Source organism: Syzygium oleosum, unplaced genomic scaffold (assembly GCF_021117445.2).
Source record: "Syzygium oleosum isolate NSW1041296 unplaced genomic scaffold, Sole_v2.1 Sole_v2.12, whole genome shotgun sequence".
In the NCBI taxonomy this organism is placed as follows: Eukaryota; Viridiplantae; Streptophyta; class Magnoliopsida; order Myrtales; family Myrtaceae; genus Syzygium; species Syzygium oleosum.
Window position 1 is genome coordinate 7366245 of NW_026607496.1, and position 59973 is coordinate 7426217.

Here is a 59973-nt window from a genome sequence, read left to right on the forward strand (position 1 = left end):
AAATAATGAAATTATGAAATAATGAATTATTCAATATAAATTGTAATCAAAATGTAAATTGTAATCAAATTTGGGGACAAAAAGAGAGAATGAGGGGGCTTGAACTTAATAAATTATCATTAAACGCCTTACAATTCGTTACAATGATCTATAAAAAAAAGGAGTACAATATATATGCCTTAAAATGACCCAAAAACCTAAGCCTATCCAAACCCCCGCATTCCGTACGTAGAGGTCACATGTCGTCGGATTATACTTCGGTTTTCCTAAGCTCACGTGGGCGTACCCGGTATGAGAAACAAGGATCCCCGAAATATTTGCCAACTCCAACAGTTCTTTTATCCTCAATCGTCGCTACCCGTTCCGGTAGCGGTATCGATACCGGTGGTATCTCCGTCGTTAAAGAATTCGGATTCATTATTCCGATCTATCTCTTGTTGTCGGTATTGAGCCTTCGTTCAATCATCGACACAAGCTTACATCTCTACTGATTTCGGAGCTAATCTTGAACGATGTTCGTCTAAAATATTACCTCCCGCACTGAATGCTTGTTCGACTGCAACTGTGGAACAAGGGGTTGCAAAAATTTGTTTTGCAATAAGAGAAAGGATTGGGTATTGGCTTGCTTGCTTCTTCCACCAATCCAAAATTAAAAAACCTGTACTACCTTCGGATTTGGAATCAGTAAACTCAAAGAAAACGGTTAGATAAGTCTCTAATTCAGAAATATTTCCTATTGCTCCCTTTTGTTTTTTATGTCTATTTAATAAAAGTTGGTACCCTCTACTAATTTTACCTATACTCTCATTTTGTGTCTCGGTAGATTGAGAAGATCCAATATCACCTAAATTATATTTAGTATAAAATTCATTATATAATTCTATCACTACGTTTTTAACCTCACGTACTATGGTTGTAACATTTATCGCATCATAATGTAAACATTAATAATACGTATGCAAACAATCACTTAAACCATCTAATTTGCAACGCGGATCAAAAACACAAGCAACTAAATAAATAATGGGAATTTCGCCATAATAATGTAGCCACTTCATTTTCATTGTTACTATAGTATGTTGTAATTCAATATCATTTTCATATTCGTCAAAAATTCCGACAATATTAATACACTCTAATAAAAATAAATGCGTAGTAGGATAATAAATACCGGACAAAGTATAAGTTGCATCATTAAATTAAAATATCTAAATTTTTTTTGCAAATATCCCACTCTTGTGGGTATAAATTAATCTGAGGTATATTATTAGAAATGAATGCACATAATAAATTTTTATATTCATAAGATTCATCAAGCAAGTGAAAAGTAGAATTCCAACGAGTTGGAACATCTCTTGAAAATCTTTTTGGCTTTCTGCCATTTTCTCTACAAAATTTACCCCATTCTCTCATTTTTTGGGGATGTTTCCATAAAAATTGAATCGCCGTTTTTATTGGTTTAAGAAAAATATCAAGAGTTTTCAAACTATCTTGTACACATAAATTTAAAACATGACAAGCACATCTAACGTGAAAAAATTTCCCGCCAAAAGCGGGTTTACAAATATTTTCTAAATCGGCAATTGAAGCGGTATTTGCCGCGGCATTATCAAAACCAATTGAAAAAATTTTGTTAAGCAAATAATATTCTTCTAAAATTTGCCTAATTATTCTATAAATATTATTTGCCATATGCTTATCATTGAAAACTCTAAATGCAATAACTCTTTTTTGAATACTCCAATCGTCATCTATCCAATGACATGTTATGTCCATGTAAGAATGCGTTTGCCAATGATCACTCCAAATATCACTACGTATATGCACGTGTCCATTAAATTGCATAAAAAAGTTTTGTAAATCCTTTTTTCCATTTCTGTAAAGATCTTTAATTATTCGTTTAAGTGAATTTCTAGGAACACGTTTTGCTTGTGGAGCACATGTTTTTTGTACAAATTGATTAAAACCAAATCTTTCTCCAAAACTAAATGATAAATGCTCAACGGAAACAAATTTACCTAATTCTTCCTTATAAGTTTTTTCATTAAAATGAAATAAAGGGGAAGTGTTAGGATTGATGTACCCGGAAATTTGTTGTTGCCTGATATCGATTCCCGCTTGGGTTGGATGTTTGCTCCTAAGATGTCGTTTGAATGTTACATATCCTTGTCCACCTGTATATTTATATATTTTCCCACAATATTTACAAATTATATCATACCTTTTTTCACCAATATCAAAACTTTCCATTTTCGTGAAGTGATCCCAAATGTCAGATGTAAGTTCCCGCTCCGCCTCCTTTGTTGTAGATATTTCGGCGGGAGGATGAAAACTTTCTTGCGTCGGGACGTGCTCCACATCGGGAAAAATGTTGATTTCATCATCTTGAAAATCTGCATAATCACGAGGATCAAAAGAATGATGGGATTCCGTCATGATATTCTTACCTTTGCCAGTTGGCACTCGACTTCCACTTGCCATTTTTCGAGTGGATTGAGAAAATTGAGCGGATTGATTGGGAGAATTAAGAAAGAATTGCGCGGATTGAGAAAATTGAGAGAATTTAAGAGAATTTGAGAGAATTTAGAGTATTGAGAAAATTTGAGAGAAGAGAATTGGAGAGAATTTGAGAGAATTGAGACTTGAGAGTATTGAGAGAATATGAGAGAATTTTAGAGAATTTATAAGAAAAAAAATGAGAAGAAAATTTAGGATAAAAAAAAAAGCTAGATAACCGTTGCAATGCAACGGTTATCTTTTTAATTTTTTTACTTTTGGTGCTTTTGCCCGTTGCCAGGGCCTGCAGACGTGCAGGCCCTGCTGCAGGTTCTTTTAATTTTTTAATTTTTTTTGGAATCAGGCCCCGGTTCCAAAATTTCTGGAACCGGAACCGGGCCCGTAGGCCACGGGCCGGTTCCGGTTCCGAACCGCGGGCCCGGGTTTGACCGGGCCGGTACCGGGCCGAAACCGGCCCGTGGCCATGACTATTCTAACCCTTAGGGAAACCTTAAAGGGGTTTATATAAACTCAACTTGGAGCAACCCTCCAAGTATAAACAAATCCCAAATTACTAACCTTTTATTTCCCAAGATAAGACCAACAATTCCTAGATAAAACATAAATTTGACATTTGATCCTTCATCACTACATCCCCGAGAGAGCAGCCGTAAAAGGCTCAATATGAATATGGAGAATTACACACACTCAATTGCACACCCACTTAAGTGCTTCCTAACAATAGATAAAACCCGAATAGCTTTTAACCAAGTACCATGTATACTCTTTGTGAGATTATTATTAGAGATTGTGAGTATATAAAATTGGGATATCTTCAGTGTGATTCTACAGATTTATATGGAACTTTTGCGGTTGCTCTATCGTGGATGAATATACTGAATTGGGTCGAACCATGTAAAATCTTGGTGCATTCTTCACTCTTCTTTATTACTTTTCCCGCCATATGTTGATTGTGATCGGCTGGTGGATTGCATGGTCTGTGTTTAGGTGTAACACTCTAAAATGTTGGTTATATATCACTGCTTTCATTATGTACGTGACCTGCATGGACTTAGTATCTTTTCCAAAGTTTATTACGGACTGAAATGGCGAATATGTTAGTGTATTTTAGTATGTGATCGTTTAGAAAGGTTGCTTAATGTGAGCAATGTATATTCGTAGATTAAGTAATGTCCAGAGCTAATAAGTATAACAAAATTATGTAAGTAGTGTCCATAATTGGTGGATAAAAATTTGGTCCAAATGAAATGTTCACTGTCAACAGTACAGAAGCATGAAAATTTGGACCGAGGTTTATAACAATATAGGTAGAGATTTATCCTAATACTGGCTTATACGTTAAAATAACATTTTTTTATTAGGTAACAAAAAGGAGCCAAAAGTGAGTTTGGTTGGTTTGAAGGCCATTAAAATGTTCAGTTCAGGCTAAAATAATTCTAAAATGCATGCTTTTTCCACAAATTCGTCCTCGTGTGACTTCCAATATACTTGTCAAGAATTTATCCGTCCCTAAAACGCCTTGTGTAAACCTTTTAAATTAAGAAAAATCATTCTGACCAAAAAAAAAAATTAAGAAAAGTCACGTATAGAAGCACCACATGCTAAAATTAACACATCTTGTGATGGTCAATGCCATCGATATTGTCGGTAAAGATTAAAGCAGTCATCTAAACTCTTTTAAGGAATTCTTTCTTGTGTAGTAAAGATCAATAGATAAATCTCTCTCATGAAATATGCTAGTAACCTCATAGACCACATAAAAGTGGAGTCAAAGGCCTGAGTGACTTGCCCAAACATAGATTTAGGGTCCATTTGTTTGAAAGAAAACTATTTTCGGGAAATTATTTTTTCAACTTTGCGGCATTTGAATGATGAAAAACTAATTGATCTACGGAAAATGTCTTCCATGGACTGAAAACAACAAGCTTAGTTTGGGAGAAAACGGTTTCCCCTTTTAGCAATAAGGAAATCACTTATTCTAAACCACCAAACAAATGAAAATTAACTATTTTTCTTGAAAATTATTTTTAGGGTTAATACCACGAAAAACCCTAAACTGGTACACTTGTGATAAATTTACCCCAAACTATTTTTTTTACCACAAAAAACCCCAAATTGGTACATTTGTGATAATTTTACCCCGAACTATTTTTTTGACTACCAAAAACCCTAAACTGGTATACCTGTGACAATTTTACTCCGAACTATTTTTTTGACCACCAAAAACCCCAAACTGGTACACCTGTGACAATTTTAATCCGAACTAATTTTTTAATATTATTTTTTTACTTTTTTGAATTTTTTTATTTTTTCTTTTCTTTTCTTTTCTTTTTCCTTCATCTTCTTTATCTTCAACCTATGGCCGATCGCCGGACCGACGACCGGCCAGAGGTGGGGGCTAGCGAGGTTGGCCTCGCCGTCAGCTGGCGAGGCTAACCTCGCCGGCAACTGGCGAGGTCGACCTTGCCCACCCTTGGCGAGGGGTCGTCCTCGCCGTCGCTGGCGAGGCTCGACCCCGCCGGCAACTAGCAAGGTCGGCCTCGCCCAGAAGCGGCAGGGCCGAGCCTCTCCAGCGACGGCGAGGACAACCCCTCGTCGGCAACTAGCGAGGTCGAACCTCGCCAGGGGTAGGCAAGGCCGACCTCGCCGGTTGTTAGCGAGGGGTCGTCCTCGCCGTCGTTGGTGAGGCTCAACCTCGTCGCTTCTAGGCGAGGCTGACCTCGCCAGCTGCCGGCGGGGTCGAACCTCGCCAACGACGGCGAGGATGACCCCTCGCCGGCAACTGGCGAGGTCGAACCTCGCTAGGGGTGGGCAAGGCCAACCTCGCCAGCTGCCAGCGGGGCCGATCTCGCCGGCCCCTGCCTCTGGCCGATTGCCGGACCGGCGACCGACCATAGGTTGAAGATAAAGAAGGTGAAGAAAAAAAAAAGAAAAGGAAAGGAAAAAGAAAAGAAAAGAAAAAATAAAAAAATTCGAAAAAGTAAAAAATAATATTAAAAGATTAGTTCAGGGTAAAATTATCAAAGTATACCAATTTGGGGTTTTTGGTGATCAAAAAAATAGTTCAGGGTAAAATTATCACAGATGTACCAGTTTGGAATTTTTGGTGGTCAAAAAAATAGTTCGGGTAAAATTATCACAGGTAAAATAGTTTGGGATTTTTTGTGGTCAAAAAAATAGTTTGGGGTAAATTTGTCACAGGTGTACCAGTTTAGGATTTTTCGTGGTATTAACCCTTATTTTTATGAAATTATTTAACTTATCATAAAATTTTCAATGAAACAAACGCAACCTTATTTACATTTTATGGTGCAGAGAATCGAATTTGTAAAGTATGTTTCATCTTTGGATACAAATAGTTCCTTTTCTGCTAAACCAATTTACCAGGGTTAATTTTGAGACTCGGTCTCAACTTTTTTACCAACAAATTGAATACATTAGGCTAATTGAAGATAGTTGTATCCCAATTCTAGCTAACCCAAAAATCGTGCGGCGCATTTAGGCCATAAACCCTAGACGAAAATGGCACAAGGATTTAATCCAAGATTATAAATGAAGGGGGAAATGACGGAGACCGTGACATCTTCATGAATTGACCAACAAGGTTGAAACTTTAGCTTCAACAAGGTCACTTTGTCTACCAAAAGCTACTTTGACCGAAAAAGCACATGCAACCGATTTAACTGGTTTCATGTTTTCTTTATTTGAAAATACCATCCTCTTCACATTTAACCCTATTGGAGAAACATCCCTAAGTATTTTGATGATTCCAAAACTATTCCTAGTATAATGCTTACTATGATAATTGTAAATGTTTGTGATAATTTGTTGAGGACAGTAGTGGTCTCCGTAACTGAAAAAGATCACAATCTTTTCTGTTCGTATATAGTACCAACGATTTAAAGATAAGTTGATGATGATGTTTATATCAAGGCTGAGAATATCATGTCATTGATTATGTTGAAATAACGTTCATCTGAGGATGTTCATTGGAAAAGTCAAATATAGCTGTTGGAAGCTAGAGATGCACAACAGAGGAACCGAAAATTGTCAAACAACGGGATTCAACTTTTGTCAGAGCTATCGGCGACGAGACAAGAATGACAGAACCTATTTTGGGATAGCTAGCTAATATTCACCAGAAGGAATTGTCTAGGTGATTCTACTTCTGAACAACGGTACACAAAGAAACCTTATGGCTACCTGCTTCTCGGGACCATCTCTAACGGTAAGATTGAAGATGTCTATATAAAATAAGATCCTTGAAGCCAAAATGATTAGACAAACAATACAAAGAAAACCAAAATAGTCCAACACTATACTCTGAGCTAATATTGTTCATCGGAATTTCACTCAAAGATTTATGATTGAATTGAAAATTTTAGAATTGAATTGGTATCCATACAATAGGTTTGAGACTGATTAGGCAATTTTCCTACACATTTTTGTAGGCATTGATGGGATTAAAAAGACGAAGATAATTAATAGATTCTAGTGGAAAGTTTAAGCGGTTATTGGCCATCAGGTTTGGCAAGATAACAATTTCAGCATATGCTGGTTCTCATCTTCACAATCGATGTGAATGTTAATTTGGCCACTAAACCTTTTTTTACCATGAGTCTATGGCTGAGATGGTCACCCTCCTTGCCTTTGATCCATTTTTATCTTCACTTTGTCTTTGGACATGGAAAAAGTTAATTTGACCAATGATTTCAACAAGATGTCACATTAAAGTGAAATCATAAGTAAAAGCTAAACGAAATTCTCTAACTATGATAAATTTAACCGGATTGGTTCGTTGTGGAAACAATCAATGGAACAACAAATAAACATAACAAACAGTCGATGTGACTTACGTCTATGAGAAGAGCTGTACAGAATTTCGCTATATATCAATGGATAAAACAGATATTACAACCACACTCAAACATTCTCAGTGTTTCCTAGCCCTCAATTATACCTAATAACACACACAGTATTTAGCCATCACAATTCCTCATGAAACAACCTGTCAATCTCGCAGGAAAATACACAGTATCTTAACACAAGATTTTCATCACTTCAAACACTCGGGAGGTAATTCACGAACAGAAACTCCTCTTGGACACTCTTCACAAATGAAGACACTTCTTATAAATAAACAAGAGTTAGATCTAAAATAGGAAACCTTCTTTTAGGAAATAGGACAAGTGCACTAGAAGTCCCAAAGCTTGTCACGAAAGTGCAATTGAGCTAGAACAGATTCACCAAGAATAATCAAGGTTCGATTTTTAAGCCGCCTCATCCTCCTTCTTCTTCTTCTTCTTTTTTTCTCCCTCCTAAATCACGTGTAATGTCTTTTTTTTTTATAGACCTCCTCTTGCTTTCCAAGAAACCTTAATCACAATAGGATTGCAATTAAAGGTTGTTCCAAATTAGGACTCCTCCAAAAAATAAAATTCCTTTTTTAGCTTGGACTTTGATTTTCTTCCCAAAATAGGCTTGATTCTTCTTGATTGCAGATTTGCATGGCTTTGATCTCCAATTTGGGAAGCTTCTACACGATTTAGGAACAATTGGATTGTTTCGGATACTTTTGCGCGTGGAAAGCCGGCAAATTACAGGATTAGTCCCTAAGCTCCCTTTAACTTCAATTACCTACAAAAATTAATTAAAATAAATAAAGTAGACATCAAATTCAATTAAAACTAAGCAAATATTAAGTCTAAAATAATAAATAAACTCTATATAAAATAAAGTTATCAAATACCCCCAAACTTAACATTTTGCTAGTTCTTGAGCAAAAGTAAGATATAAAACATACTCAAGCTAACAACCCCCTACATGACTTCCTTCCATAATTGCTCGAAATCACAATTCAAAGACAAACAAAAATTTCATCCAAACATTGAAATAGATTCATAAGTTAAAACCAATTCTAACTATGTGATCCAAGTGTGTGTGTGTGAGTCCTCATCTTTTCGAATTATATGCAATCCAGATAAGTTCACATTGGTATGCAACCTCTCAAAAACTCTTTATAATTATAACCAAATCTCATAGGTTTGCTTTTCATTCCTCTCTCCACTAATGTAAGCTAATCATTCAACCAAAAATCAATAGGACTTTCCTCATGTTGTAATATAAGGCTGGGCTAACGGTGAGATAATGGTAAATTTAAGCTCAAATCACCCATGAACACATTGATTTCTAGGATCTAAATGGAGCATATGCCACTATCCCCAATTTCACATCTTCAAAATAATCTTTCTGCCACCACGTATCATCATGCTTTCTCCTTTTTTTTCGTTTTTTTTTCTCTCTTTTATTTTTTTCATTGCTTTATGGTGGAGTTCCTCCCTAAGTCCCTCCTAATATAACGTGAACATTCCCAACCCATTGAGTATCCGAAAGGCTCACTCAATTGAAAGTTGGATAGGGAACCATAAAAGCAATTTTTTTTCTTTTTTTTTTTGAAACGATACACCCCAAACAACCATAGCAATCAAATTATTTCCATGCTCCACCCTTCCTCCCAAATAAACTTTTATCCTAAAAAATTAACATATTCATGGGGTGTGGGACAATGATATAATTTGGCAACAGGTAAGCTAAAAAAATGCGGGTTCCAATAAAAGATTGGATAATAATTAAGGCTCAACGGGGGTGACTATGGATAAATAAACAGGGTTGGCTTGAAAGGCTCAATCAATTCAAAAATTGCCTAAATCATTTTCTCAGTTAGATGTAGCCTAGGATTTCGCCTTAAGAGAAAATTAAACAAATTCTAAGATTTGGGTGAGATCTAAGAAAAGCACATATTTCACGTGAACGTTCTCTAGATGTACACACTACTAAAAAATTAAGGGCTTTTAGTGCTCAGTAAGTGGATCAACATAATCAGACTCAAAATTAACTTACATATCATTTGCAAGTTTGAACAAAATTTAAATTTTCCTAAGAATCGCAACAATTCACAACAAGGAATGCAATCATAAAAATTTAGCAAAAATTTTGTCTCCCCCCCAAACTTGAATAAAGCATTGTCCTCAATGTGAAAAACAAAAGAAACAAAAGAAAAATAGGAACAAGAAAACTCCCCTTGATGTAGGATGTGTCCATGGATGGTCTTGATGACTAAACTCCAAAAGGTGATCCTTCAAGAAAGAAAATTAACCTGGATAAAAGAAAAAAAAAATTAATCATCTTTTTTTTTTTTGAAAAAAAACTGAACATAAAAATTAATGAAGAAACATAATAAAAATGCTTGGGTTGCCTCCCAAGAAGCGCTTGCTTTATAGTTTACAGCCAAACTCTTCCAACTCTTTTAGGCAGGCGAAAGCAAAGCAATGGTGGCTGTCTGTGAGTCGAAACCACCTCCAAAGTAGGGCTTGACACGTTGACCGTTCACTTTAAAGGTTTCCTCCTTATCATTAACAACTTCAACTGTTCCATAAGGGAAGATCTTGGTGACAGTGAAAGGTCCAGACCATCTTGACTTCAACTTACCTGGAAAAAGAGGAAGACGTGAGTTATATAATAAAACTTGTTGACCTATATGAAACTCCTTTCTTAAGATGTGTCTATCATGCCATCTCTTCGTCCTCTCCTTATAGATCTTGGCATTCTCATATGCTTCATTGCGGAACTCATCCAACTCATTCAATTGCAGCAATCTCTTCTCACCAGCTACCTGCATATCGAAGTTAAGAAAACGTACTGCCCAATATGCTTTATGTTCTAACTCAACAGGCAAATGACATGCTTTTCCATAAACAAGTCGAAAAGGTGATATACCAATAGGAGTTTTATAAGCAGTTCGATAAGCCCACAATGCATCATCAAGTTTAATTGCCCATTCCTTCCTATTAGAATTCACTGTCTTTTCCAATATTCTCTTTATCTCCCTATTAGAAATTTCAGCTTGACCACTAGTTTGAAGGTGATAAGCAGCAGCTACTTTATGTGTCACACCATATTTATGCAAAAGTGATTCAAATTGCTTATTCAAAAAGTGTGTACCTTGATCACTTATAATAGCCCTAGGCGTGCCAAACCTGGTAAAGATATTCTTTTTCAAAAATTTAACCACAACTCTAGCATCATTAGAAGGCAAAGCTACGGCCTCAATCCATTTAGAAACATATTCCACAGTAACCAAGATATAAGTATTACCATATGAAGGTGGAAAGGGTCCCATGAAATCCATACCCCAAACATCAAACAATTCACAGATTAAGATATTGTTTAAAGGCATTTCATGTCTTCTAGATATATTACCAGTTCTTTGACACTTATCACATGCACCAACATAAGAATATGCATCTCTAAATAGTGTAGGCCAATAAAAACCAGACTGCAAAACCTTAGCTGCAGTCTTGGAGGTACCAAAGTGACCACCTGCCTGTCCATCATGGCAATGAAAAAGAATGTTAGGTATTTCTTCATTGGGAACACATCGCCTAATAACTTGATCAGCACATACCTTAAACAAGAAACGATCCTCCCAAAAATAGTGTTTAACATCAGAAAAAAATTTCTTCCTTTGTTGATAAGTCAATTCAGAAGGGAGAACCTTACTTACCAAGAAATTAACATAATCAGCATACCAAGGGGTTTCGATTTTGACAAAGAAAAGTGCCTCATTAGGAAATTCATCTAGGATTGGTCTTTCTTCCACAGGGGCATTCGGCAATCTAGAGAGATGGTCGGCCACTAAGTTTTCTTTCCCTTTCTTGGCTTTGATTTCCAAGTCAAACTCTTGCAGCACTAAGATCCACCTAATCAACCTAGGTTTTGAATCTTTCTTTTCAAGCAAATACTTAAGAGCAGAGTGGTCAGTGTAAACAATGACTTTGGAACCAATCAAATAAGAGCGAAATTTATCAAAAGCAAACACTACCGCCAAAAGCTCCTTTTCAGTTGTGGCATAATTTAATTGAGCTCCAGATAGGGTGCGACTTGCATAGTATATGGTTCGAAAAATTCTATCCTTTCTTTGTCCAAGTACGGCTCCAACAGCCGAGTCACTAGCGTCACATATCAACTTGAAAGGCAAATCCCAAGTAGGCGCAGTTATGATAGGGGCCGAAATTAACTTCTCCTTCAATGTGTTGAATGCCTGCAAACAATCATCAGAGAAGTCAAATTTAGAATCTTTTCCAACAATTTAGAAAGGGGTCTAGCAATCTTAGAAAAATCTTTAATGAAACACCTATAAAATCCTGCATGTCCCAAAAATCCTCGAACAAGCTTCACAGAGGTAGGAGGCGGCAGTTTTGAAATAACTTCAATCTTAGCTCGGTCCACCTCAATTCCTCTTATAGAGATCTTATGGCCTGGCACAATCCCTTCCTACACCATAAAGTGACACTTCTCCCAATTCAAGACAAGATTAGTCTCCTCACATCTTTGTAACACCAAAGCTAAATTATTCAAGCATGAATCAAAAGATGAGCCAAAAACAGAAAAATCATCCATAAATATCTCAATATATTTTTCCATCATGTCAGAAAAAATAGCCATCATGCATCTTTGAAAAGTAGCAGGCGCATTACAAAGACCAAAAGGCATCCTCCTATAGGCAAAAGTGCCATAGGGACAAGTAAAAGTAGTTTTTTCTTGATCCTCAGGTGCAATAGGGATTTGATTATAACCAGAATATCCATCTAAAAAGCAGTAAAACTCATGCCCTGCAAGTCTCTCCAATAATTGATCAATAAAAGGCAAAGGAAAGTGATCTTTACGGGTGGCATCATTCAATTTTCTATAATCCATGCAAACACGCCATCCAGTAACTGTTCTAGTAGGAATCAATTCATTATCATCATTAGGTTGAACAGTCATACCTCCTTTTTTTGGAACAACTTGCACAGGACTTACCCAAGCACTGTCAGAGATAGGATAGATGATCCCTACATCAAGTAGCTTAATTACCTCAGCCTTCACCACCTCCTGCATTTTTGGATTGAGCCTCCTTTGGGGTTGGATGATCGGTTTGAATTGCTCTTCCATCAATATTTTATGCATGCATATCAAGGGGCTTATTCCTTTAATATCTGCAATGGTCCATCCTATTGCTCCTTTATGATCTCTCAGGACTCGGAGTAACTTTCCCTCCATCACACCTGTCAAAGAAGAAGAAATAATTACTAGAAGAGAGGACACTCCATCAATAAAAGCATATTTAAGATGAGATGGTAAAAATTTGAGTTCTAGAATTGGTGGTTCTTCAATAGAGGGTTTCTGTTTCCTCAAATTCGATCCCAATTCTTCGAATTTCGGTGGTCTAAATCTCGGAAGCGGTGGATTTGCTTCCAAAAATTTCGTGTACTGCTCGACCTCTACAACTTTGGCTTCTTCTTTGCTTGGCCAAACCAAGCATGCCTCCAACGAGTCTTCAATTGTAGCTTTACTAAAAATTGATTCCACAAGCCTATCAACTGCATCGACTCTCAAACATTCATTCGACTCAGCAGGATATTTCATGGCTTTGAACACATCAAAGGTGACTCGGTCATCTTGAACTCTAAGAATTAATTTTCCTTGTTGCACATCAATTAGAGCTCTCCCTGTTGCTAGAAAAGGTTAGCCTAGGATGATCGGGACCTCGAAATCCTCCTCCATCTCTAAGACAATGAAATCTGCAGGAAAAATAAACTTGTCAACCTTAACTAGAACATCCTCCACTATGCCTCTCGGGTATTTGATCGATCGATCGGCTAACTGAAGAGATATGGTGGTAGCTTTTGCTTCTCCCAAACCTAATTTCCTAAAAACAGAATAAGGCATTAGATTAATACTTGCACCTAAATCACACAATGCCTTATCAAAATAAGAATTACCAATAGTACAAGGAATAGTAAAACTCCATGGATCTTTCAACTTTGGTGGTAACTTATTCTGCAAAATAGCTGAACATTCCTCATTAAGCTTCACAGTCTCATAATCTTCCAATTTCCGTTTGTTTGCCAAAATTTCCTTTAAAAATTTCGCATAACTAGGCATCTGGGCTAAGGCATATGCAAAAGGAATATTAATGTGCAATTTCTTAAAAACATCAAGGAATTTAGAGAACTGCTTATCTATTTTGTGTTGCTGAAGTCTTTCCGGGTATGGAACTGACGGCACATATGGCTTTGGATTGTCCGGAAATAACTTGCTTCGAGGTGGATCAGCTTTGGAGGGTTCAATTTCGGGTGCGTCGACTCCGGGTGGTTCGGTTTCTTTCTTCTTTCTAGCTGCTTCATTAGACAAATTTCTGCTAACTTCTTTTCCACTCCTCAAGGTGATTGCTTTTGCATTCTCAATTGGATTCTTCTCAGTGTTGCTCGGAAGGGTACCATATGGTCTTTCAGACAAATGATTAGCTAACTGGCCAACCTGCTTCTCCAGATTTCGAATGAATGCCTCCTGATTTTGAAACCTCACATCAGCACTTTTAATGAAGTCTTGAGTTGTTTGAGCTAGCTTAGTAACCATCTCCTCAAGGTGATTGTGTTGTTTCTCCTCAAGCGGCCTAAATGATGGTGGTGGTGGTCTCGGCCCTTGCTGATTTTGGTTGCTCCAGGAGTAATTCGGGTGGTTTCGCCATCCAGGATTATAGGTGTTTGAATATGGATTGTTTTGGGGAGGCCTGCTAAAATTTCCAACAAAGTTAGTATTTTCAGGAGGATGTGTGAAAGGATTACCTACCTGACATTCGGTGCTAGCATGGCTTCCATTGCAAAATTCACAAGTCGGGCCTTGAATCTTCAACACTGAGTCGATCTTTTTGTTTAAAGCAGCAAACTCTGCGGCAATGGTAGTATTGACACCGACTTCATGAATTCCACTCGACTTTCTAGCAGATAGCCTCTCAATCGGCCATTGGTAGCTATTAGCCGCCATCTCCTCCAAAAGATCAAAGGCTTCCTCAGGCGATTTATTGTTCAACGTCCCTCCAGCTGCGGCATCAATGGTAGACCTCAAATTCGGCATCACTCCATTGTAGAATGTATGCACTTACATCCAAACTGGTAGGCCATGATGCGGACAACGCATTAGTAGTTCTTTAAACCTCTCCCAAGCTTCGTACAGAGATTCACCATCCATCTGTACAAAAGAAGTAATATCGTTACGCATCTTGGCAGACTTAGCAGGAGGAAAGTACTTACTAAGGAATTTTTGAGCCATGTCATTCCAAGTCGTGATAGATCCTGCAAGAAGAGAAGTTAGCCACGTCTTAGCTTTATCACGCAAGGAAAAAGGGAATAATCTCAATCTAATGGCATCATCAGTAACGCCATTATATTTTATAGTGTCACAAATTTCAAGAAAAGCATCTAAATGGATATTAGGATCATCATTCGGCAATCCACTGAATTGGACTGCGTTTTGAAGCATCTGAATTAAGGAAGGCTTAATTTCGAAATTGTTAGCTTGTATGGTTGGCCTTCTAATGCTCGATGTTGATCCTTGGACCGTAGGTGCGGCATAATCCTTGAAAGTCCTCCTTGGATTTTCTTCTCCCTGTTGGTTTTCAGCCATGGTGTTTTTGTTTTGCTCTCGTCGTCGCCTTAGAAAAGTGCGCTCAATTTCAGGATCAAACTTCTCAAGTTCTCCCTGTTGGCTTCGAGTCATGCAATATTCCACCCAATTCTTGTACAGAGTCGAATTCCTCTTTCTTCTTTTTTTTTTCTGTAAAATCAAACAAATAAAAATAAAATAAAAATAAAAATAAATAATGTTAGACTAAACCAAGAATTGCTTGGTATTAATAGTAATTGATAGTTATCAAATCAATCCCCGGCAACGGCACCAAAAACTTGTTCTCTAAATTAGCAACGCAAGTGTACGTATCGAATAAGTAATAAAGTGATGAATTAAAGTATCGTTCCCACAGAGATTGTAGACAAATCAATCAAATTACTTACTAAAGGTGAACAATTCTCGACTTTATCTAACCAATTAAAGATTTAATAAAACAATCGAAATTCTAAAGAAAACTAAATTAACCTATTACGATTGAAATTTCCGAAAGCTAAATTAACCAAGGCAGTAAACCAAAATGGAAAATAGAAATTCACAAACTAAACCTAGAAATTTCGAACATAAAGAAGCAAGAAGCAAAAGACTTTGATCAAGAATTAAAAACGTTAGAGCATCCGATTTCACTTAACCAATCAAGATTAATTAACCAAGCTTGTCATGCAATCAAATTGAAATCATAGTGTGATGGTAGAACTTCCTAATTTAAATTACTATCATTGGTCCGGTATAGCAACCCTACTTAGATTTAGCAACCCACACTTGGTCCATGTGAATTTAAGTAAACCTAAGTGCATTAAAATCTATGAATGTTCCCGGATTCAATAAACCACCCTCGATTTACTTACTACCGAAACCACACAAACAACCTAGTATATCTATATCTAAGTTAAATTCATGGCTATATATCATAAAGCACTTGCATAGAATCTCCTTTCGGTTTCATCATGCAACAAAAATCATTCAAGTGGTGATCAAGCACTTCAAAGCATTAACAACATGATATATAACTCACACATACGAGATCTAGAATTGCATAAACAAGTCTTGAAAATTAATCAATCATAGTTAAGCTACATCGTAGCTCTAACAACAAGTAGTCTAGAACATAATGAACATTAAACTAAAAACAATAACTAAATTAAGCATGATGAAGAACCAGAACAGATTCACCAAGAATAATCAAGGTTCGATTTTTAAGCCGCCTCCTCCTCCTTCTTTTTTTCTCCCTCCTAAATCGCGTGTAATGTCTTTTTTTTTTTTATAGACCTCCTCTTGCTTTCCAAGAAACCTTAATCACAATAGGATTGCAATTAAAGGTTGTTCCAAATTAGGACTCCTCCAAAAAATAAAATTCCTTTTTTAGCTTGGACTTTGATTTTCTTCCCAAAATAGGCTTGATTCTTCTTGATTGCAGATTTGCATGGCTTTGATCTCCAATTGGGAAGCTTCTACACGATTTAGGAACAATTGGATTGTTTCGGATACTTTTGCGCGTGGAAAGCCGGCAAATTACAGGATTAGTCCCTAAGCTCCCTTTAACTTCAATTACCTACAAAAATTAATTAAAATAAATAAAGTAGACATCAAATTCAATTAAAACTAAGCAAATATTAAGTCTAAAATAATAAATAAACTCTATATAAAATAAAGTTATCACAGATCGAGCAGCTTCGACGACGGAGACGGCGACGGCGATTCCTCCACAGGTATCGCTCTCCACATTATAGCATTTGGGTATTGAGCGACTTGTGTTTCCATTCCAGTTCGGTCAGGGCCTGTGTGTTCGGAGCGATTCGAGTTCTTGATTCAGTTCGGGTTGGGTAGCTGCTTGGGTTCCTAATTTTAGTTCGTGACTGTGTAAGAAATGGTTCTTGTCTCGAGTTCTTGATTGGTTTATGTGGACCTGAGCCATGATTTGTGATATTAGCTCCAAATGTTCTTCTTTTGGTCCTTACTAGCGAGTTACTTTACCAGATATGCTAGAGATTGTGTGCCGAAAGATTGAGGAATTTTGATTCACTTTTTGTGGTGTATATTGCGTGTCAAATTCTTCCTAGTTATATATGAAATTTTTGACTTTGTTATCATTTTCTAGAGTTTCTTCTCAATTTCTATATGATGCCAAGCATCAACCATTTCGAGAAATATTGTGCTAATGTAGTTTGTTGTCCGAAGAATGTTGCAACCAAGCAAGCAAATTTTCAATTAACAGTTGAAGTATGACCTTCATAAGTGAGCCATCATCATGTACATGGTAATGTTAGCTGTTCATTCTAATAAAGTTTGTTTTCTTATTTGTTTTTCCTGCTATTTTCACCCTTAGAGCATTTATTTATGCGGTTAAATCATCAATATTTTTTTTTTTCTGCTCAGTCAAGTTTACTCTTTGTTGTTGTTCCTTTGTAGGTACAATGGCCAAAAACAAAGTTTATGTCACTGTTTTCTCTAGAGGTAAATTTCAAGTTGGACCGCCCTTGGAATACATAGGTGGAATGGTTAATGCTATTGAAATAGGATTAAATAATGGTTCACTATTTAACATAATTGAAGCTATTGTAGCTTTAGGTGTGCGTGAAATAGAGAAACTCTTTTACAGAGTTCTTAGAAGTATGACTCTTGAAGACGGGCTAACTCTTAGGTATTTATGGGATAACTCTGATATGATAGATTTATTTTATCATCATCTGCATTATGGAAATATTGACCTATATGTTGAGCTTGCTGATGATGAAGAGACGGGAGCTGAGATAGGGGGCGTTGAGATGGAAATTGGAAGTCTGTATAATGTGATTGGGAATATTGATGATAACGGGCATCGGTTGAAGTTGCTAATAGGGATTTGGATGATGATGCATGTAATTTGGTGGATGTGGAACAATTGAGTGACGGTGATGATTTTGAATTGGTATGCAAGGAGAAAATTAAAGAAATTTTCAATGAGATAAAGGCCAAAAATTGGCATTTACAATGAGGTAGCTGGTACTTCCCAAGCACTGGTTGTGGATGAGGCTCAGTTGGTAGATGCTTATGGGTATGAAATAGACTATCATTATTCAGATGAGGAAGAAAGTCTTCAAATGGGTTTAAATGATGAGTGTGATGAGGAGGTTGATGTTATTTCAAAGAGGAGAAATAGGTTACCATCATATGAGCAAAATGGTACGAATTTAGTATTTATTGTCGGCATGACATTCGAGGACGCAACTGAGTGCAAAGATGTAATTTTGAAGTATTCTGTGGCTGAGCAAAGAGCAATCAAATACACCAAGAACACAATTAGATTTGCAAGAGCTAGGTGTGCTCGAACAAATTGTAATTTGATGATTTATGGTGCTCTTGATAGCAAGACTGGGTCATTTCATTTGAAAACGTATATATATGAGCATATATGCAATATCACTTTCGAGAATAAGAGAGTGTCTAGTGTTTACTTAGATAAACACTGGCAAAAGGACACTATAAGTGCCATAAGTTGTGTACGGAGATCACTTTGGTGCCATAACTTTTTTTCGGATCACTTTAGTGCCAACTTTTTTGAAAAACGATCATTTAGTGCCAATGCTGACATGGTCGCCAGAAATCTGACGTGGCTCTTTTTTTATTAATTTCCGATGCTGACATGGCTCATCGAAAATCTGACATGGCTTGCCGGAAATCTGACGTGGCACTTTTTTTGGCAGGAATTTTGGCCGGAGTCACTAAAGTGATCTCCTTTCTTCCGATTTGGCACCAAAGTGATCTCCGTACACAACTTATGGCACTTATAGTGTCCTTTTGCCGATAAACACTTCATGATTCTCATTTCTACAATGGACATGAGTTCAAAAAATTAGTTAGAGAACAATTGGGAGTAAATGTTACTTTGAGTCAGTATAGGAGAACAAAGCTAAACGTATTGAAGGAATTGGAAAGCAATTATAAGGAGTATGCACAGATGTACGATTGCTTGGGGGAGCTTTACACTACAAGCTCTGCAAGCAATTTTATGATGAAAGTTGAAAGGTCACTGTCAAATTCTCTACCATTAGTTGATAGGGTTTACATTTGCTTTTATGCCTGCAGGAAAGATTTTTTGCTTGGATGTAGGAAGATCATTGGATTAGATGAATGTTTCTTGAGGGGTTTGATCAAGGGTGAGTTTTGTGTGCCTTAGGGAGGGATGCCCACAACCAAATGTATCCAGTGGCATGGGCAGTGATAAGAATTGAGAATAAGGACACGTGGACTTGGTTTATCGAATTGTTGAAGTGAGAGCTCGATATGTGTAATGACAATGGTTGGGCTTTGATAAGTGACCAACAAAAGGTATGCAATGCTTCTTTATAACTCATTTGAAAATTGATTGTGACACTGTATGTAATGCCTATCAATATTAATGTTTTGCTTTTGTTTTCATTTTTGTTTCGTTTTTTTTTATATTTGTTAGGGTCTTATCCCTTCCATAGCTGAACTTTTGCCAAATGCAAAACATAGGATGTGTGCAAGGCACATATATTCCAATTGGGGTAAAAAGCACAAAGGAAAACAGTTGATGAGACAATTTTGGAAATGTGCTATAGTACTAACATGTCAGATTTTGAGGTGCATAGATAGAGGTTAAAGGAAATGACTGACCAAGGTCATGATGATTTATTTCGTACTGAGCCAAAACACTAGTGCAAAGCCTTCTTTGACACCAACATTAAGTGTGATGTCATTGATAATAATCTCAGTGAAGCTTTCAACGGGAGGTGCGTGGAAGCTAGGTTCAAGGCCATTGTGAGCATGCTGGAGGATATTATAATCATGGTTATGAATATAATGCACACTCAGAGGGATGGATGTACTAGGTGGATTAGAAATTATGGTTCAAGAATTATGCATAAGTTACAACAGAATACAACTACTAGTAGGTATTGCCATTTGATATGGAAAGGAGATGAATGATATGACATTATGGAAGGTGGTGACAAATATGTTGTAGACTTAAATTTGAAAGCTTGTTCTTGTAGAGCTTGGGAACTTAGTAGAATTCCATGTTGCCATGCCATCTGTGCGATACACCACAAGAAAAATGATCCGGGTGACTACCTAGTGGAGTGCTTCAACAAGGCAAAGTATCTAAGTGCTTATCAATTCATGATGCCTACAGTGAGAGGATAGAAATTTTGGAAGAAAACCAATAAAGAAGCTCTTTAACTCCCGCCGATGAAGAAGATGCCCGGTAGGCCAAAAAGGAGTAAAAGAAAGCAACCAATTGCGCTTGTAAATGGTGATAGAATGACTAAAGAGGGTAAACAAATGACTTGTTCTACCTACAATATGGTTGGACATAACAGCAAGGGATGACCTTTGAAAAACGTATTATCTCAACTAATTGATCATGTCGATGCTGAGCATGTTATCTTAATATGTTGTCAATTAATGCGTGCTATGTGCTTCTCAAGCCAATGCTTAGGTCAATGTATGTACATACAGTGCTCATGCCAATGCAAGTACAGCTGAAGCTCATGCTCAATCTCAAGCCAATTCCATTGGACCAAGGCCTGACAAAAGACAAGTAAGTTATGGTAGAACCATGTATTGTAAGTTTTATATGTCATGGTTCCAATTTAATGACGATGAATATATATTCATGCTAAATCTAAAGCAACGACAAACATAACTGAAGGAGGATCCAAAGGCCAGGCCAGTGCTTTTGCAGAGGCCAGTGCAATACGAGATAATAGTGGGTAGGCCAATGCTTCTGCTCATGCTAGTGCATATATAAGAGGATGTAGTGCCACTGCAGGAGCCCATAGGATGCATAGCTACTGTTGATGCAAGAGGAACTAGTGGTGAGGCCAATGCTTTTTCTTAAGTCTGTTTTGATCAAGGTGAATGTATTTATTAAACTCAAGCCAGTATAATTGCTCAGGATAGACCTCAAAAAATCCTAGTGAGTAACACCTCAATCCCCATGCATACATGTGTTGTGACTGCATTCTCGTGTCAAATGATTTTTTTTTTTTCAGTTTAAAGGACCCGCAATTGAAAATGAAATGATGCAAGGACAATCACAGGCGAAGAGGAAGAAAATGGTAGGGTTGGGTGTTGACACAAATCCTAGGACAAGCCTTCAAATTCTCAATGTGAGTGATATTTTAAGAATTTCTAATAACAATTGCCTGTCTCCTTAAGCTAAAAACATGCTTATTCTTTTGTAGCCTGGCACAACTGGTGTAAGACTATTTAACCTACCAGACAAAGGGGTAGTTTCAGAAGCTGCTTCAATGGCAAAGGCACATCCCCAAGTTCGTGCACAACCTCAGCAATTAAGAACTCGTCCTCGAAAGTATGTTGCTATAAAGCGAAAGGCACCATCACAACCCAAGGCCAGTTCCCAACCTCAGTCATCTCATGCTACAACACTCGAAAACATGTTGTAAGGCGAAAGGCACAGTCACAACCCCAGGCCAGTTCGCAACTTCAGTCATCTCATGCTACAACAGCTCCTTGAAAGCATATTGCAATGAAGCCAAATCCACTATCACAACCACAGGCCAGTTCCTAGCCTCGGTCATCTCAGGCTACAACAACTCCTCCAAAGCCAATTGTTGCAAGACCATATAAGGAAAAGCCCATGAATTATGTGAAGGTCGAACCTACTGGACCACTAGAGACCATAGAATGGATTGATATATTTGCCGAAAATGGTTTTTAGGTGAATTTATGTCAATTATCAGCTGGTTTTTTGTTTGAGACATATGTAGCTTTGTTTGTTTGGAACTTGGCAAACAACTTTTGGACAGCTTTTGGTCTAAGCCTAATCAAGTTTCTATTTTTTTTAGGTGAATTTATGTCATTTTCGCTAAGCAAATGCAGGCATTTTGTTGAACATAAGCTTTTGTTGTCGATCATTAATCAGTATGTTGAGTATCAGATAGTGCTTGAGTTGCTACTTGCCTTTTGTACACTGAAAGTGCAGGCATTTTGTTGAACAGAATATTCATCGCCAATCGTTAATCAATACGTGCAGTATCAAATAGTGCTCGAGTTGCTACTTGCCTTCACAACCTGATATTCGTGTTTCTGCTCAACTTGAGTTTGGACGTGCAATTGTATAGAACAATATGTAAACGAGAGTTATCTAGACAAAGTTTACATACAGGTCAGGGTGTAGGAATCGGAATGCGGCGCACCAATTGGTTAGAACAGCATGCAAATGAGAGTTTTCTATGTTTGGGAAAGCCTAGTTTAGGTGCATGAATGTATACTCATTTATGTTTAAGAATACGTTAGCACCATTAGGCCAATGATGATGTTATTAAATTGCATGAGTGCATGGTTAGGTGATCAGATTGCCTATTTTGGCCATCCAAGATGGAAGTTCAGATTGCGAACAAACTACTCGAACAGAACAATTGAAAAACCAGTTAAACGAACAATATCTTTTGCTATGTTGCACATGTGACTTGTTATTATTGCAGTGTGTAATTTTCTTTTCATTGATGATTGTATGAAAATTATGATGCAATTAGAATTGACAAAAATATATGTGTTTGCAAATGGTTTGAATGAATTGTCTTATAATGCCATTACAATTGCCATAATTTCTTGTCAATAGCTAATTATATATGTATTCAAGACAAAGATAGTATTCTATATAATAATGTTTTAGGGATAGTATTCTATATAATAATGTTTTAGGGATCATTTTCTTTTGCATTTTCATGACAATAAATGGATGTTTAGAATTTTTAATGTACCGAACTTTGTCATATTTTTAATTTTTGTTGAAAGTATCTTATAAAATATCATGCAATGATGGCATGAAAAATAAATAAAAATTGGATTATTAGATTCACTGAATAAATGAAAGTTCAGCAATTAAAATACACAGACTATAACACAATGACATATATTAAATTTATAATTAGACGAAATATGTACTAAAATTGGTAGATGGAGTCTATTCTCTATTACTTGTGCTTAGGTTATTTTTTAAATAATAGTTTCCTAGTACAAGAAAAGAGAAATACACAACGCATTAACACAATATTTAGTTAGCTATCTACAAAATAAAACTATTTTTAAAAAAAGAGGGACACCAATTTTGTTCCAAATGGAGAAAGAAAAGGAAAAAACCAAAAACGAAGAAAAGAGGCAAGAAACAATCTTAAATCAATAATAGACCCCACATTTAACCTTAATAAATGTTGTTTTAGTGAAGCATGAGTAGTTTCGTCTCTAGTAAATTTGAAACAAAAGAGAAAGAAGAAGAAAAAGGTAACAAATCATCTTATATCAAGAATGGGACTTACAAAGGATAATATAATCAATCCGATGTGACAGGAGGTGACTGGATGAATGTTTTGGGTGCTATGGTAAAAAGACTTTTCCTATACATCAGGATTTTATCTCTAAATGAGCTTGGTAAAAATAAATCGCCGGCTCATGGCATTGCTCATTTTTTTAATGAGAGCTTCTTTCAGTGGTATAAAAGGCTAGGGCCTCATATGTTGCCCATTTGGAAACGGGCTCAAATCGCTTTGGCTTTGGAATTTAGTTTGATACTTTTTTGTCACCAACCTCTTTTTTTTTTCTTACAAAAATTATTTACCATTCTTATGAACAGTTTATATTTTCATTTAACAACTATTATATGAATGTTTGGTAACTTTTATTTGTGTGATTTATCAATTTTTTTCCTATTCAGTTACCAACTCCACGATGATTTACCAGGAAAGCGGTAGATGACAATCATAAAATGATTTGGAGGAATCGAAGGATTCAATGATTAAAAATTCCTGTTTGGCATGAATTTTGTGAACTTCTAAACCTTTGAATCTCCTGAGGTAATCCACGTTTCTTGTTCACTACACATTCATTTCAATATGCCAAGCCCATCGTATGCTGAAAAAAAAAATAGAAGATACATCGTTCCTAAAAGTACATATCCTTCACTTTGTTTTGACAACGCTAGGCACCCTTTAGGTTCGACAAAATGTTGATATTAATTGCTTAACTGATTCTATTCCGCAGGGAAACTTATTCCGGGATACAGAACTTTAGAAGTTTTAAAAAGATTTGAATCAAACTGGGAGGTTTTCAATTCTGGTCAGATTAAAAGCTGGAAGATGAGAAAGTATGATAAGCATCTGAACTTATCCTACTCAAGAACTTTAAAGCGAGTTTGTCTTATAGAAAAGCAAGTTCTAAATTGATTGCCCTCCTAGCTTGAAGCTCGTCAAAGGTTAACAATATAATTGTGGTTTCACATCGACCAGCTACAGCAAAATTTGCATGAAATATTAGCAGAAATCAAACGCTCTTTTGAACTTGAATTCCGAAAAGGCGTCGTTCCTTTATCAACACTCACCGTAAAGTAAAAAATGCAGCTATGAAACGATTTCTTATGGGGAGGGAAAGCCACGAACTACATCCATTCTTGAATTTTTAGCATTTAATTGACAAACGAGAAGGGCAACAAATGATTCACTATATTGATAGAAATTATATAAGTGGGTTCATTTTGAGTCTACTTTTAGAAATATACAATATCAAGCCTTTTCGCATATTACTCCTTGAACATTATAACACTTTTCCCGTATAATCTCCCTCCGTCTAATAATAGATTATGCAATCATTTCATATGGTTTTAAAGTCGAAAGCCTTAAGCTTGAATAACTTAAAGTTTGAAAAAGGCGTCTAAGCAAAGGCTGACTGTAAGTGGATATTGAAACAAATGCAAATATCCAAAATCGCCACACCATCTTTCTTAACTAACATTTTACACCATGCTGTCTTCCTATCTAGTTTTATTCAACATGATTTTGCCAACAAATGACCTCTTTCACAACTGGAAGAAAAAACGAAAAAGAGATAAAAGAATGATTGAACTCGAAATCTCGGATGATTAACAAAAGCCCATAAACACAGTCGGTCCAAATAGGACTTTCTTTTTGTACAACAAATGAATGAATAAATAATCAACCTAAAGTAGAACTCCTCGTGAAAACAACGGGAGAATGAGGAATCATAATTACAGGAGCAAGGGATCTATCTTCGGAACCATCTTGCCAAACAAGAACATGAGGTCATTCTCAAGAGGAGTCAAGTTCAAGTCCAGGTCCATAACCCTCTTATTGCTGCTATTCGACCTCTTCAACACCGGGACTGTCGAACCAATCACGAAAAATTCGTCCATCTTCATCATGTTCCCGCTCATCAACTCGGTCCGGTGCCTCCTCATGTGGCCGCCCAAGGCTTGCCCTGAAGGGAACTTAAGCCCGCATATCGAGCACTCATGCATCTTGGGCTTCGCTGTGAAGCCCAACGCCAACTTGGTGCAGTCTTCCGGCTTGTTCTCCGGCAGCTTTGGCTTCTTGTGGCTTGCCCGGTGGCCGCCAAGAGCCTGAAATGAAGAGAACCGCCGATTGCACGTCTTGCACACGAAGTTGTCCTCGTTGTGATGCACGGCGGCTCTTCTAGGGTTTGTGTTGACCCCATGGGAGAGAAGCATGAGGCATTTCGCCATGTCCAAGCTCATCCTTTCATAGTCATCCCTGGTTCTTTTCATCGTCGGCACGGAAGAGAATGTCATTGATGATTTAGATGAAATCAGGGTGAGGATGGAGTTTGTGTGGTGCGTTTTCTTTTCGTTGCGTAGGCTCGAGCTTATCTTGCGAAAAGAATGTGATGATGAAGCTTGCGTAGCGTGTTTGGGGTAATTATGGGCGAAATGTCTAGTGTAGAAAGCGGACTCTAACATTTGACTTGACTAATGTTTTGGATTATGAATTAAGAAATGATGTTAGGTACTTGGTCACGCCCACAACACAAGAAACATTTCCAACGAAAGGAAGTTCAGGTGCATTTTCGGTATAAAACGAGAAAGCATGTGCACATGAGGAATGATTTGACTGGCTTTGCTCGTGCTCTTTGACACGTGGGAGGTTCCGATTCGGCAGTCATAAAACCACTTGCGCGGTGGGGCACGAAAAGGCGTGGGTAGGCTGCCAAAGGAAGGAAGGAAGAAGTGCGCAGGAATCAAAATTGGGGTAATTCTTTGTTTATTACAAGTGCGCAGGAATCAAAATTGGGGTAATTCTTTGTTTATTACAAGAACATTATGCCACGTCGGACCAAAAGAAAACGGGGGTTTACAACTCCTTTGGTCTCAGATGCTTCTTCGTTCTTCGACGCCGCCTCCAATCACTCACGTCGTATCAACCCGAAAATGTTATAGAAATTATAATGAAAAATGAATGACTCAAGTTTTGGCATATTTTGACATTTTGATGTTGTTTGGCCGCCACCAAATACACACATTTTGAATTTAGATGATAATAATATTAAAGAAAAGGAAAACAGTAAGATCCTTAAACATGTAAGAACTGCACATTTAGTAAAGTTGTATAATCAGTCATAAACCTATTGTATGAATGCCAATCAGTTCTAAACTTTTCAATTTTGCCAATTTAGTCATAAGTTTTTGCATAAAATTCTAATATAGTCATTCTGGCTGATTTTGGTCAGAAATCATAACCTAGCGGGGTACTACTTTGGACAATCGGTGATAATTGGATCGCTACGTTAACGATTTCCGGCGAAAATTTACTAGAAGGACTACATTACGCTAAAAGGTTTATGACTGAATTGACAAAATTGAAAAATTTAAGACTGAATTGGCATCCGTACAATAAGTTTGAGATTGATTGGGTAATTTTTCCGCACATTTTTTGTAGACTTTGATGGGATTAAAAAGATGGAGATAATCAATAGATTCTAGTGGAAAGTTTCATCGGTCGTTAGCCATCGTGTTTGGCAAGGTGATAGCTTCAGAACATGCCAGTTCTCATCTTCACTATCGACGTGAATTTCAATTTGGCCACTGAACCTTTTTTGAGCATGAGTCAGTGGCCGAGATGGCCACCCCTTACCTTTGATCCATTTTTATCTTTCACTATGTCTTTGAACATGGTAAAAGTTAATTTGACCGATGATTTCAACAAGATGTCATATTAAAGAGAAACCAAAAGCAAAAGCTAAACGAAATTCTCTAACTATGGTGAATTTAACATGATTCGTTTTATTGCGGAAACAAACGATTGAACAATAAATAAACATAACAAACGGTGGTTGTGACTTACGTCCAGAGGAAGAGCAGTGCAGAATTTTACTGTAGAATAATCGATAAAACAGAGATTACAATTACACTGAAGTCACTCAAATATTCTCAGTGTTTCTCCGCCTTCAATTACATGCAATAAAACACATAGTGTGTAGCCCCCACAATTTCTCATGAAACAACCTTACAATCTCGTAAGGAAATACACTAATCTCAACACAAGATTTTCACCGCTTCAAACACTTGGGATGTAATTCACGAGCACAAATTAGGAAACATAGTCAAATTAGGAAACCACTCAACTAGGAAACCCATTTAAATTAGGAACCTAATTGAATTAGGAATTTTCTTTCCAAGCTCAAATTCTAGACATATTTTCATCAGACTTATTGATTGAGGAGTGAACATGTTGTGGATGAAAAAAAAAAACCTTTGCTTGGATCGATCATTGTGATTTTAGTTAGCATCTTACTTGGTTTATGAAATGAGTGGGGTAATTCAATGGGATGGGATTCACCTGCCTAAGTTGGTCTTAATCATCCTTTAAGAAAATGAAATTAAAAGCACTGTTCAATGACAAGTTAATTTTAAAGTGCATGTATACATTCATTAGTCAACAGAAAACTCGAAATAAAAAAAACTGAAGCCAAACAACTATACTACTTTTTCCTACCATATTGTACACTATGGCTAAATCTACATTGGGATATGTCGCAAATATGCGAAATTCAATACCTTTACTAAGAGATCAACAAGACACAGGTTTTCGAGCCTATCAATATATGTAATTGGATTTATACTTTCATAAAAGATCTCAAGTCTATGAGTTGTAAGGACGCTAGGACAGATTAATTGTTCCACCTCATATTGAATCTCTAAGGCGAGACTTTATGGACACTCTTCACATGTGCACTTCAATAATCATTTTCTCACGCGTGAGACTCCAGTGTTTGACTAGGCCCCCTTTATCCAAGTATCCTTCTACATCATCATATATTTCAACTTGAACCCCCAATAACCCTAACACTCAACTTCACTATCATCCTCTGTTTTGGAAAAGAAGGAAAAAGTGGGAGAACTAAAGTGCGTGTGGAAAATAGGAAAACATGTTAAAATTTTGTGAGAATGAGATGGAGGAAAATCTTTGAAATTTAATCTATTTTCATTTTCCATCTGGCAATTTTCTCTCCCTTCTTAATTCCGGATATAATATTAGTCTCTTTTGCTAGACCAAACCATAGACGTTACCAGGCACTGCATTACTACCCCAAAACACCATCTTCACCTGTTGTCTCTTCTGACCAACTCAATTTGGAAAGTTACCTGGAAACCGTGTTGATCATGATATTTCTTCCTTGAGATACTCACAAAACACCAAAACAAATTGAGAGTGAGCCACTAATCCACCATCAACGCTAATATTAATTTGTTACACTTAAACCTGATCTGTGCAATCAACCAATGAATCACATTAGAGATGTACTAGACAAATGTAATAAAGTTTAGCCAATAGTTTTATCTGGTTCGGTCCAAGTCTGTGCCTACGTGATATTGACATGATAGGAGATTTAGAAGGTAACACACATGCGACAAAATAAATGCTTGCCACCTAAAGAATCCACAACGCAGGCATATAACTCACTGCTAAATGGAATCCACCAAAGAAATACAAAATTTTAGAGATACTCTAATCCAAGAGATCAAATGTGAAATTTCATAAATGAAAACACTCTAACCCTTTAGGAAACCTTAAAGGGGTTTATATGGACTCAACTTGGATCAATCCTCCAAGTATAGATAAATCCCAAGATACGAACCTTTTATTTCCAAAAAGGAAAAAAGTGCCAAAAAAGTCCTAAACCTTTTGCAATGGTGCCAATTTAGTTCTAAACCTTTTCTTGGTGCTAATTCAGTCCTAAACCTTTTGCATTGGTGTCAATTTAGTCCTAAACCTTTTTTTTGTGCCAATTCAGTCCTAAACATTTTGCATTTGTGCCAATTCAGTCCTAAATCTTTTTGTTTTTGTGCCAATTCAGTCTTTCCGATCAATTTTGATAGGATTTTGCTGACGTGGACGCCAGCCGGTCACTGGCGCTGACGTGGACAACTTTTAATAATATTTTAATATTTTTTTGAATACTTTTTTATTTTTTATTCTTTTCTTTTTTTTTCCCTCCCTCCTTCCTCTAACCGGTCGCCGGACTAGCGACCAGCTAGAGGCCAGAGGCCGGCGAGGTCGAGCCTTGCCGGCCGCTGGGCGAGGCTCGCCTTCGCCGTTGCTGGCGAGGGCAAGCCTTACCAGGGGCTGGCGAGGTCGACCTCGCCGGTGGCTGGGCGAGGCACGACCTTGCCAAATCTGGTGAGGTCTAGCCTCGCTCAGCCATGGTGAGGCTTGTCTTCACCGTTGCTGGCGAGTCTCGCCCGTGGCTGGCGAGGTCGCGCCCTCGCCGGCCTCTAGCCTCTGGCCGGTCGCTGTTCCGGCGACCGGCTGGAGGAAGGAGGGAGGGGAGGGAAAAGAAAAAAGAAAAACAAATAAATAAAAATTCAAAAAATATTAAAATATTATTAAAAGTTATCCACGTCAGCGCTGGTGATCGGCTGCCGGTCGGCCGGCGTCCACGTCAGTAAAATCCAATCAAAATTGGTCGAAAGGACTGAATTGGCACAAAGACAAAAAGGTTTAGGATTGAATTGGCACAAAGACAAAAAGGTTTAGGACTAAATTGGCACAAACACAAAAGGTTTATGACTTTTTGGCACTTTTCCCTTTCCCAAAACAAGACCAACAATCACTATATAAAACATAAATGAAACATTTGATCCTTCAACACTACATCCCTGGGAGAATAGCCGTACAAGGTTCAATGTGAAATTGGAGAATTACGCACACTTAATCAGTCACTCACTTAAGTGCTTCCGAACCTTAAATAAAACGCATAGAGCTTTTAACAGAGTACCAAGTATTCTCTATGTGAATTTTCTTGGTGAGACTATTACGAGAGATTGTGAGTACATAAAATTGGGAATATCTTCAGTGTGATTCTGTAGATCCATATGGAATTTTTATGGTTACTCTACATAGGGACGAATATACCGAATTGGGTCAATCACGTAAATCTTGGTGCATTCTTCACTTTTCTTTGTTACTTTTCTCTGCTATATGTTGATTGTGATCGGTTGGTGGACTGCATGACCTAAATGCGCCACACGATTTTGGGTTAGCTAGAATTGGGATGCAACTATTTTTTGTTAGCTTAATGTATTAAATTTGTTGGCTCGAGACCAAGTCTTAAGATTAAACCTGTTAAATTGGTTAAGCAGAAATGACATAAGGATTTATAGTCCAAGATTATGAATGAAGGTGGAAATGACGGAGATCGTGACATCTTCATGAATTGACCAACAAGGTTCAAACTCTAGCTTCAACAAGGTCATTTTGTCCACTAAAACTAATTTGACTGAAAAAGCACATGGGATTGATTTAACTAGTTTCATGTTCACTTTCTAGGAAAATACCATCTTCTTCATATTTAACCCCGATATTACTTTTAATCCTCTACTTTTAAAAATCTCACTTTGCATCCTCTGACAAAATCTTATGAACAAGATGACCAGATTGCCCTCCATTAAAAAATCACCACCCTTGCTTTCCACCGGTCCGGTTCACGTCGTGAGCAAGCCTCTTGGCTACATTGCCTAGTTACCACATACCTCTTCCAATAAGACTTCAACCTTGGACCTTTGGGTCATCGATGGTGCGAAGTAGACACTACTCAAACAAAACATTCTGGTAATTGAGGAGGTTGCTCGCTAGTCATTCACCCCTCTCTTCCTTCTTCGGTCCTCTCTCTCTCTCTCTCTCATATTATAATGAGAGGTCCGACGACCTTAGTAAGGTCGCTGAGGTTGTGGGCCACCTCAAATCAAGGTCGGCACCACATCGACTCAAGGTCATTTGATCTAGGGGACCTCAATCTAATGTCATTGGGTCCCTCCAAGGCCAATGTAGCTCCAACTAGCAAGCAGCAAACTAATGCACAACAGAGGATTTGAGAGTGAAAACACACAAAGCACAGTCAACACAATTAAAGAGAGGGTAAAGCTCACGGTAGAGAGAGAGAGAGAGAGGATAAATGGCGGTGGCGACAACTGTTGGTGAAGGTTTAGAAAGAGGGTTTAGAGTTTTCTAAATGGAAGGATGGGTTTTGCAAGAGGACAAGGGTATTTTATGAAGAAAAATGGCAACTTGGTAAATAAATGTTTATTGTGAAGTGATACATGGTGTCTAAACAAAAAAGTGAGAATGTTATAGATATACTTTTGAAAATAGAGGATGAAAAGCGGTACTTTGATGGAAAACTCGATGATGGTTTCTGGTATATATTTTCATATTCTATTGTTGACCCTAAATTCTTCTACCATTTCATTTTCGCCGCGTTTACATCACGAGAGAGCTGCCTTGCCACTATGGCGACTTGACTTTTCCTGCCGGCTGAGTTATCAAATGTCAATTCTTCAATATCCATAAAGGATAAAATTAGAGAAAAATTTGTCTTCAAGTTGACCTGAGAAATTGCTTTATGTCAAGCTGTCTAATAGAAATATAACTTGAATATTACGTTTCACTTGGGTTAAAATTGTTCGTTGGTTCCAAATTCAGCAACCACCAAGTCTCTCTTTCATCCATCGTTATGGATCCGGACTACCACTTCATTATAATTTTAAGTAACTTGAGATTATAGCAGTCTATTTAAGGGAAATAATTAGGTATGCTTAGCTGGCCCTCTATTTAATCTTTAACATGTGCATATTTCTTGCATGGGTGCTGCCGCCTTCTACTGACCACGACGATCCATGTCATGGCTCTTCCCCCAGCACAATGTTCCATGCCTCCCCCTTCAATTCCCTTCACTTAAGTTTGATGAAACTAGCATATGTACTCATTTGCATCAATGGAGAAGTTTCAAGACTTCATTACGCTTTTAAAATTCTAGGACTCAATTGTACTTTCACAACAAAATGCTTTGTGACTTCTAATGCACTTATCCCTAAAAACAAAATGTGTGTAAGCATGTTAGGGATGATACCTAATGTGGGGCATATTTTGGAGTTCAAGAAGAATCTAATTTCTTTAGGTGCACTTGATTTAGCTGACTATTATCATAATTTAGAAGATAAGATTTTGAAGGTTGTTTGAGCTGTTTTGGTAAAAACTAGATGGATAAAGCACAATGGACTTATGAGCTCCCATGGGAGACATTGACCCTTCACTATTGTGACATTTGATGCCTTAGGTCAAGAGATATCGAAATTATGGCATATGAGATGGGCAGAAAATCCCAAAGAGACTTGAAAATTTTATGTGAAGAATCTATTACGTGGTTTTGTTATAGAGAAACTAGATGTGAGTAGGTATGGACTTGTTTTGCAGAAAAGCATCGATGAAATACCCTTCAGAATATGGATTGATGAATCAATCGACAAAGGATGTGACAGGTCCTTTACTAATTCTTGGAGGGGAAGTATAATCGACGAGATAATTAAAAGTACTAAGACTAGAGACAATTGTGTCCAATTATGTAAAGTGGTACAGACATGTAAAGATAAATTGAGGGTCAAGCTGAACAACCGGTGTTCGTTGATTGATTGGCGATCAATTGCACAAACTACAATTCAAGCAACTATACCTATGACTGACAGTTAACAATAGTTATGAAGAAATTAAATACATCCTACATGGCTCTTAGAATTCAGCAACTTGTATTTACAAACAATCAAACGACTTCACTACTCGACGATTATTTCTAACGACTATTTCATGCCCAGCATAATCAGTTATTATTGAAGCCCCTCTTCCACCTAGGGGTGAGCGGTTCCCAGTCCGGTCCGGTCCAATTCAAGAACCGGGAACCGGACCGGAAGGACCGGTTCCCAGTTTCTAGGACCGGGGATCGGACTGGCTAGTCTTAGGATCGTGGACCAGACCGGACCGCTCCAATGAGACCAATATTAAATATTATTTGTGAATCGGGAACCAATTGTTCCGTTTTCTCCTTTGTAGTTCTGATTTGATCCCGTAAGACCATGGAAAAAATTGGAAAAATATATATAATATATGAAAAAATTGAAAAATTGGTTCCAATGGGACTAATATTAAATATTTTTCATATATATATATATTAAATATTATATATAAATTAGAAAAATATATATTTATCGGTTCAGTGTGGTCCGGTTCCCACTCTAGAACCGGGAACCGGATTGCCCGGAAACCGGTTCCACTTTTAGGAACCGGGAACCGGACCGATATTCCAGAGAACCGGACCAAACCGGTCGGTCCGGTCCGGTCCCGGATTGGGCGGTCCATCTTGCTCACCCCTAGTTCCACCCACGTTTCTCGGCTCCTATCAATGGTGGCTTCTGAGATCCATTATCTCATGTTGTGGGACTCAGTTTTCCCTTCATATTTTCCGTCGGCTAAAACTAATCACCTTGTTGACTAGTTGTACTCAGCGACTAATCTGGATTTGGAATTTAGTTTGATAATCTTTTGTTTGATCAACTTCTCTTTTTTTTTTACCAAATTTTATTTTCCTTTCTTACGAACAGCTTATATTTTGTTTTCCAACTATTATATGAAGTTTAGCAACTATTATTTGTATGACTTACCAACTTTTCTCTGATTCAGTTACCAACTACTTTTGCATTACCAACTATTTGATGATTTACGAGGAAAGCGGTAAATGACAATCATAAAATGATTTGGAGGAATCGAAAGGTTCACTAATTAAAAAATTCCTGTTCGGCACGAATTTTTGTGAACTTCTAAAGCTATGAATCTCCTGAGGTAATCCAAGTTTCTTATTCTTTCAATATACCAAGCCCATCATATGTTGAAAAATAATAGAAGATACATCGAACGTAAAAGTACATATTCTTCACTTTTTTTTGCCAACGCCAGGCACTTTTGGATCGACAAACTATTGATATTAATTGGTTAACTGATTCTATTCTGCAGGGAAACTTATTCGGGGATACAGAACTTCAGAAGTTTTAAAAAGATTTAAATCAAACTGGGAGGTTTTTAATTCTGGTCAAATTAAAAGCTGGAAGATGAGAAGGTATGATAACCATGTGAACTTATCCTATTCAGGAACTTTAAATCAAGTTGTCTTATAGGAAAGCAAGTTCTAAATTGATTGCCCTCCTAGCTTGAAGCTCGTCAAAGGTCAACAATATAATTGTAGTTTCACGTCGACCAGCCACAAAAAGATTTGCATGAGATCTCAGCAGAGAAAACGATGCTCTTTTGAACTTGAACTCCGAAAAGGTGCGGTTCCTTTATTAACAATAAAGTTAAAAGTGCAGCAGTGAAACGATTTCTTGTGTGGAGGGAAAGCCACAAACTACATCGTTTTCTTGAAGTTTTTGCGTTTAATTGACAAAGGAGAAGGGCAACAAATAATTCACTATATTGATACAAATTATTTAAGTGAGGTCATTTTGAGATATAATAAAAAAGGCGAGTCTACTTTTAGAAATAGACTACAATATCAGGCCTCTTTGCATATTAGTCCTTCAACATTATAAAATTTCTCCTCCCGTATACATTGAATTTTGACCCGAAACTCAAGCGTGTGGAAAATTATTCTATTAGGGAAGCAAAGAATGGAAGTTGTATGTGTAATCTCTCTCCGCCTAATAGTTTACCGTATTATAGAAGATTATGCACTTGGCTCTCATATGCTATTAAAGTTAAAGGTCTTAAGTTTGAATGACTAAAGTTTAAAAAAGGCGTCTAAGAAAAAGTCACTTAAAGCGGATAATGAAACAAATGCAAGCATCCAGATTCGCCACACCATCTTTTATAACTAATATTGTACACCATGCTGTCTTCCTATCTAGTTTTATTCAACATGATTTTGCCAACAGATGATCTCTTTCACAACTGGAAGAAAAAAGGAAAAAGAGATAAAAATAAATGATTGAACTCGTATTCTTGGATGATTTACAAAAGCCCCTAAACTCAGTCGGTCGAAATAGGACATTCTTTTTGTACAACAAATGGATGAATAAACAATCAACCTCAGTAAAACTCCTCGCGAAGACAGCGGGAGCACAAGGAATCATAATTACAAGAGCAAGGGATCTATCTTCGGAGCCATCTTGCCCAACAAGAACTTGAGGTCATTCTCTAGAGGAGTCAAGTTCAAGTCCACGCACATAACCCTCTTATTGCTGCTATTCGACCTCTGCAAAACTGGGACTGTCGAACCAATCGCAAAAAATTCGTCCATCTTCATCATGTTCCCGCTCATCAACTCAGCCCTATGCCTCCTCATGTGGCCTCCCAAGGCTTGCCCCAACGCAAACTTCAGCCCACATATCGAGCACTCGTGCATCTTGGTCTTTGCCGTTGAGCCCAAAGCCAACTTGGTGATGTCTTCGGGCTTCGTCTCCGGCAGCTTTGGCTTCTTGTGGCTCGCCCGGTGGCCGCCGAGTGCCTGGAATGACGAGAACCGGCGGTTGCACGTCTTGCACTCGAAGCTGTCCTCATTGTGATGCACAGCGGATATTTTAGGGTTTGTGTTGACCCCGTGGGAGAGAAGCATCAGGCATTTCGCCATGTCCAAGCTCATCCTTTCATAGTCATCTCTGCTTCTTTTCATCGTTGGTGCGCAGGAGTATGTCATTGATGACTTAGATGAATCGGGGTGTGGATGGAATTTGCGTGGCGAGTTTTCTCTGCTTTTGCGTGTTCTGAGTTTATCTTGCGGAAAGAATGTGATGGTGAAGGGTGCGAAGCGTGCTTGGCGTATTTATAGGCAAAATTTCCAGTTGAAAACGTGGACTCAAAAACATTTGCCTTGACTAATTTTGGATCATCCCATTACAATATTCATCAAGCAATAACGTTTGGTAGTTAGTCATGCTCACAAGAAACATCCCCCAACCTGAGCGCGGACGAGAAAGGAAGTTCAGGTGCATTTTTCGGTATAAAAAGGAGAAAGAAAACATGTGCACGTGAGGAATGGTTTGACTGATTTTGCTCGTGCTCTTTGACACGTGGGAGGTTCCGATTCGGCAATCACAAAACCACTTGCGCGGTGGGCCACGAAAGGGCGCGGGTTTGGGTTTGGTTGCCAAGGGAAGAAGTGGGCAACAGTCAAAATTGGTGTAATTCTTTGAAATGTCTGCTTTTTCTAGAGGCTCGGAGCTTGCTCCAGACAATTATCTTATCTTGTCGATTTGCTCATGACAAGAACATTATGCCGCGTAGGACCAAGAGAAAACGACGGTTCACAACTGCCACGGTCTCGGATGCTTCTTCGTTCTTCGACGCCGCCTCCAATTACTCACGTTGTATCGATCCGAAAATATTATAGAAATCTTAAATGAAAAATGAATGACACAAGTTTGGCATATTGTGACGTCTTGATGTTGTTTCGCCGCCACCAAATACACACATGTTTGCATTTAGATGATGATACTATAAGGAAGAAAGAAAGAAGATGAATAAGATCCTTATACAGGGAAGAACCGCATCATTTTGTAGCCTTTGAGGGGATTAGGAAAATGGAGATAATCTATAGATTCTAGTAGAAAGCTTGAGCGGTCATTAGTTGAGCATAAGTCCGTGGCCGATATGCATAGTATGGGGTAGCGTTCTTGGCCACCCTCCGTTTCTTTGATCCAAATGTGCAAGGTAAATGTTAATTTGACTGATGATTTCAACAAGATATCGCATGAAAGTGTACCAAAAGCAAATGCTTAATAAAATTCTTTAACTTGTGCAAACACAAATTGATATAAATGTGCATGTAAACATTTTATGCATTGGTCGACAAAACATTTGAAATAAGAAATTGAAACGATATATATAACAATATTATTTATTCCAACCAGATTGTACACTTGTGTCACCACCTCCTTGAATCGGTCTCGCTACCTAGGGGGTTTGACTAATGGATTACTAAGTTAAACCTAGCTCGGGCTCTCCCAAGTCCATACCAATTCACGACTTAGGTTTAAGTTATGAACATGCAAATTAATTTCAATTAGGAGTAGCCACTAATTAGTTTTTTATAGGTCGATTAGATACCCAAGCAAAGGTGGGAGAATTGCTTTACTTCGACGAACCAAAAATTCAATGGGTTCGGGGACTTGAATATATTAATTAATCAACTAGTGCCTTTTCAGTACCTAACCTTATTCAATCACTACCTGACATGTTCATGTAGCAATCTTACCAACTGTGAATCCTAAAATTCTATCCCTAACCAAGCTAAGGAAAGCAACAACCAATGTATGAAAAGTACGTAATCAAGTAGTAATCAAAATGGAAATGTGCAAACAACGGCCTAATATTTGTCTCTAAGAACATTCAAAACTCTATAGTAATCAAGTAGTAATCAAAATGGAAATGTGCAAACAATGGCCTAATATTTGTCTCTAAGAACATTCAAAACTCTATAGTAAAGCCCTAGGCTTGTTTAATTAGAGCACAATTTTTATCGAAGATTTTCAAACATTTTTAAGAAAAACTACTCAACATTTAGTTTCTAAGCTTCTTCCTAATTTTAGAAAAAATATAAAAAATATAATTAATTTTTTTAAAAAAATAATTTTTTGAATATTTCGAATGGTTGAAAACAGTTGGTGGCTAAATCTATCGTCGAATAACCCACTCATGTGACTGTTTTTCATTCTTGTGCGAATACTTTTTTTTTTATAACAAATTCGTCCTTGTGTGACTTTAAAATACTTTTTGAGAATTTTTCCGTCTCTAAAACGCCTTGTGCGAACCTAATAAATTAAGAAAACTGCCGTATAAAAGCACCACATGGTAAACAATTGACACATTTTTGTGATGGTCAATGGGATCAATATGCATTGGGAAAACAAACCTGTCGTTCCATTTAAGCAGTCATCTACTCTCTTTTAACTATATTTTTTGGGTAGGAAAAGATTAAGTTAAAATTTATGAACCTCTCATGAAATTTTTAAGTAATCTCATAAATCACATAAAATTGAGGATCGAGTTATTTGCCCAAACATGGAGATATTCACATTTCATGATGCAGCGAATCAAATTTGTGTTGTGCGTTTAACCTACACATATAACTCCGTTCCTTATCCACTAAACCAATTTCATAGGTTTAATTCAGAGATACAGTCTCAACTTTGCTTCCAGTTCTAGCTGACCTAAAGTCGTGCGGCGTATTTAGACGATAAAGCCTAGACAAAAATGACATAAGGATTTATCCTCCAAGGTTCTGAATGAAGGAGGAAAATGACGGAGATCAAGACATCTTCGAGAATTGACCAACAGGGTTCAAATGTTAGCTTCGAAGATTGGGTGGTTTTGTGTTCTTTTTTATTTTTTTGGAAAATACCAAGCACTGGGCCCAATACCACTTTAAATCCTCTATTTTAATTAATCCCACCGTACATCCACCGACAAAATCCCATTGATAAAATGCCTAATTTGCCCTCCATTAAAAAATGACCACCTTACTCCAGTTCCTCACCAAGGTGCGCCTATTGGTAAATGAGTCACCCGTCTTTCATAAGGTCCATGAGTCCGATTCATGCCATGAGTGAATCTCTAAACGGTTCTGTTGTGTTGCCTCGTCATTGATATCTCGTGAGAGGAGATTAACTAGCAATCTTATTGATGGGTCTGCAGTGACGAGCCCGATGAGTGGTGCGAGACAGATATTGGCAATAACGATAGTCACAATAATTGGGAAATTTTGGAAAGGGGTCTATAGCATTCTAAGTGGATAAAAGGATTTCGGAAGATAACGGGTTTATTAGGGAGCTAGGAAAATGGCAATTGGGTAAATAAATGTTTGTTTTGAGGTGGTAGGAGGTGTCTAAACAAAAGAGCGAGAATACAAAGATGTACTTTGAAAATAGAAAATGGACAGTGGTATTAAGATGAAAAGTCACGATGGTTTCTGATATTCTTTATTTATTTTTATATTTTACCCTAAAGTAGGCGGCCCTTTTATTTGAGTCATGGTTTGCATCACGAGAGAGGCATGCGACCCTTTCATTTGAGTCACGGTTTGCATCACGCGAGAGGCATGCGACCCTTTCATTTGAGTCACGGTTTACATCACGAGAGAGATGCCTTGCCACTGCAGCGACTTGACTTCCGCTGTGGCGTGAGTTATCAAATGTCAGTTCTCCAATATCCATGAAAGGATATTGAGAGTAAAAATTTGTCCTCGAGTTGGCCTGAGAAATTGCTTTTATGTCAAACTGTCTGATAAGAATGTAACTTGAGAAGCCACTTGGGGGAAAAATTGTTCGTGGGTTTCATATTCAGCAACCATCATGTCTATATACCATAGTTTTAAGTAACTTGAAATTAAGGAAGTCTATTTAAGGGAAATAAAATCAAAATGCGTGTAGGCATGTTAGGGATGATAACTAGTGCGGCCACATTTCGGAGTTGAAGAAAATCTAATTTCCTCGGGTGCGCTTCCTTTAGCTGGCTATTCACATACTTTAGGAGTAGAGATTTTGAATATTGTTCGAGCCATTTTGGTAATAACAAGATCGATAAAAGCACAATAGGCTTATCAGCTCCCATGGGAGACAGTGACCATTCGCTATTATGATCTCTGATGCCTTAAGTCGAGAGATAATGAAATTCTGACATATGAGATTGTGGCGCAAAATCCCAAAGAGATCAGAAAATTTTAAGTGAAAAGAATTGACTGTGTGGTATTGTTACAAATGCACTAGATCAAGATGTACGCAGGTATGGACTCAGAGAAATAGTGAGAAATACAATTCAGTACATCTGTCAAAGGAACCCACTGATATATAGGCTTTCGTAATTTCTTTCAAAGAGAAGTGTCAGGTGTATGCTCACAATTGTTAACTATTTCTTGAGGAAGGCTTTGGTGCTTTTGCTAGGCACAAGCTTAAACTAGTCGCTGTTAGCAAGTTCTCTCAAGTTCCTTCATTGGAAACTTAATTCTTGTGATCTCACTCTAGTGTGAGTTCTGCCCTCACCTCTTTTGAGTGTGCAGTAATAGTCGTGGAACAAGTATCCATCGGAATCATGAGTGTGAAACTCATGTTCATCATTAGACCATGTGAGTTTTATATGGGGCCTATCTCATTTAACGATGCATGCGAGCTAGAGTCATCTATTAGACTTTTGGTGGTTGTTTCGCCACATGATTATTATTTTTTTGTTTTGTCGATTACAAGGAAATAAAAAAGAGGGTTTCCAACTGCTACGATCTCGGATGCTTCTTTGTTCTTCGAAGCCGCCATTAATTACCCACGTTGCATCAGCCCAAAAAAATCTAGAAGAATTATAAATGAAAGATGAATGACCCAAGTTTTTGCATATCGTGTGACGTTTCGATGTTGTTTGGCCGCCAACGAGTATAAGCATTTCGCATTTAGATAATGGTAAGATCCTCGTACAAGTAAGAACCGCACATGCTAGTGGAAAGTCTAAGCGGTCATTAGTCATCAGGCTCGGCAAGGTAACAGTTTCAGCACATGCCAGTTCTACTCTTCAATATCGACGTGAATGTCAATTTGACCATTCAACCTTATGTGAGCATAGGTCCGTGGCCGAGGCCACCTTTGCTTTGTCACTTCTTATTACATGTTTTAAAGTTGATTCTGTTTTCGCGTTTTGCCATACACATATATGCATAGTATGGGGGAAAATTATCCAAAAAGTCATACACCTATTGCACTCTTGCTAATTCAGTCATAAACCTTTTAATCGTACCAATTTAGTCTTAAACATTTTCGCGTTTTGCCAATTGAGCCTATCTGGTCAATTTTTGCCGGAAATCGCTGATGTGGATGCTGGCTGTCCTACGTGACACGACCAACACTGAAGTGGACAATTTTTAATAATATTGTAATAATTTTTTCGAATTTCTTTATTAATTTTGCCCTTTTTTTCTTTTCTTTTTTTTTTCCTTCTTTATTTTTTTCCTTTTGTTTTTCCTTTTCTCTTCTTTTTTTTTCTTTTTTCTTTTTTCCTTCCGCTGGCCATCGCCGGGCTTCATTGATGGTTGGCAGAGGTCACCGACCTTAGGCGAGGGCAGCCCTTGCCGATCCCTAGGCAAGGGCGGCCCTTGCATGAGGCCAGCGGGGAGGCCCACAGAGAAAAACAGAAAAGAAGAGAAAAGGAAAAAAAGAAAAAAGTAAATAAGGAGAAGAGAAGAAAACAAAAAAGGAAAAATAAAAAAAATTAATAAAAAAATTTGAAAAAATAATAAAATATTATTAAAAATTATCCACGTTACTGTTGATCGTGCCACGTAAGATGGCCAGCATCCACATTAGCGATTTTCACCCAAAATTGGCTGGATGGACTCAATTGATAAAATGTGAGAAGGTTGAGACTCAATTGATATAATTAAAATGTTTATGACTAAATTGATAAAAGTGTAATAAGTTCAGGATTTTTTGGACAATTTTTCTCACGGTATGGGGTGGCGTCCTTGGCCACCCTCCTTGTCTTTGATCCAATTCTATCTTCACTTTGTCTTTGGACCATGATAAATGTTAATTTGACCAATTGTTTCAGCAACATATGACATTAAAGTGTACCAAAAAGCAAAAGCTAAACAAAACTCTTTAACTAGGGTGAAAGAGAAAAACCTTCCTTTGGATCACTCTTCGGGATTTTGGTTGGTTTGCCCAAACATAGACTTATTAACATTTTATGGTGCAGCGTATTGAATTTGTGTTGTACATTTGATCTACACATATAAATCCGCTCCTTATTCGTTAAACCAATTCCACGTGTTATGAGACAGGGTCTCAACTTTGCTTCCAACCAATTGAATACATTAGGCTAATTGAAAATAGTTGCATCCCAATCCTAGCTAACCCAAAATCGTGCGGCGCATTTAGGCCGCAAGCCTAGACAAAAATGACATAGGGATGTATAGCCCAAGGTTGTGAATGAAGGAGAAAAATGACGGAGATCGTGACATCTTTGAGAATTGATCAACAAGGTTCCAATGTTAGCATCTGCAGGGTCATTTTGTCCACGAAAACTAATTTGACCGAAAAAGCACATGGGACCGGTTTAACTAGTTTCATGTTCTTTTTTCACATTTGGCCTCAATGCCACCTATAATCCTCTACTTTTTGAAATATCATTTTGTATCCTTTAACAAAATCTCATGAACAAAATGACCAAATTGCCCTCCATTGAAAACCAACCTTGCTTCAACTCACCCAACACAAGCCTTCACCAAGGTGGTTGGCCTAGTGGTAACGGGGTCACTTGCCTTTCATGAGGTCATGAATCTGATTTATGTCGTGAGTGAACTTCTGAACAACTTGGTTGTGCTGCTTAGTTATGACGTATCATGTGTGAAGAGATTTCCTAACTTCTATCATTTTATTGGTGTGGTTACGATAACGGGTTCGTCAACTTGAGACCTTTGGGTCATGGGCGGTGTGAAGTAGATATTGCTCAAATGAAACATTACGGTAGTGGGTATGGACTTACGGTAGCACCTAGAAGACGTTGCTAGTGCTAGTCATTCACCTCCACCCTTTTTACTTATCAAAAAAAGGGTAAATGAAACAAATGGTCCATGAACTTTGGCTCAATGTGTAATGTAGTCCTTGAACTTTAAATTTGTTCAATGTAGTTCCTGAACTTTAGCCCAATATGCAATGTAGTCCCTGAACTTTTAATTTGTTCAATGCGATCCCTGGACTTTTGGTACAGTTCAATTTAGTCCCTAGACTGTATGAAAATGTTCACTATTGTCCCTGAACTTAAATTAATAGAAGGATAATATTGAACATTTTCCTACAATCTAAGGACTAAATTGAACATGTTCTAAAAGTTCAGAGACCACGTTGAACAAATTAAAAGTTCAAGAACGACATTACACATTTGTCTAAAGTTTATAGACCACATTGAACAAATTTAAAGTTGAGAGATCACATTACGCATTGGACCAAAGTTCAGGGATCATTTGTGTCATTATCCCTAAAAAAAAAAAAACGACCCAGGACAAACCTAATTTTTAACTCTCCGGCCCACTGTAAGCCTTAGCCCCTAGCCTCCTCCACCCACCACCATTGGCCATCGTTGGACGCAGTCGCCGCCCATTCTTGAGGAGCTGCCACCCTCCTCCGAGCTTGCGGCCCAAACTCTTCCTCCTCTGGGATGCTCCTCAACGGGGCAACAGCGGAAAGGCGACGATGATGGCGGCCATGAGGACAGCAGTGGCGACGACTGTTGGTTAAAGGTTTGAAAAGTGGATGTTGAGTTTACTTAGTGGAAGGATAGGTTTCGGAAGATTACTGCCGTATTTTAGGGAGGAAAATGATAACTTGGTAAATAAATGTTTTTTTTTAAATAAATGTTTTTTTGAGGTGGTACGTGGTACCTAAACAATATAGAGAATGGAAAGTGGTATTGAGTTGAAAACTCACCGTGGTTTTCGGTAGTTTTCTTATTTTTTATTTTTGACCCTAAAAGCCACTGCCATGTCATCTACATCACATGAGAGTTGCCTGCATCGACTTGACTTTTGCTGTGGCGTGAGTATCAAATGTCAATTCTCCCATATCCTCAAAGGATAAACTAAGGCTTTATTCGTTTACGGAAAAATATTTTTTTGAAAAATATTTTTCGCGTTTTTCAGTGTTCGGGGGCGAAAAATATTTTCCGTGGAAAAATATTTTCCTTCCCCACCCCCAAATCCTTCATTGTTTTGAAAAAAATGATTTCCTCTTTTCACAAAGAGAAAATCATTTTCCCCCAAATTGAAGACAAAATTGCCCATGGGAGGGAAAATATTTTCCGTGGGAGAGGAAATTGATCGCCGATCACCACCGTTGGCCGCCGGTCACTGGCCACCCGCCGCCGCCGCCGGTTGCCGGCTGCCCTCTGCTGTCGCCGCCGCGGCCGGTCGCCGGCTGCCGGTCACGCGGCCGCCGATGGTCGCGGCCGCCCCGGTCGCCGACCCCCGCCCGGCCGCCCGCCGCCGTCGCCGCCCGGTCGCCGCCGCCGGTCGCCGGTGAAAAATATTTTCTGAAACTTTTTCATATTGCTCGCCGAACACCGGAAAATTATGTTTCAGGAAAACATTTTCCAGGAAAATGACTTTCGGGAAAATATTTTCCAAAAGGAGAATATTTTCCGCCAAACGAACGGAGCCTAAGAAAACAATTTGGCTTCAAATTCACGTTAGAAGTTGCTTTGATGTCAAACAGTCCGATAGGAATGTAAATTAAATATTAGGTTCCACTTGGGGTAAAATTATTCGTGGGTTGCAAATTCAGCAACTACCAAATCTTTCTTTTCATCTATCTTCATGGATGTGGACTCCCACTTTATTTTAATTCTAAGTAACTTGAGATAATGGCAGTCTATTTAAGAGAAATAATTGGGTATGCTAGCTGGCCCTCTATAGAAAATTTCACTTGCGCATATTTCTAGGACGGTTGCCGCTTTCTCAGACCACAACCATCGATGTCATCATTGTCATGGCTTCGCCTCCGGCTTTCGTTTCAACGATGGGTAAGGCGGTCAAAGCTACCTGCACCTGTCTGGTCCGATCATTTGGCGGCTCTTTTGAAAAGGCGTGAGTGCAAATAAAAGAAAAGCTTGACCTCCTGGTGGGCGGCGTAAAAATAATGACGTTTGTTGATATGCCACCTACTAAGATCATCATAGATTCTTGATACGTGGATTCCATTATTGCGGAATGGTGCCAGAAATTGCAGAGGGGCAGGATCCCCAGTGGTGGCTGCTACAAGAATGGAATATTTCAAAGCTAACCAAATCCAATTCTCTCTTGATATGTCCCTCAAAAAGTTCGATTCAGGCGCACTTCCCCCAGGATCTTCGCAGAATTCTCACATATGAAATTGAACACAATTTTGCAAAGAGAAAATGACACAAACAGTTTCTGAATTTTGACTCAATGTGTAATTTGGTCCGTGAACTTTTAATTTGTTCAATGTAGTCCCTGAACTTTAACCTAATGTTCAATTTGGTCCCTGAACTTTTAATTTGTTCAATGTGGTCCCTGAACTTTTAATATGTGTTCAATTTAGTCCCTGAACTATTTGAAAATGTTCAATGTAGTCCTTCCATTAATTCAAGTGTAGGGACTATATTGAACATTTTCATATAGTTCAGGAACTAAATTGAACACATATTAAAAATTCAGGGACCACATTGAACAAATTAAAAGTTCAGGGACCAAATTGAATATTAGGTTAAAGTTCAGGGACTACATTGAACAAATTAAAAGTTCAGGGACCAAATTGCACATTGAGTCAAAGTTCAGGGACTGTTTGTGTCATTATCCCTTTTGCAAAAAAATAGCCCACTTGTTTCTCGAGGAGAGATGGGAAATATCATCAATATCATTTGATTGAATAATTGATCCAGTTCTTATTGTTTGAACAAACCCTTCACTTCAATTGGTATTTTTTTCATGATCCAACACGTTGTCCCAACACGCCGCCCCCTTCAACATCCTTTAATCAGCTCTCTCGTTCTATTTTTTCTTTGTTTTCAATTATTTTCCTTTTTTAATGTTCTATCGTTTTTAAAAAATTTTCAAGCTTTTTTCTCGCTATTGAGCAAAGAGAGCACCATAACGGCTTCATGTAGCTTATGAAAATGCTAAAAAATGCCACGTTAGTATTTTCCATGGCTCAAGTTGGACGGAATTACTAGATGTGCTCAATTGTATGAACTAGACAATTTTTAGGATTTGATTGCGCTATTCAAGTTTTATAGTTTGATAGTACTTTTTTTTGGTAAGGATAGTTTGATAGTACTTTCACAGTAAAATATTTTAAGATTCTTAATGCACTTATGCCTAAATCAAAATACATGCTAGCATGTTGGTGTCACATGCCGATACTTGAGATCGAGATCGTGCGACAACTTAGACTTCCTTTGGTTCGTTGGGTCATCTAACCTAAGCCTTTTCTCAACATTTGCACGCTAACTCACTTGAATCATAGAGAGAGAAAGTATTTAGGGAGAGAAGCTTTGGGAGAGAATGTACTTCTATTGCTCAAATGTTGGATGATACAAATGACGGGAAGAGCACCCCTATTTACACGTGTGGAGATCTACTCTTCTCAACTACCTACTACCCTATTTACTTTCGTCTACCCTATTAAATATAAGACTACCATCTACTTCATTAAATATATTAAATATAAACATACATTTTCAAGAAGCAGTTCAAGGCTTATTCCATTCCCTACGATCATTTCTCAGTACATCTAGTCTTGAGAATCTCGAGACCGTAACATTTTCCGTCACCCAATCGAGTGACGCCCTTGGCGCTCTCATCTTAGAGTCTTTTGCTTCTTGGATCGTCGGTTTCCTCGAATGTTGGTGATTCTTCCATTTACGATGCCGCTTGGTTTTTCCTTTGTCGACTTGACGGCTACATGGCTCTTGAATCCCAGCTCGTTTCACAAGTAACTCCTTTGGTTCGGCCATTCCATGTTGCTCAACAACACTCCCCTTCTGGAAAAATCACATGAATTGGCACCTCACAATGAGTTGGTGTAGGTTGCCCCAACTCCATCTTGACTCCTCCAAAGGTTGTGGATTTGCCATTGACTTAGCTACAAGTTCGTCAACTCTTGGCCTTTCATCCAGAAGTTGTATCGTGGAGATGCTCTTGGTCTCCGTCAACCCATTGATCATTGGTACCATCGATGGGCATTTTGGGTCGGTGATAATAATTGACTTGGTTCTCGTGTCAATCATGGCATTCGTGCCATAAAAAAATTCCAAAGCCAAAATAAGATTATATTCATCAAGTGGAATTACCTCGATAGAAAATTTACCATTCCAATCACTGACATGTAATTCCATGTTCCGAGCAATGCCCACGGCCGATACATCATTAGAGTTGACCGCCATGAACTGATGTCCATTTGGTTCTACTCGAAGTCTCAAACTCTTTGCCGCTTTGCTCGACAAGAACATGTATGACGCACCTGTGTCCACCAAGGCATAGAGTTTTGTGTTACCAACCTTGACTTCCACAAATGGCAATCTTGTGCTTGGAGGCTTCTTAGGCGGTGCTTGAGTCTTCCTAAAGTCGAGATTCTTTACGGTTCTAAGCTACAGTTCTCTCTTTTCTTGCTTGGGTACTTCCTCTTCTATGGCGGCAGTCTCAGGTCCAGTGGGGACCATCGCAAAACATGGGGATGGCGATGGCTTCGTCTCCCTTTTTTTGTGGGAGTCAACTTGGGGTCAGTTCCACCTTTGGTTGGGTTGTTTAGAAGGGCCTTCTCCCCATGATCTTTCTCGTCGATCTTTTCGATGGCAACGGCGGCAACCTCTTGGTTCGACATTCTCTCAACCACTTGATATGTTCCTTGATCTCTTTGAACAAACTATCTACTACTTGTGCTCTAATACCACTTGTCACAGGCCAACGCTTGAGATTGAGACTAGGCGGCAACTTATGCTTCCTTTAGTTCGTTGGGTTGGCTAAGCTAAGCATTTTCTAAACGTTCACTTGCTAACTCATCCGGATCATAGAGAGAGAAAATATTTAGAGAGAGAAACTTTAGGAGAGAATGTACTTCTATTACTTAAATTTTAGATGATACAAATGAGGGGAAGAATACCTCTATTTATACATGTGAAGATCTACTCTTTTGAACTACCTACTACCCTATTTACTACCGTCTATCCTATTAAATATAAGACTAATACTACCTCATTAAATATCTTAAACACAAATATACATTTTCAAGAAGTAGTTCAAGGCTTATTCCGTTCCTAAGATCATATCTCAGTACATCAAGTCTTGAGAACCTCGGTAATGTGACATAGGGATGTTAACTGGTGTGAGGCACATTTGACAATTAAAGAAAAATCTAATTTCCTTGAGTGGTCTTGATTTGGCTGGCTATTTGCATACTTTAGAATCGAGCTATTTTAGTAATAATGAAATGGATCAAGCACAGTGGGCTTAGGAGCTCCAATGGAAGACGATGACCATCTCTCCATTGTGTAGTAGATGTCTTAGGTAAGGAGATTAAGAAAATATGGCATATGAGATTGGGGCACAAAACCCTAAAGAGGCTCTAAAATTTTAAATGAAAGGAATCGTGGTAACATTGATGAGCCTTTTTTGCATTACCAATTTGGTGAGCCCATAAAAGGGTTGAAAGCATGGCCCGGCTCAGATTAATGAAACCATATTTAAGTTTGAATTGGAAGCAAAAAGTTTAAAGGGAAATTCTTTCGTTTTTCTTTAGGCTCCATTTATTTCGCGAAAAAGTGATATTTCTAGAAAATATTTTCCTGGAAGGTTTTCATTTTATTTTATTTTTTTAGGAAAATGAAAATATTTTTCGATGTTTGGATGAAACCTGAAAATGAATTGGAAAATATTTTTCATTGTTTGGTAAAGAAAATTTGATTTGATTTTCCTAAATAGATGTACATTATTCACAATCTAGTGACTTGCGCATGGCCTGCCAGGTAACCGGGTACGGGCACTAAAGTCCTAGGTCTGGCCTCAAAGAGACCTTGACCTGGGCGTTGGGAACTGCATCACAGGCTCCGAGGTCCCGATCCTAGCCTTGATGGACCCAAGTACAGGTGTCGGGAACCCGGGCTAGGCACCGAGGTGGCCCAGCTTTGATGGACTTGGGCACAGGCACTGGGGTCTTGAGCTTGGCCTTAATTGACTCAATCAGGCATTAACGTCCATCACATGGCCTCAATTGATCTAGGACCCAAGCATGGGCGCCGGGGTCCTCGACACGGGCATCGAGGTCCCAGGCCGGACCTCGTTAGACATAAGCATGGGCATTGGGGACTTGGGACTAGCCTCGATAGACCCATCCTAAGCTTTATGACCTAAGCCCGGCCTCAATGGATTCGGGCTGGAGTGTTATAGATTTAGGCGTGAGCACCGGGGTCTCAGGCCCGACCTCTATGGATCCAAGTTGGGGCGTTAAGGAGTCGAGCAACGGTACAGGAGTCTTAGACTTGGCCATGGGTACTGGTGTCCTGTGTCACGCCCCGAACCCCTTCGAGCACGCGACACACTTCTCTGGTCGAATGATGCGACATCCCAGGGTATCGCCGACCCAAATTAAACTTATCAGAGATTTATATCAACAACGGAAACCACCAATACCCGGACGATAATAACTGGGGTAATCAAGGAGAATGCACAAATTCATTTCTCATTCAAACTTATATAATATCCACAATTTACAAAACCACATATATACAAGTACACCGCATCGTCACACTACATACCACCGATATCAAAAAGGATCGATAACCTGGATACCCTATCACCAAAAATAGTACGCTTCAAAAGCCTATTCCACAACCCCTACACTTGCCCCTACGCCCTCTACTTGGCGTCCACTTCGAGTCTGATTCTTCGTCCTCTGAATCTGAATCCTCCTGAGTCTCCTGCTCGTCTGTTGGGTACTCTACCACGTTAATGTTGGTGTACAATGGTATTGCAAAACGCTGCGGTGGCGGCGGAAGGTTCATTGATCAGACCGGGGTTCTGAAATGTTTGGTTGAAACAACCATGAGATTACATCTCAATAAGTACACCCTTAAACCCCACCTAGGCTATCACGTACCTCCAGACAACACATACCTGACACAAACAACCACTCATACTAACAATCACACGCGAACCTACCTGGGATTCTTCATACACCTCCCTGCACGCCAAATAATAATACAGCCAACACGCCACAATGATGCCTCATTCATGTCGCAAAACCAAAGCATGTAATATGAATTCACATGCATCAATACATCACAATCGCGCATGCCTCGATTATAAGGCAAAACCCACTTGGGCACGTCCCATACCATGCCTAGTAGTTTTTACCCCATAATCGAGCACTACATCACACGATACAACCACACTCGCACACTAACTCACGCCATGCGTCAACTTTCGAAATCCTCACACGTCAAACCAAGTCCAGCTCATTCCCAACTTTTCCACCACTACCGCGCCCGCGTAAAACGCATCAGGCCAACGGTCTTCTGACCTCATCAGGCATCATCACCCCGTCGGGCCGGGCATCGTCACCTCGTCAAGGACGGCATCGTCCCGCGTAAACGAACATGCCTCATGACGGAATCCTACACTCAACTTGCCTTCACTACCGCGCCCGCGTAAAACGCATTAGGACAACGGTCTTCTGACCTCGTCAGGCATCGTCACCCCGTCGGGCCGGGCATCGTCACCTCGTCAGGGATGGCATCGTCCCGCGTAAACGAACACGCCTCAAGACGGAATCCTACACTCAACTTGCCTTCACTACCGCGCCTGCGTAAAACGCATCAGGCCAACGGTCTTCTGACCTCGTCAGGCATCGTCACCCCGTCGGGCCGGGCATCGTCACCTTTTCAGGGACGGCATCGTCCCGCGTAAACGAACACGCCTCAGGACGGACTCACCCCACTTAAACGAACACGCCTCAGGGTACCACTTTTCCGACCAATCCTACATTCTCGTACCTTCGTACCATACGTGCCACACGGTCACACATCACACATGGCCACACAATCCCACGCCACACATGCCTTACGCCAACACACATTACCATCACACAATCACGCCACACGGCCACACATACTTGGCATGCGGTCACACATAATGTCTCGCTCATAAAAATGAACATCCATAGAATCAGGGTAAATCTAGGCAGTTTACACAGTGACCGAAATCTCATCAAAATAAATAGTAAACGAACTCCAAAAATTCTAAAATTTGGATATGTCATAAAAAACATCTTGATCAACATTTCTTATGAAGAACACAAAATCCGGTTCAGTCTGCAACCATGACTTTTTGTCCCTCGAAATCAGACCAAAATCAGTTCGCTCTAACAGACTATTTTGTCCTCAAAATACATTTATTTCAACACCCAAATCACCTTAAAAAGCTTTGAAATTTTTATATGTCATAGAAAAGAAAGTCACCAACAACTTTTGTGAAGGAAGTTTATTGAAAATATATCTGGAAAATTTTATAAAAATTCGACCAGACAAAAAGGTCGGGATGAACAGTGCTCCGGGCTGTTTTAATACGGTCTGAAAATAGGCTTTCGTACGACTCAAATGGACTCCAAAAATTCCAAATTTAAAATATGTTATACCTTAGGATGTTGGGAGCAACTTTCATGAAGAAAACTTCCTCAAATTCGGCCCACAAAATTCTCCACAAAAATAACAAACCGGACAGGTACAGTAGCCGCGAATCCGAGAATCACACAAAACCTCACGGATTCGAACCCCAATTGATTTCTACCGAATTTCAACCGCCAAAACTCATTCCCAGACGTCTAATCCAACACGCAACAGCCACTAACAGCCATGATAAGCCACCAACAACCACGATCGACACGCCAATCAACCCCTAAACTACCCTAAACCGCGTCTAAACGAGCCCGTTAATACTCGATATCCTAAATAGGGTTTAGGGAGCGACTTACCCGAACTCTAGACTAACTCGGCTAGAGCGGGAAGAGGGAACGGCTGGCCGGCGGCTCACGGCGGCGGCGATCGGCGGCTACGGCGGTGGACGAACGGCTACCTTAAGCGGACGACGGATGAACGACGATCGGCGTGGCAAACTAGCCACTCTCACGGCCAAGGAAAGGAGGAGGGGGAACCGGCCAAGAGGAGAGGAAGAGAGGGGGAGACGTGAGAAATGGAGGGAGAGAGAAAATTGGTCTTAAATGAGGGGGGGGGGGGGGGTTTGACCACTTTTTCCAAATTCCCATTTCGCCCCTAAAACACTTGGTCCACATCAACTTAAGCCAAAATATTCAAGGGCATTTTGGTCCAATATTTTGGGAAATATATTTATCCACAATTAATCCCCAAATTCAATTTCCAAAATCCCCAAAATTCGGAATACCCAAAAATAGGCCTAGGGGCAAAATCGTAATTTTCCGGTCCCGGGTCGAAATTCCATTTTTCGACCGTACCAACCCCAAATATGCATGGCCACCCTAAAACAACATCGGCCTCGAAAAATAATCACATACGGCCTCAAAAATCAACTTCACAGCCTGGAGGGGTAAAACCGTAATTTTTCACTTCCGGGTCGAAATTCCATTTTTCGACCGTACCCACTCCAAACATGCGTGGCCACTCTAAAACAACGTTAGCCTTGCAAAATAGTCGTATACGACCTTGAAAATCGACACCGAAGTTCGGGTCCAATTTCGTGACCAAAACTCGCGAAAATTTCCAATTTCAGGGTCTCTCACTAACAGGCGGCTGTTTAGGGATTACACGTATCGACCTAAGGTTATCTGAGTCATAACGGTTCCGATCCTAGAGAGAGATAGGAATTATCACTAGTCCCAGAGGTCACGATCGTCCAGGTTAAGTTCGGGACTGGTTGGCCACGTGCACTTTCGATCGTGCAGAATCACCTGCAATCCGATTGTACATCGTTGGCCTTAGCCAAACCAAATCAGTCACTTTTCCTAAGATCTGCCCACGTTGGCCCAAAATATTTCCTTCTCTTTTCTCGAGATCGGTATCCGATTCGCGATCGGGTCCCTGGTCCACGTACCGTTTTCCTAGTTAGTCATACCCCATTGGTTAGTATCCCGAGAGTGATCAGCTCTGGGCGAGACTTGCTAAAATGAAATGCGAAATGATGTCAATTTTATTGATCCTGGAATTACGTCAAAATTCAGGCTGTTACATCCTGAGCCCAGGGTTTTGGGCTCGGCCTCTTTGGACTTGAGATTGGCCTCAATGGACCACGTGAACCCGGCCTCGGCCCAAGGCTGCTGTCAAGGGCCTGGGAACAAGCGTTGCGGTTCCCATGCCTAAACGTAGAGCTTCGAATCCAAGCGATATCTAGTCATATTTTGGAATATGATTTTCTATATCGGAAATCAATTTCCTGAATTTAAGTATATATTTTCCGTTGACTCATTTTACTAAGCGATCTAAATGCCGAAAAATGAAAAAACTATTTTTAACGAAACAAATGGAGCCTAAAAAAATCACAAATCATTTTTCAAAATATGATATTGGCGCTTCGATCAAAAACTCTACGCTTGGACACGGAAACCCTAAAACTCATTCATGAGGCCTTGGTATCCAGGATCGAGTGCTCGGGGCTTGGGTCCATTAAGGCTTGGTCTGTGACCCCGGTGCCCGTGCTTGCCCATGCACGGGTCCATCAAGGTCAAGCCCGAGACCTTGGCGCTAGTGCTTGGGTCTCTAGAGCCCGAGCCTAAGTCTATCGAGGCTGAGCTTGATGCCTTAGCACTAGGGCAGGGTCCATCGAGGCTAGGCCTGAGTCCACAAAGGCTGGGATCGAGATCCCTGTGCCTGTACTTGAGCCTGAGTCCATCGAGGCTGAGGCTTAGGACTCTAGTGCCCATGCTTGGGTCCTCGGTGCCTGGGTCCCCGACAATTGGGTTTGTAGAGGCCAGGCCACGATGGACCCTAGACCCCTGTGCCCTTGCCTGGGTTCGGGTCCACAAAGGCCATGCTCGGGACCTATTGCCCGTGCTCGGATCCTCCACGCCGAAGCCCAAGTGCACGAAGCCCAGGAATTTAGTACCCCATGCCCATTGAGGCTGGGCTCAAGTTTATTAAGGCCAAGTTCGGGACCCTGATACCTGTGCCCGCATCCTTGAGCTCGAGAAGACAGTGCTAGTGCATGGATCTCCCGCCCTTGAGCCACGATCCATTTAGGGCAAAGCCCGTTACCCCAGTGCCCATGCCGAGGTCCATCGAGGTCGAGCATGGAACCCTAGAGCCGAGACTCGGTCTTGACATTGATGGACATGGGCCCAGGCACCGAGGACTCAGGTACTTGCGTTGGGGTCCTAGGCCCAGCCTCAATTGACCCGAGCCCGGTTGTTGGGGACCTGGGCACGAGCACCAACACCTCTAAGCTAGCCTCGATGGATCAAGGCTTGAGTGTTAAGGACCTGAGTCTGAGCATTGGGAACTTAGGTCATTGGGGTCCCATGCTCAGTCTTTGTGGACCTTGACCCGGGTGCCGGAGATTCGGGCACGGTCATTGGGGCGTCGGGTCCGGCCTCTGTGGAATCGGGCTGGGGTGCCAAGAAGTAGTGCACGGGCACCGGGTTTTTTTATTTAAGCTTTTATGGATGCGAGATCAGTGTTTGCACCTTTGCTTGAGAGCCAAGTGGCTTTGCCCTGTCGGGGTCCATTGAGGTTAGACCGAGATCTTGGTGCCTGTTCTTGGTTCCCCAGCTGCGTGTGTGTAGGTCACTAGGGCCCGAATGGTGTATATGTATTTAGGAAAATCTATACGATTTTCTTTTCCAAACGACAGAAAATATTTTCCAGTTCTCTTTTAGATTACCCAAACATCGAAAAATATTGTCATTTTCTTGTAAAATGACTTCCTTTAAAAAATTTTCCAGAACTGTAATATTTTCCGTAAAACAAACGGAGCCTAAGTTATGTTATTTTTTATATTAGTTAACAATGAGGAATAGATGTTCTTGTATTGGCATGAGTAACAATTGTAAAAAATAGGGATAAGTGCACTAGAAGCCCTAAAACTTATCATGAAAGTGTAGTTGAATCCTAAAACTTTCAAAAAATGCGATCAAGTCCTAAAACTTGTCATGAAAGTGCAATCAAGTCCTAAAACTTATCACGAATGTGCAATCAAGTTCTAAAACTTTCAAAAAGTGCAATCAATGGAAGGACTTGATTGAATTAATTTAACAAGTTTTAGGACTTGTTTGCACTTTTTGAAAGTTTTAAGACTCAATTGCACTTTTGTAACAAGTTTTAGGACTTAATTGCATATTATGAAATTTTTAGGACTCAATTGCACTTTCGTGACAAGTTTTAGGACTTTCAATGCACTTATCCCTAAAAATATATATACACCTTGAAAAATCCCTCGATGAATGGGGATTTATAACAAATTATAAAGAAATTGAAATACAATGAAAATAAAAGACAACCTAATATTACAAATCATATTCACAACCATATAAAGACAATAAGAAGAGAATATCTAGGACAACTAACAATATTCCACAGGTCGGAGCGTAAAAAACAAGAACGCTCGACACTCCCGACTTGCTACAAAAAAATTGTTCACGTCCAAGAGCTTTAGAAAAACATCCAAAAGCTGATGAGACAATGGTGCATAATCAGTATGTATGATTCCCTGAACAAGATTTTCATGAAAAATATGACACTCTATTGCAATGTGCTTTGCAACATCCATGAAAATATGGGTTTGCTGCAATATGTAAGGTGGCTTGGTTCTCACAGAAGACGAGCGGGTTGTGAATCGCAAATGCCAAAGTCCTTAAGAAGAGAAATCAACCGGATAATATCATAACATAAAGTAGGCATGGCTGTGTATGCAGTTTCAGGTGAAGATCATGAAACCTTTGGCTTGTTTCTTTAGTCTTCTACGAAATCAATGAAGAACCCAGAAAAGCACAAAACTCAGTGGTGGAGCGTCTAGTATCAAACAATTTTCCAATCATAATCATTGTATATCCGAAGCATGAAATCCGAAGTTGATGGACGAAGAATACCTAGCCCAGTAGCTCTTTAAAGATAACAAAGCTAGCGAAGAGATCATGATCGATATCATCCATTCATCTGGCATTTGGATCTTGAAATGCCATCTCTTCAAGTCATGACTAAAAAAAATTAAAAAGTACGTCAATATTATGATGCAAAACGATATACCAGCGTATGCTCAACAACTAGAGGATTGCTGGCTGTCATTTTGCTTGTTTCAGCATCTACAGGCCCTTCATTCTTGCGATTTCAAGTAATTTTCACCCGATTAAGCTCTTTACTATCATCACTCTCCTTTTGCACTAATATGTTCTTAGTTTGAGTCTTATGATGTCTCCAACTTGAAGAAGTAGTCTCGGTAACCCACTTCCTTACTTTGATTATCGATGATTGACTTTGATTAGTAAATCAAACTCGTACTATTCCAAATAATGCAAATAAATTGACTAACATATTCATGTATAATGAAATGCACATTATACGAAAATTATTGCACTTTTACAAGATTCCATGTATCATCTCTGACTCCCTTGGGAAGAGCTTTCCAATTCTTGCATGTCAAAGGCAACGAGTGCGGATTATTAGCCAATGCTCCCGAAAAGGTGCTGTTGATTCTTCTCTTCTTGTTTTCTGAGACCGATAGGCAATCGATTTTCCATTTGCTATGGCTTGAATTTGAAGATATCCTGTCTCTCCTTTCAAGGACAGGCCCGTGCACTAAGCCCAACATAGATTAGTACAGTCGATAACCAAGCAATAGCTCATTCAATATCTGAGAGATACGTAACGACCATATCTGTCCTAAGCCCTTTCTTCGCGTCTCCATGTTTAATGAAAGGGTTAATACCACGAAAAACCCTAAACCGGTACATCTGTGATAAATTTACTCTAAACTAATTTTTTGACCACCAAAAACCTCAAACTGGTACACATGTGACAAATTTACCCCAAACTAATTTTTTGATCACAGAAAACCTCAAATTGGTACATTTGTAACAAATTTACCCTCCGTTAAATTGGATTAATACAAAAAAAAATCACAAACTAGTACATCTGTGACAAATGGAGGGTAAACCCTAAATTGGTATATCCGTTAACTGTTGCATATCATCCAATTTAGCAATTTGACTGTAAAATTTAATGGAAACTAACGAAGGGTAAATTTGTCATAGATGTACTAGTTTGCAGTTTTTGGTGGTCAAAAAATTAGTTTGGGGTAAATTTGTCACAGATGTACCAATTTGGGATTTTTTGTGGTATTAACCCTTAATGAAATAAGTGACGGAAAAATTAGTTCTAAATAGCAGGCTCTACCTTTATAATATGAAAGGACAAAGAGAAAATAAAATCAAACCTTTACATACTTGTTACCTTAAAGAAATAGAGTAAAGTTTGACGCATCGAAACAAAATAATAAAGAATAAACAATTCAATAAGCTCAAGAAAGATCAGTTGGACTGAAAGGAGCAAACGAAAAAAAATTGACAATAACGAAATTGTATATTAGTATCACCATCCTCAGATTTAAGTCCGTAATTATTGAGAAAACCTCTTAATATATTTTGAAGTTGATAAAACTGTCCATACTTCATATCGATCTTGATAAATGCAAGAAGTGTTTATGTTTCAGGTTTCATGCTGGAAGAATTCTTTATGACTGACAAACCTACATGTACAAGTCTAGAAGAATGAAGAGTTCATATTGACTTGGAAGTGTCAAGGTTTCATTTCTTATCTACATAACTATCGTTGTCAAAGTTTATTGGTTAGAAAAGTTGATCATATTCAAGAAGTTAGAAACAACAAACGTTGGATATCAGCAGGGCACTCGATATCACTAGAGTACTGTGTTAGTTGAATTTTAGCATAATACTTATACTACCTATGACGAAGTTCTTGTCAAGATTTTCAAGATTAATACTTTGAGATATTTTACCTCATTCTTGACAGATTATGATCTGATATGAATTCCATCTTTAAAATATCTTGATTGACTATTAATCTTAACGATTATCTTCACAGAATATTCAATCGTGCGAGATATCTTAGTTGATTGACAATCATCTTGAAGGCAAGATTCTTTCCTTAGCTGAAGCATTCCATTTTTGGGAGCCAAGGTATAATTGTATGGGCGACCAGATCTATGGAGATAACGATTGATCGACCTCAACAACTACCTAATCTTCACAACAATTGTCCAACGGGTAAATTGGAGATTGATCCTCTTGAAGATTGTCCAACGGGAAGTATGGAAGCTAATGAATATAAAAGAAGACTAAGGCACCGAAGAGGATACGAGATCAAGAGTTCACAATTCCAAATTTCAAGAAGAGCTTAACATATTTTCATTTGTATCCGTGAGCATACAATTGTAATCTTTTGAGAGATGTTGGTAGTGTTTTAAGTGTGTGCTTAGATTGAGATAGCTATAGTATAAGTTTGTGAAGAAGCTCTTGGATATAAGCAAGCACATACAACTATAACTTCTCATTGATTGACTAGTTGGATACAGTCAATAGGCTGTTAGCATGAGAGAGTGGGCCAAGACTTACACCAAAATCGAACCACTATAAATTCTATGTCATTGTCTTCTATGTCTCTGTTCATACTCAATCACTGTTTGATGGATACATTACGCGACACTACTTGAATATTACCAGAACTTGCTCATATTCATATTCTATTTTACCCATTTACTCTTTTTTCAAATTTGGCGCTATTAATTCCGCATTATTTTACCAATATTTTTTTTAAATCACCTATTCACTCCCTTCTAGGTGATATTGTTAGCCAATAGCAATTTGTATCAGAGCAAGGTGCTCATTATTTTGAAGTGTATTACGTTTGAATTAACAGTCCATTATGGCTAGCAATCTTGGACTAGGTATTATCAAGGGATAGAGAAACACTAGACCTCCCTACCTTGATGGGAAAGACTATGATGTCTGGAAAAACAAAATGAAAGCTTTCACTAGATCCACTGATCCTTTGATGTGGAAAGTTGTGCAAAATGGAGTCAATCCTACACCTAGAGCAACTGCCACACCTACAAGCTCCAACATAGGAAAAACAAATGAGAAAAGAACTCCAGAACCTACAATTACTCCTACAGAGTTGGCCAAAAGTGAATCATTAGATGCTAAAGCCTTTTACTCTCTTTATTGTGCTTTATCTCCTGCTAAATATAATTGTATATCTTCATGTGAAACAATAAAAGAGATATGGGACAGACTCCATGTAACCTTCACAGAGTCAAGGAAACAAAGACAAATATCCTCCTTGGCAAATATAAATCCTTCAAGATGAAGCCAGAATAATCAGTTACCAACAACTTCAACAAATTCATTGATGTCACCAATGGACTTTCATATCATGGCAAACTAATCTCAGCTAAGAAGAAAGTAAACAAAGTTCTACAGGGACTCTTAAAAGAATGGAACAATATCAAAACATCCATTCGAAAAACACAAAGGATCAAGCCCATCAGTGCTGACGAACTCATTGAAACTCTCATGTCCTATGAAGCTGAATGTATTAATGATGAAGATGATTCCAAAGGTAAAAATTCAATTGCTTTAAAGTTTAACATCCATGACTCAGGTGATACAGATTCGTAGGAAGATGAAGATGAAGATGAAGATGATGAGGAGCTGGCTTTGATGGTAAAGAAATTCAGAAGAATGGCCAAAAGAAAAGAAACTTCAATGGAAGGAAGCAATTCAAGGAATCCGAATCAAAAAGACCCTTCACTAATAATGTAGAAGGTAAGGATGTAATTTGTTTTGAATGCAGGAAACGAGGCCACATTAAACAAAACAGCCCACTTCTAAAGAAGAAGAAAGGCAAGTTGAAAAGACGAAGAAAGTTTAAAGGCAGAGACTTGGAGTACCATTGAGTGTGTGGAAAGCGATGAGGAGGAATATGGACATATATATGTTTAATGGCCAATTGAAATTATGAAGAAGAAATCAAGGTAAATCATCTTGAGATCCTGGATGAAGTGTTAGACTATTTGATGAATTATGTTTAGAATTTAAATTTGCTCTTCAATTGATCTCTTAGTTAAAGAAGGAAAATTCAAGGTTGAGGCAATATGATTTTTCTCAAATGAAAAGATTGGATTTCTACAAAAGGAATTTTTGCAAGTCAAACATGATGGGCAAGAACTCTGGATCTTTAGCATAGAGTTCTTTCATCGAATCAAAGCCAATGGCCCTAGAGTCCATAGCAATGAGCATTTAGTATGTCTAAAGTTGAGCTTGTGTTGGCCACTTAT

General features: G+C 38.7%; 2 protein-coding genes and 1 non-coding gene across 3 annotated transcripts; 1 reads left to right on the plus strand and 2 right to left on the minus strand.

Annotated features, from left to right (window-relative positions):
- The first annotated feature begins 14515 nt into the window (after positions 1-14515).
- LOC115667930 (small nucleolar RNA R71) lies at positions 14516-14622 on the plus strand. The gene has a single exon (XR_004004111.2). It is a non-coding gene; the product is annotated as a small nucleolar RNA R71 (small nucleolar RNA).
- Positions 14623-24848: 10226 nt separating this feature from the next.
- Positions 24849-25693, minus strand: LOC115672355 (zinc finger protein ZAT11-like). Its single transcript, XM_030594151.2, has one exon. The coding sequence runs from the start codon at positions 25589-25591 to the stop codon at positions 25031-25033; it is 561 nt and encodes a 186-aa protein (XP_030450011.1). The 5' UTR covers positions 25592-25693; the 3' UTR covers positions 24849-25030.
- A 9394-nt stretch (positions 25694-35087) lies between these two features.
- LOC115672361 (zinc finger protein ZAT11-like) lies at positions 35088-35916 on the minus strand. Its single transcript, XM_030594156.2, has one exon. The coding sequence runs from the start codon at positions 35809-35811 to the stop codon at positions 35251-35253; it is 561 nt and encodes a 186-aa protein (XP_030450016.1). The 5' UTR covers positions 35812-35916; the 3' UTR covers positions 35088-35250.
- Positions 35917-59973: the final 24057 nt, after the last annotated feature.

What these genes read in the sequence shown, in the direction of transcription:
- LOC115672355 (XM_030594151.2), bottom strand. Translation starts at nt 25,591, where the DNA reads ATGACATTCTCTTCCGTGCCGACGATGAAAAGAACCAGGGATGACTAT.
- LOC115672361 (XM_030594156.2), bottom strand. Translation starts at nt 35,811, where the DNA reads ATGACATACTCCTGCGCACCAACGATGAAAAGAAGCAGAGATGACTAT.